Source organism: Adiantum capillus-veneris, chromosome 5 (genome assembly GCF_014529385.1).
Source record: "Adiantum capillus-veneris isolate H3 chromosome 5, ASM1452938v2, whole genome shotgun sequence".
In the NCBI taxonomy this organism is placed as follows: Eukaryota; Viridiplantae; Streptophyta; class Polypodiopsida; order Polypodiales; family Pteridaceae; genus Adiantum; species Adiantum capillus-veneris.
The window spans coordinates 130,463,477-130,535,565 of record NC_140935.1 but is presented as its reverse complement, the minus strand read 5'-3'; the positions used below and the strand labels follow the sequence as shown (position 1 = coordinate 130,535,565).

General features: G+C 43.9%; 1 protein-coding gene and 1 long non-coding RNA gene across 9 annotated transcripts; one reads left to right on the top strand and one right to left on the bottom strand.

Moving 5' to 3' along the window:
* Positions 1-21,323: 21,323 nt before the first annotated feature.
* LOC147458112 (transcription factor TGA2.3-like) lies at positions 21,324-53,559 on the bottom strand. Of its 7 annotated transcripts, none has more exons than XM_086512858.1 (11): positions 52,432-53,559; positions 52,188-52,312; positions 48,365-48,438; positions 48,091-48,285; positions 47,898-47,975; positions 24,480-24,539; positions 24,250-24,327; positions 24,099-24,174; positions 22,813-23,084; positions 22,487-22,729; positions 21,324-22,375 (listed from the first exon to the last, which is right to left on the bottom strand). In XM_086512858.1, the coding sequence occupies exons 1-11, from the start codon at positions 52,554-52,556 to the stop codon at positions 22,352-22,354; spliced, it is 1,350 nt and encodes a 449-aa protein (XP_086368984.1). In that variant the 5' UTR covers positions 52,557-53,559; the 3' UTR covers positions 21,324-22,351. The 7 variants fall into 7 exon arrangements, with proteins under 7 accessions (XP_086368984.1, XP_086368982.1, XP_086368985.1 ...); XM_086512856.1 differs by having other exon boundaries at positions 21,324-22,379; positions 48,091-48,270; positions 52,432-53,486; XM_086512859.1 differs by having other exon boundaries at positions 21,324-22,379; positions 52,188-52,354; positions 52,432-53,456.
* Positions 22,975-62,694, top strand: LOC147458111 (uncharacterized). Of its 2 annotated transcripts, none has more exons than XR_015188197.1 (3): positions 22,975-23,111; positions 62,278-62,379; positions 62,481-62,694. It is a non-coding gene; the product is annotated as an uncharacterized LOC147458111 (long non-coding RNA). The 2 variants fall into 2 exon arrangements; XR_015188196.1 differs by lacking the exon at positions 22,975-23,111 and adding an exon at positions 48,447-48,650.
* The last annotated feature ends 9,395 nt before the right edge of the window (positions 62,695-72,089 follow it).

Genomic DNA, 72,089 nt, shown 5'->3' with positions numbered 1-72,089 from the left:
AGTATCCATTGAATCAGAATAATGATTTAGAGATGAATGGACCTTCTTGGGACTATGTTGAAGACTCGACCAAACGAAAAGGAGGAGGACCAAATTGGTTGCTTCCAGATGATCAGGAAGTAGAGGAGTGGAACCTGGGATCAGAGGAAAATCCCAGAATGATCAAAGTCAACAAGCACCTGAAACCGGCAATGAAGGAAAAGGCAAGGAAAATGTTCCAGAACTATAAAGATGTATTTGCCTGGGAACATACAGATTTGAAGGGAGTAGATCCTGAATTCTATCAGCACCGAATACCACTGAAACCGGAAGCTAGGCCAGTCAGATTGCAAAGATACCGGATGAACCCCAACTATGCAAAGATACCGGATGAACCCCAACTATGCAAAGAAGGTCAAGGAGGAGATTGATAATCTTCTCAAGGCTGGGTTCATTACGGAAGTACCAAGTAGTGATTGGTTATTTCCAATAGTCGTCGTTCCTAAGAAGAATGGGAAATTAAGGGTTTGTGTTGACTATAGGAAACTAAATGCCCAGACCATTAAGGATCCGTTTCCCTTACCTTTTACTGATATGTTGCTTGATGAGATCGCAGGATATGAGATGTATAGCTTCATGGATGGTTATAGCGGCTATAACCAGTAACAGATTGCTCCTGAAGATAGGGCCAAGACCACTTTCATCACTGAGTGGGGAGCATTCATGTATCTGGTGATGCCTTTTGGCTTGTGCAATGCACCAGCTACTTTTCAGCGGTGTATGATGGAGATTTTTAATGAATTTCTTCATCGGTTCCTCGCCATTTTCATGGATGACTTTACTGTCTATTCAACTGAGGAATAGCACCTTCTATTCCTAGAAATGGTTTTTAAACGCTGTCAGGAGAAAAGGATTTGCTTGAATCCATTTAAATCAGTATTTCTGGTTTAGAAGGGACAGCTACTGGGACATGTGGTTTCCCGCAATGGAATAGAAATGGCCAATGACAAAATACAATGTTTCCAGCAAGCTAAAGCACCTAGAACTGCTTCTGAGTTGAGTTCTTTCTTGGGGTATGTGAATTTCTATAGAAGATTTGTACACAAGTTTGCTTCTCAAGCAATACCACTATATGAGCTGACAAAGAAGACCAGTAAGTTCAATTGGACAGCTGAGTGTGAGGAGAGTTTCCAGAATTTGAAAAAAGCCATTACCAGTAAACCAATCCTCAGGCAGCCGAATTGGGATATTATTTTTCATGTACACGTAAATGCTTCAGGATTGGCAATGGGGGCAATATTAGCTCAGCCAGATGGCAGAACAGCCTATCCGATCTATTTTGCTAGTCGGAGATTCAGTCAGGCTGAACAAAGCTATACGACTACTGAAAGAGAAGCCCTCGGAATGGTTTTTAGCGCTACGAAGTTCAGGAATTACCTATTGGGGAAGTTATTCCATTTTTATGTGGATCCTCAAGCTCTTCTGTTTCTGATTAACAAAGTTATTATTCAAGGCAGGCTGATAAGATGGATGATGTTCCTTATGGAATTTGAATTCAAAATTTTCCATAAGCCTGGCCGAAACCACTGTGGAGCTGACTTTCTTTCCAGAAGTACAAAAGGATATTCAGAATCACCTCTCAGAGATGAACCAATGGATGGTGATTTATTTCAGTTAGAAGCAGAAGAATCAGTGGATCCTGAATGGTATGATATTTATCAATTCCTTTCCCAAGGTGCCTTTCCAGAGGATTGGAAAATGAATTAGAAGAAGGCTCTGATCATAAAAAGCCTGAAATTTACCATCATTGGGGGAGTACTTTATCAATTGGGTGTGGATGGTATACTTCGGAGATGTGTCCCTATGGAGGGAAGAATGCAAGTTACCTCAGAAGCGCATAATGGAGAGTCTGGTGGACACTTTTCCAACGAAGTGACCTAAAAGAAGATTTTGCAAGCAGGTCTGTGGTGGCAAACACTGATTGCTGATGTTAGAAGCTTTTGTAAAACTTGTGACATATGCCAAAGAATGGGCCGACCAACAGCTGCAGACATGACTCCCTTAATGCCAATACAACCATTGGGAGTATTCATGAAATGGGGACTGGATTTTATGGGACCTTTTAAGAAGGTGACCCCCAGGAAGAATAAGTACATTGTGATTGCTACTTGTTATGTTACCAAGTGGGTTGAAGCTAAAGCTCTTCCTGACAACACAGCCAAGTCAACTGCAACGTTTTTGTTTGAGAATATTGTCTGCCGATATGGATGTCCAATGGAAATTGTGACCGATCAAGGGACACATTTCATCAATGATACTATGGAAATCCTATTGGATATGCTTTCAATCAAGCATCGAAAATCTACTCCTTACTATCCCAGATGCAATGGACAGGCTGAAAGTAGCAATAAGACAATTAAGACTATTCTCACTAAGGTGGTGCAAAAGAAACCAGACCAGTGGAATTTGAAGCTTCAGAATGCTCTATGGGCTTATAGGACAGCTTATAAGGTAACTACTAGAATGACACCATTCAGAATGGTGTATGGTACTGAAGCTGTGGTTCCTATGGAGTTTGTAATTCCCAGTCTGAGAATGGCTGTAAAGTATGGACTGGACTTCAACCATAATCTTAAGAAACGACTGGATGAACTGATGCAGTTAGATGAACTCAGGAAAAGAGCTATATTGGAATAGGAAATTGTTCAACAAAGAAGGAAGCACTGGCATGATCGCCGAATTAAAGTCCGAGAATTCTAGAAGGGAGACTTAGTGCTTCTATATCAGTCTAAATTGGGTCCAAAGAAGCCGAATTTGAAGATTGCCTGGGCAGGACCTTTTGAGGTTGATTGGGTCTTCTCCAATGGCACAGCCAGATTAAAAGACTTATCTGGACTGATGTTGCCGAGAGTATATAATGGAGCAAAGATCAAACTTTATTATTCAGAGACCAAAGAAACTAGGTTAGAAGAAGTCACTAAGGAACTGGAGGTTGTTGATCAAGAGATACCAGAATCAAATATTTTTGGTCTTTTCCATGTGCAACCAGTTCCAGCTTCAGAACCAGTATCGGAAGAATCAGATCAGGCTGATTTAAGAACCAGTACCAGTATGGTCCAGCTAGAGTGGGAATCAGTATGAACACACTTTCCAAATTTTAAGTGGCCAATGGTCAAGTGGTGTGCCAGTGATAATTATTACAAGGATGGGTTGCAGTCTTGTCCAATGCATGTTTGCCACGATAGTAACGGCACACACAAGTCTAGGAGCGGCGAGTGGTGGAGCTTTTATGGTGCGAACACGTATAACAGTCAGGAGAGTTAGCATTTTTCCTCATAAATCTCCTGGGCTACGCTTTCCTCCTGTCAACCATTCGCCATCGCCGAGCTCCGAGGTTTCTTCACTACAACCGCAAACTTCGACCTCTGACGAGACAGTTCACTATCAGACAACCTTACCAGCGACACCAGGAAATGGCTTTAACACAAGTAAGTCCTCTTCGCTTTAACTTGTTTCTTTGTTGTCGACCTCACAGTGTATGGGTAGAAGGAAACGCTCAGAGAAGATGCAGGAAACTCTTCAAGAAACCCAGGCTATAGTTGCTGAGGCAAAGGCAAGCCTTCCTGTTCTTTCATACAGTAAAATCCAAAGATATGTCTTTACTGATCACGCAATGACTCTGCTACAACTCTGGGATTTGCGAGTTGTGTTGGAAGCCACAAGGATTGCTTTTCAGGCAGATATTATTAAGCAAGTTCTTGATTCCTTTGATGCTAAAACTAGCAGTGCTGTGATAAATAATAGGAAGGTGTCAGTGACACCAGAAGCCATTGCATTTGCATTTCGGATGCCTAATGAGCCCAAACAGACTGTGGCAACTGCACAGCAAATAAGTACTACTCTAAAGGAGGGCGAAACATCTAGAAAGAAGTGCAAGGCAAGTGCTCAAGGAGTTCCAGTAGCAGGACTGGAAGCCTCCGCTGCTTACAGGTTTGTCGCCGAAGCAGTCAGTCTTAAGAATAACCCAACGTATGTGTCCGAGAAATTATTTGCTATGATGTTGGCCAAGATACTGGATCCACAAGTCCATATCAACCTGTATCAAATACTCTCGCATAATGTACTCCAACAGATTGCCAAGCTGAAATCTCAAACTGTTTTCAAGGCATGGTATGTTTGGCAATTTTTGTATTGGGCTACTGCTGCAGATATTAATGAGCAGGTAAAGCAGGCATGGAGTGAGCAGCCCATTTCTAAACCAAAGAAGATTGAACTGTCCTCAAACGACGAGGAAACGGACAGTCAAACGATTTCCAATGACCTGAAAAGGAAAGCCACTGTAGAGGAAGCTGGCAGTTCAAAGAAACCAAGAATCACACTGACAAAAAGCAGTGAATTCTTGAAGCAAATCGAAAGCCAGGTTAAGGCAGAAAGCACTGAGAAAACTGTACCTGATCAGTCAGTTGTCAAACATACAGTTGCTACTGGATCTGGGAAAGATCAGGTAAAGCCAGTCTCACTGAGGCGAAGGTACCAGACCAGTCAGGAGACAAAGGCAAGAATCAACTGAATAAGGGGAAAGGTCCAGCAACCTCAACGTTGTCTGAAACAGTTCCTACCACTTTTGGAAACCCTCTGCAACAACTGTTTAAAAAGGATAAGTTGCAGCAAATGCAAACTTAGCAATTGAGAGGGCATCTTTTGCTCACCAAAACGGATTATGCAACTCTACCTTATGTGGCTCCTGTGGCAATATATGAACCTGTCGATTCTGATCCAACCACGGTCAAAGATAGATGTTCAATACTGATACAGTCTTCTTGGAATACCATTGTCAGCTATATGGGACAATTGGTGGAGGCCGCTGGATCAGAAGACGAGATCAATAAGCTCAAGGCTGACTTGGCAGAAGCACAGCATCAGATTGCAACACTCCAGAAAGCCCAGGAAATGCAGAACATACAACACAGGGTATTGGAAGCTCAATAAGAAAGAGCTCAGGAGTTGTTGAACAAAAAGCTAGCCAAGGCTGAGTCTGAACTTATGATCATGAAGAGTCAAAGGAATGAGGCACTGAGAGCTACCGAGCGAGCTGAAACAGGGCTCAGAATGAAGCGGGTAGAATTCAGGAATTTGCTAATACACCATACAACTTTGAAGCGTTCGCTGACTAACAGATACATCTACAATAGCTTGTCTGAAATTTTAAACCCCGCAGGCAATGCTGTTTTTGACATAGAAAATTTAAAGTCCTTAATGGAAAGTCTGCAAAGTGATTTGCAGGACAAGATGGGTGAGTTCAATAGTGCTCTGATGAACCAAGCCATAATGGATTATATTGAGCAACAGACTTCCCGGGATGAGGAAGGAGAAGATGAAGCTAATCAGGAGGAGGATGATGAAGAGACTGGGCATACAAAGGATGATGATGATGCCCCACCACCATCTCCACCCCCAGGACCTGTAACTGGTGGGACATGGCCAAATGAAGGAGGCCAGTCACAGCCAGACCAACCAGACCAGACGGAGGGACAATAGGAAGGACAGGAAACAGAGCACCAATTGGGTCATCAGCAGACTGAAGAGCAGCAGCCCGATAACACTGAGAAGCAGCCCACGGATCAGTCCATCACAGCAGAGAGGCTAAAGGGAAAATGAAGGTTCAGGATGAAGGACCAATGAATGATCATCAGCATTCACTGCAGCTCATTACCTTGAATAAGCAACTGAGACATCAACAAGCCTCCATCACCTGACAGTATCTGGAGGATGATGCTCTCTGGACTGATTTAGAAAGGTTCCAAAGACTATATGTGGGAGCCAGGGAAATGGTAGAACATTGGAAATCTGCTGCTTTCCATGATAAAGAAGCTTGTAGACTACCTGCGCATCCCAGTACAGTTCAGCTGTTGGAACGAGTTCCGGAATGGATACTCAATGCTGATGAGAAAGTGGTAAACCCGCACTAGCAAAGACAGTCTACTGCAGATTGTCAGTCTTTAGCTCTAGAACTGGAAATCTGCTGGGTAACAAACCAACTTACCGCTGCATGAAGGACGTTAGGATCCAACTTAAGAATGTTTTGGTACAACTGCAAACTACCAAAGGTGTTTTGGACCAGAGAGTGAAATCCATCCTGGAGGACCAAACAGCCACTAGCAGAGGACCTCAAACGTGAATGTCAGTGGAGCACAGGCAACTGCTCTCCAAACTCTATTCCAGCTAGTAAGAATTACTAGGAAGATGATGCAACAAGAAAACCAGGCAGTCCTGAATTTCTTGGAATTTGTGTCTGATTCTCTTGTATATTGTTCCAGCAAGAGAAACTGAGTTGCCAAGATTCTTTCCAGCACTGTATCCTCAACATCAAGAACCAGTTGATCGACTCACATATTTCAAAATAACTGATGAGCTTCGGGATTGGTATGAGCGATCAAATGTGGAATGGAAGACTTGGCAGACATTGCTCAATGATGCTCTTCAAATCAATGACATCCAGGCAATGAAGGAAGAGCTACACCGGATTCAGCTGTGTATGGGCCAGTGGAAGATTCAGGTCAGAGGATTGACTAGGATTACTAATCAATTACTACAGCTCACGATCGAATCTTCCAAACTGCCTGAGAAAGACATTGCAGCAAAGCCGAGTCTGGCACCGCAGTACAGGGAGATGGCTGAGATTCTTTTCAAAGCTCGCGTCAAAACAAATCAGCCTCTTCCAGAAGGATGGATCCATACTGCTTCGCATTGTCATAAACTGGCCAGAACCAGACTAAGCAAGGGCAGGCGTACACTCTATGATCCTGACACCCAAACCTATCATTCTCTCACACCTTATGAGGTAGAGATGACCACAGACCAGCGGGATCAGCTTGAGCAGGAGGCCATTTACCGACTGATTCAGAAGGAGAATGCTGATGCTGGAACTTCTCAGGCACCAACCCGGTCAAAGAGCAAAGTCAAAAGGAAGACGGTCCAATGGAAGGATACTGGGTAGTTCTATCTCAGAATTCAGGGGCGAATTTTCTTCTCAGCAGGCAGGGAGAGGTGACAACTCCACCTTGGCCTTTTCAGCTACCTCTCGCAATCTGTGATCTTTCTAGAGCTCTGCATCCTTCACCATCTTCTCAATGTCAGACTCTGACAATACATCAGAACCAGACAATGGATTTTTCAGTCTCACATCAGAATCAGACAGGAGAATTTTTCAGAAATTTTGGAATCTTGCCAAAATTCAAGAAAGAAGGGAAGGATGTAGACGGCTGGATAGCCACCATGTGGGAACGTGTTCTTAGAAGATGGGCAGCGAATCGCTTAGTAATTACTAGAGTAATTACTACAGTAAACCCGAAGTATATAAATAGGGCCCATTACATTGATATCGGGTTGGCAATTGTAATCACTTGTATTAGCTCTTTGGGCTATAATTGCACTTGAGCATCAGTGGCAATATTATTGGCTATACTTTTTCTCTGTAATCATATTCGCTGTAATCTCAATCATGGTATATATTTCAGTGATACTTACTTCTCAACAGTCTTCCGAATGTGAATCTGAATCTGAACTTTATTCCAGTCTACAAGTCTGACTCTTATTTTAGTATCCACAATTCAGTCTAGTCTCTGATTTCTGTCTAGTCTGCTGTCTGAAATCTTTCCACACTAGTAGCTAAAATCCTTCAACACTGGAATTAGTTGTCTCAAGAGATCAGCTCCAATTCCAATGAAGAAGACGGCTGATGGAAGCAAGCAGGTGAAGACACAACAACACATCTACAAAGCTTCTCAACTACAAATCAAGAATGCCAATTGCAAGTGCTTTCCTGCTAGCTGTAAGTATTCCTAGTGTTATTTCTAGCCAACACTATGATTTTGCATGAAGTCTCTAATAATGAAAGTCTATGGGCATGGTGTTTGGATTGTGTAGATATTTTTTCGTCAAGATTTATGGAATGGGAGCCTCTAGAGGTGCTCTCTAGAAATTTTGAGTTCACCACTTTGATTTTGGCTCATTGTTATATTCCAGATGCACTGTATTGGAGCTTGCAGAACATCTTCTTCTTTGATGTAGAGTATGTAGTCCCAACGACAGGGAATGGCTACGGGACCTTGAGAACACTTAGTCCACCAAATGTCATGGATGGTGATTTGCCAATGCTTGACAATACCTCTATCGTATTAACTAGGCAGCGGATTGAAAAAAAAATCGTCAATGCAATGAAGTGCATGTACGGGTCACATTAAGGAACACTAACATCTTTTATGCCTATACATCTTCTTTTTTTTAAATTCAAGGTAGACAATGTTCATCAATGGATGCCTACCATGTGGATTGATAAGGGTGGAACAACAATGAATGCCTTTCATCTACTTGGGACCCAAAGATTATTCAACACAATGGGGATACCTTAAAGTGCATGGTTGTGATAGAGAAGATGATCATCTGATACCACATTGCAAAGAAAAAAATATCCACTATATTCCCTTAGCAAATGCAAGGTGAATGTGAAGCACTCAATTTAGACATCATCGATATGGAGCGGGTTGAAGTGCATGTATGCAAGTAGGAGGAAGTGTGGGACGTGGTCGGCAATGATGATTGGAATATGGTGAATCGTAGGGAGTACTTGGTGCTTAGATTTGAGCTTAAGACAGACTATTTGTTTGTAATTGGTGGCAACCCTCTACATAAGAGAAAAGAGAGGGATTTTTTTGGTAAGAGTATCCCCTTCCCTAGATGTATCCATATCAAGCAAACAGTTGATGTTGCAATGTAATACTCTCATATTAATACGATACATTTTTGTCTAATTTTGTGATTTGGGAATGTCTAATTTTCAATTTTGGAAGCGTTAAGTGACTTTAGAGTTGTGGTGGGTGGTGGAGTTGCGGTGTTTGGACTGCAATACTATGCAACAGAGCCTTGAGTTATCCGCTAAAGAGAACATCTAAATTTTAGTTACCTCTAAAATTTTAAGTTTTATAAAAGTGTCCTTTTTTTTAATTGTCTCCATTATAAGTGACTTGCAAGGCCCATTTTAAAGTCACTTTCTTGTTTTTGAGATTCTCTTATCTTCTCCACGCTAACTTGCTCTATCCATCCCCAAGTACATGCAATTGCCCCTTGCACTCTGCTAGTAAGAATGGCTGCTACTAATCAAGCCCTCATTGATGCAGCCGAGGTAATGTGCCAACATTCCCTTCACACTTGTTATTCAAAATTTTTGCATTTTCCCCTCATCACATTGATCTTTTTGTAGACCGCAAAAGAAATGGACTTATTTGCACAATGGAAAGGTAGCTCATGCACAAGGTTCATTGTGGAACTACATCCCAAGATTCAATGCTAACATGGTTTGGGTCATCCACAATGACTACTCAAATCATGGACATGCTAAACTGTTCAAGTGCAACCAACCACAATCTGTAAAAATCCTTATAAATATTGAGTCATTCAATGAGCTCATGAAGAGACTACCTTAGACCTTTCTACAAACTCTTCGCATGTAATCACTTATTACATAATGATGCTTTGTTCAATTGCTTGTTGTAAGTTCAACTGCTACTCTGATTTGGTCTTTACCATCGCTAAATTGTTTTAAGCGTGTAGTAATTGAGTTACAAGTGTGTACCAATTGAGTTTTTTTGTGTTAAGTCTCATCATATATTTTCTTAAATTAACATCGCAAAGGGGTATGTAAGTATTCACTTTTGCTTGTGTGCTTGGATGGGATGAGGGAGTGTAAATGTGCATAGGAGTGCATTGCAAGGTGACATACTAGGGTGGGAAAGTGATAGACTTGTGGAAAATTCAGATGTGAGGTGGGTCATTCCCTACAATGAAGCATCAATTTCATCGGGCGAGAGGGCAAAGGAAGCATCAATTGATCGGGGGCCATGATGCCTACCATCGATCAAAATTGGGCCACTAAAAGGTTTCCCTAGGGCAAGATGGGAGCCCGGAGGAGACCATGATTCAGGGGTGCAAGCCATCCAAAAGGTTGCTCCGGGGGGCTTGTGCTCCACGGGGCAACTTTTGGCTGTTCAAAAGTCACCCCATGGAGCACAAGAGCCAAAAGTCTCCCCGTGGAGCAGAAGACCCTTGATCAAACAACCAAAAATCTCCTCCTGCACAAGCCCCCCCAAGCGGACTTTTGGACAGCTTGCACCCTTGGTATCACCCAATGGGATTCCCCAAGCCCCCACCTTGCCCTAGGGGCAAGTTTTAGCAGTCTAATTTTGATCGATGCACATCAAGGCCGCCAAAAAGTGCCTCAAGGGGCAGTGGGGAGCTCGAGGGAGCCCATTGCAAGGTGCAACCGGTTAGAAGCCTACTCCAGAGCACAAGCCCCCCCCCCCCCCCCCCCGGATCTGACCGACTTGCACCCGGGGTCAAACAATCGAAAGTCGCCCTATGGAGCACAAGCCTCCCAGAGCGGACTTTTGATTGGCTCGCACCTCGGGTATGGCCCAATGGGCTCCCACCTGCCCCTAGGGGTGCTTTTTGGTGGCCTATTAATTCTCTCTTGGCATTAACAACGCATTTTGATCCTTAGCCTCTTGACCTTGGATTTGATTCGGACACATTATCTCAATCATCATGATTATTATAAGACTACACTATATGTATACACTAGCCTTGTAAATGGTGCCTTAGGAATTATTGACTGTGTGCTCTTTTGATATTTTTGTATCTTTCATAGATCACAAATTCCAAGCATCCACCCATGCTTCTTTGGATTGGTGGGGGTGGTGGAGGCTGTCTAGTTCAAGCATCTAACTAAAAGACGCCGAGCCCAAGGAGGAGATGTTGTCTGCTCAACAAGAAGCATCACTAGCACTTAAGTTCCAATTGGTGCACATCAAGGCCTCCAAAAAGTGCCCCTAGGGGTAGGTGGGGCTCAAGGGAGCCCATAGGGAGACACCCGGGGTGCAAGCTAGCCAAAAGCCCCGCTCCAGGGGCCTAGTGCTCCATGGGGCAACTTTGGCCTGTTTGACCGGCCCTTGGATGGCCGGCTTGCATCCAAGGTATCGCCCAATGGGCTCCCTCGGGCCCCCACCTGCTCCTAGGGGCACTTTTTGGCAGCCTATTAATTCTTGTTTGGCATTAGCAACGTATATGATGCTCGACCTTTTGACCTTGGATATGATTTGAACACATTATCTCAATCATCATGATTATTGTAAGACTACAGCGCGCATGTATACAATGATAAAAATGTTATCTTCATTGCACCAACACCAGTAAGATTTACTTTAAAAATTAAATCAACACATAATCAAACCACAAGACGCGCTTTTCTCATTGATTTGCAAAAAAGCTACATCTTATGCGAGACTTTGAAGTCAAAAACTGTCACAAAGGATTTCCTAACTTGTGGGGATGGAGGCAATCATCACCACATTGATGCATTGCTAATGCCATATCTTTGGGTTAAATGGTAACCCTATTGGCATGTGCCATGGCCAACACTGAATCTTGAAAAAAGAAACCAAAATGTCTCCCACGCCTTGTTGTAGTGCTCCTAAGGGAGTTGATTGCACTCTGTTCGCGGGTGTTGATACTGCCAGAGTATTGAAACATAATTTCTTTCATTAGCCTTGTAAATGGTGCCTTGTGTATTATTGGCTTTGTGCTCTTTTGATATTTTTGTATCTCACAAAGAGCACAAGTTCTAGGCCTCCGCCTATGCTTCTTTTGTATTGGTGGGGGTGGTGAAGTCTGCTCTCTACATGTCCATGCAAGAGTATCGTGGCGGTACTTTTCCACCGCTCTTCAAATGCTTGCCTTGTTTCAAAAGCTACATATATGTTTCCAAAGTCTTGATGAGGAGCATTGTCAATTGAACCCCAAGAAGTGCAAGTTGGCACAACCTTGTGCTTAATTGTTGGGTCATGTAGTGTTGCAAAATGGGATAGAGGCCGATCCAAAGAAGGTAAAGGATCATCTAGTGTTGATGGAGACCCCATTGAGTGCTCAATGTTTGGCTTCATTTGTGCATAAGTTGAAGTATTTGTCATATTTGTTTTGGATGCTTTCACAATATGTGTATCGTCTTCAAAAAATGGCCCAAAAAGGTGCATGCTTTTTGGTGGGATGAAGAGGCTTTTGACAAGGTGAAGGAGATTCTTTGTCAGCTACTGATGGTGTGTCCTCCGAAATGAGAGGATGAATTTGCATTGCCATGATGGTAGGTACTGCTGCATTTGTAGTCGTGTTTCTATAGAAGGTAGGTAGGAGCTACAAGCCCATCTACTTTGAGATCAAAGTGATAAGTCCCGAGGAGATGACCTATACTGAAGCGAAGCAATGGGTGATGGCTTTGGTTTTTGCAAGCAAGAAGTTTAATTTGCATTTGATTGCTTGCAAGTTTTATGTGATCATATCTAATAATCTACTGCTTGAAGTTTAAGTTTGAGTTCACGTTTGACCATAGTAGCATCGTCTTTCACCCATGGTTTGACATTTCTGGCATGTCTTGCACCAATAATGCACATCCTACAAAATCAAAGGCCACCAAAAACCACCTCTAAGAATTTGAAAAAGTACCTAATCCTTGTGCTGATTTTTGCTCGCTTTGTGACATTGCTCCAAAACCATGCCGATCTCCTCCTTGTAAACCTTAGAACTCCATCCGACCATACATCATCAGCCCGAGGAGTTTACTAAAGTATATGTAACATAGCACGTGAGTTCAAAAAAAGGGATTTTATATTCTTGTAAACTTATAGAAACATGTGTACATAAGGCCTATAAGGGGTACTTTAAATCCATTTTGGTGAGCGCACGTGACATAAGACTATTTTACATAGTGAACACCCCGAGATCATCATGCCTTTGTCAACCAATAAAAACATGTGAGCCTTTTGAAACTTCTCTATAGCTTGGACAAACCCTATGAACATTGGCACGTGCTCAAAAATTCCTCTATCTCCTTTAAGGTCTCTCTACCTGCATAAATGTGGCGAGTGCCACATACAAACTTGCATCATGCACCTCTACTCTACTACTAGTGAGAGGCGGAAGTGAAAAATAGACCCGGTGGCCTCTACACCAAGACTATGCACAATGGCCTCATCATGGGGGATACAAAATAGGGGCACCACCTAGCAAGATATGTAGCTAGGACGCATACATATACACAATGAAGCATGCCATGGAAAACAATTTCAAGATCCACGCCCAAATATGGAATGGAGTGGTCGGAGAATAAGGTGAGAGGAGTGGTGAATGAGTGAGAATGGGCTTGCTACTCGTGCATGTTAGTAAGAAAGATAATGAGGTAGGGGAAACTTGCGAGTATGCTCACTTATCATACAAGAGGTGGCGAATCCGCACACCTCAAGATGGAAGTAGCAAGATGATAGGAATATGAGAGGGAGAGAAAGAGTGTGTGTGTGTATGGTGGCGAATCCGCACACCTTTACATAAGCAGAAAAAAAAGGCAAGGAACAAGCATATACCATACTCATAATGAGATGTATCCAAAGCGACACAAAGTATGGCACCAAGATGGAGTGTGTTGATTGCTTGCAAAAGATGAATACAATAGGTAGCGTATGGCAGGAAAATGAGAAGGGGACAAGATCGTAGGAGGCATAATGGAGAGATGGGAGTTGATGGCAAGGAATATCATGAGTGTGTCCACCCTTCTTCTTCTTGAAATTGTGCCTTCAACCCTTAATTACAAGTGGTGTGGCGGTGTGGTGCTCATCTTTTGTGATGGTGATGGTGATGATGATGGTGTTGTGATTATGTGATTAGGGTTCATGCTACAAGCATGTAGCACAAGAGTGTGTATGGATAGGTGTGTGTGTGTGTGTGTGTGTGTGTGTGTGTGTGTGTTTTAAGTGAGCTCTCATGGCCTCCTTATATAGGGAAGGAGAGGAGGATTTAGCAATATTTCTATTTGAGGTGAGTGTCCCACTTTGGTGACTAGGAAAATGGGGTGCATGTGACTGTGGCTCCCATCTTGTCTCCTCATTATTTAAAATACCAGAGTCAATAGAGAGAGAAGAAGAGAGAATGTGGGTAGGATGTAGAGGATAGGAGATATTTACAATAGTCTAGCTTTGGCTAGACTTAAGCTTATTAGGGAGATAAGAGAGAGGTAAGAAATTTACAAGAGAGATTGTCAAAGGTGGATAGTTGTTGATGAGGATGGATCCTCCAAAAATGGTGATAGAATCACTCTAGAATTTTCCAAGACCTCATTAAAAGAGCCTTGTCTCTTGTAATCATGCTTGAAGACTTGTAGAACCATAGCCATTCTAGAGGGAAGAAAATTGGGGATGGCCTGTGTCACCATTATACGAGAAAACTGGGGTCCACTACAAAAATCATATCTCCGTGTTCATAACTCCAAAAATTCAAAAAAAATTGAGCTAAAAGTTGAGATCACGAGCTACATTTTTCATGTTGGACGCTCCTTCAGATTCGGGGTTCTTCTTTACTTAAAAAAATTCAGCCAAATAATGTATTATTTGTGGCTACAAAAGTCTTTTGGTGGTCCCCTTTGAGTGGACTTTTCTCTTGCCTTCAAGTGTAAGCTCCTTCATGTGTATGAAAACATGACCTAGAGTTTTGAAAATATTGGCAATCATCTAGATGGAGGTATTATTGAAATTTGAAAGTGGGGTTGAGGTTTGAAAATGAAAACTAGTGAATAAAATATTTGGTAGGGTGGAATAATATACATACATGAAAAATATATTAGAAAATACTAAAATATATAATGTAATTTAGAATATATATATTTAATATTTAAGGTCAAAAGAGAGATCAACAAAGAAATCTTACTTATTTATGCTACATCGTGATTGATTAGCATAAGTCTTATTTATTTTATAAAGGCTAAAACGTTTGTGAAAAAGGAAGAAAGAATCAAAAGTAACTTATATAATAGGAAATATTTTGGTAAAAGGGAAAAAATATATGGGGGGTTCCCATGCATGGAAAAGCTTGCCTCACTAGCTAGCCGATCCATTTCCTAGTTCTAGTCCTTCTTGAAATCTTTGAATTGGACTTATTCAAAGAACTTTTACTTCTCAATAGAAAAAAACCAATGCTTCAAGGAAACCCTCTTTACCTGCCCACTGGCCCAAAAGTTGCTTGATAACTAACAATGCATCACCTTTCACTACCAACTTTGAAATTCCAAACTCCACGCACTGCTTTAGACCCAAAGGAAGAGTGAGGCACTTCGCCTCATTGTTGGTGTGAATATCTTCTAGATCATAAGCTTTGGAAAAGAGGAATTTTCCTATGGGTCCTTTATCACCACACTGCCTGTTGCTTTTTGTACCACTCTTCTGTATGAATCATCAAACAACATAAAAAAAAGCCCCTTCCAAGTTTGGTTATGGAGCTCAAGGGGGTGCCTTCATTGGGCGCTGCTACCACATGGCTACAAATGAGCCCATATACACCTGGCGAGTGTGGGAAATGAGAGTTTATATATCAATAGTACCCCATTAGCATCAAAGAGGGTCTATGCGGCCTTGGCCCCGGTCCCACCTCATTATGCCTGCCAGCCACCTCCTTCCCTTTCGTCACTTCTTGCATGCTCATTGCAGGTCTGCAAGAACTCTCCCTTGCCACACAGGAAAGAGAGAGTAAGGAGGAGAGAGAGAGAGAGAGAGAGAGAGAGAGAGAGAGAGAGAGAGAGAAGTGGAATCTTGAAAATCAAAGGGGCATGCCCTCCAAGAGATGCCAAACCAAGCTAGCAAGTGGATTAATAAGAAAGAAGCTTCTAAAAATGTAATGGCACCTCTATAAAGAGGTTTTTTAAATAATAAACAGGGGGCTTTTGGGAGCCGTTGGAGTCTACAGAGGGTCTTTTTGATAGAGAAGTATGTCTGTCAAACCCATGAGGTGTACTTTTGTGGGGATAGCCATAGTTTTGGCATGGTAATGCTGTAAATGGTTTTCTGAAGCAAGATCAAGCCCAATTTCCCCCTAGTTTGGTGTCGTTTTCCCTTTTCCCCCTTCTCTTTCTCTTGCTCTTGTGTTCCGCAGTGTCAGCAATGTGGATGTGTGTGCCCCCTGAACCAGCAGTGTTTGTGTGGAGAGAGTGAGATAGAGTGGTTGTATGTGTTGAAAGGGTTGAGACAAACTGGGATGGCACATCTATGTTGTGTGGTGATCTTGCCGGGCGTGTGCATTGGAGTGCGTGTAAACAGTGGTCTACTAGTGTATTTTTTCTTTTTGAAGGTGTTTTTGAGAGGATAGGGTGTTGTGAATACCTTGAGCTATAGAGAGGTAGTGTGTGTGCATTTTGGGTGTGTTCCCCGGCCAGCCCCCCTCTGCAATGTCATAAGCATGGTAGAGTCAATTCAAGCTATGCATAAACACAATCTTTCACTCCATGCACAATACTAACTGAACCACACACTGTCGTTTACAAGAACTCCAACTAGGAGAGAGGGAGGCGTTCTAAATGCAGACCCAACTACGTGAAAATTGTTATTAAAAGAGCAATGTTTGAAGCATCAATAAATTTATATGTTAATTGTGATCTTTCTAATGTTAGTTGTGATCTTTCTATCAATTTTGCTTAAGCTATCCTTCTAAAAATAGAGATTGGGGAACATGCAATAAAATAACTCCTAGGTGTGTGTATATAGGGTATATATCATTGAAAACGTCAAAAACATTGCAAAATTTTCCTATTTTGTATGTTTTTGGACCAAAAAGCAACCAAAATGGAGAAATCCACTAAAATATAGCCAAGTATGGTATTTAGGAGTGTTTTTCTGTTATTGCCTTAAAATTATATTTTTTAGTTTCTATTTAATTTTCTTAATAAAAAGATAAAAAAATAATAAATAAATAGAAATCAAGCTTAGAGGAACAAATGGTATGATGGTGATCAGGAAGATATGATAGATCAACATGTCAAATCTTCTTCAATTCTGCCAATGGCGATAGAAGGTCCAAATTAGGCCCATAATGGTTGACATTGCAAAATTTTCAAAAATTGGGCAAATGGAGTTCAAATGAAGAAATTTTCAAAAGGAAAGTGTGATTCTCAACTTACCAAGACTAATCAAGAGGTATGAGAGAAATTGATTTACGGGGTCCAGGTAGACTACGAGCGCGAGTACGTAGGCAAAAAGGGTTTAAACGCCCTTATGGACATTCTTAGTTCTCGTAGCGGCATGGTTAGCATTTCAATTTACTCTTTTACATTTGTTGTATTTTAATGATAAGCTAAGAAAATAGATTGTTTTGTAATTATATGTTTATACTTACAAAAAGTCTTATTGTTTTTGTCTGCAGAATCCGACAGATACACCGCTTGGACGCGATGAGACGTCTGATTAAACGACGTCAGTTTAGCCGTAGCCAGATAGCATTAGTTTTCTTTTTTCATAGCATGTATAATGAGATGACGTATATACGTCTTTTTGTAACTATTGGAAAACCATGTATTTTCTCAATAATGACAATTGCGTTGTAACTATTACATTTGCAAAGCTTAACAATCAAGTGATTTTGCCTATGATGTGTATAATTTTCATTGATTTACTTTCATCAATTTACATCCAATCACTTTTGCCAGTTTTGTATCTTTATTCTGCAAACAATACTATGCATGATGGAGTTAATGGTTATATTGTCTTGTGGGTGACTACTTTCGTCTATACCTTGCACTTTCTTTCAAAGGTGAATCTGTGCTTATCTTGGATTCATTTAGGTATACTTTATTTCGAAAACATTCAATATGGTTGAATGCCCTGCCACCCAAAAATTTTTACTCTCGGACGTCACTATAAGCGTCTCTATATAAGGTTCTCAACGTCGCTATAAGCGTCGCCCTACAGAAGGACTGCAATCGTTGCTATAACCGTCGCTATATGCATCGCTATATAGTGACGCGTATAGCGACAGTTATAGCGACGCTGAGAGTATAAAAACCCAATGTATTTCCGTCGCTAAAAGCGTCACAAGTGCACATAATCTCTTGTAGTGCAAAAGGAGAGATGGTTACATATCAATAGGGGTCCAAAAGGAGGTATTCTATCAAAAAGCAACGTGCATCTATTGGAGCTTAAAAGACCTTAGCGTTAGCTTCATTAAAGACCTCCAAAGGTTAGTATTAAAAGTCCTTACACCTTAGGCAAGCTAGGGTTGTGCTTGAGGTCGGAAACCGGCCCAAGCTTGAGGTGCTTGTCATGCTTGGTGACTAAGGTGCTTGTCATGCTTGCTGACTAAGGTGCTTGAGGTGCTTTTAATGCTTGATAAGGAAGGTGCTTGAGAAGCTTCCCATGCATGGGGAGTAAGGTGCTTGAGTCAAAAAGAGACCCTATAAAGGAGAGGGAAAGCCCCAAAGTTAGGGAAATCTTTGACTTAACCTCCCACTCACCCAAAGGGCACCCCCTTTCTCAAGGGGCACATGGACACATGTCAATCTCTCCCTATGCTTAGCCACATGGTGTGCTTGGATCCTGTTGTCTTGGCTAAAGAGGGGTCCAATGAGCTTTTAGTTCAATTCAACAGATATTTAGATATTTTCAAAGTTCTCTCTCAAAGAGGTAAGGAGGACACTTGTCCTAATGCTACCCATGTTGCTTGAAATGAATTATGCATGTGATTGGCTAGGCTTAGAGAGGTCCAATAAGCTTCAAGCTTGAGCTACAAGGAGGGGTCGACCAAACCAAGCAACGGGTGTGCTTGGAGGTATACACTCTCTCACATACTGATTTTTCACACATTCTCACTTGGTAAAAGTGCAAGAACTCAATCTCCTTCTCCAAGCTTGTTGAGAAGTTGAGAGCATACACCAACACTCTTGGCTATGGAATGCAAATCCAACCAAAAGCCATCATTCAATGCTTAAGCTTGCCATCTTCTCCATCTTCATTACTATGTTATTATGCTTTGCTAAGCAAGAAGAGTAATGATAAGTGAGGAACTATTTCTTTCTCCTATGAATGATTCTTCTTCATCTTCCCTTACCTCATTCCCCACTAGCTCTCTCCACCTTTGAAGGTGTTTCGAGGCCTTCGGACTGAGGCCGGGGATGGTTAATGCTTTTACAAACTTTATGTTATGCTTGTGATGCATGAAGCTTTCCATCTTCATAGCATCACCAAGGTCACAAGGAACACAAAGAGTGTATTATACCAAGTCTCTCTTTATGGGTGAATTTATAATACAAAAGCCTATTGGAGGGGGACCAGCTCCACATAAATTCGGTCCTCAACTGTTGTCATGTTCTCTAATTCTCTTTCTCTTGCAAAAGTATTATTCATGCCCAGTTAATTCAATATAATGATTATGTTGCTACCTCTAATTAAGTTCACCCTCTATGTTCTCAAAGTAGTTTCACAAAAATGCTCTTTAATTCTCCTAATTCCGCTATTCTCAAAGTTCATAGGCCATTTCCATTACATATACTCAGCTTCACAATCTTTTGACAAAAATAAATCACTTTGTGCCATTGCAAAAATTACAACACCAAAATTTGATTTTTCAAAGCTCAAATTGTTAAAAATTTGATTGTATCTTCTGGTCAATCCGTCGAGAAACACTCCCATCATGCCATACTGATCATTTGATAAAATAAAAAAACTTTGATCAACCATCCGATTTTGATCTATTGGATCAAGAAACATTGCATCCAAAGAACTTTGAATTCGTAATTACTAATCTTTCATATTAAAATTGTGCAAAACTTAGCTTTTGCTCCATTTGTACATCCTCGACATTCTCCTCATTAAGGGAAAACAAGAAATCTTCAATCACATTATTCTCCTCAATCAGAATATCAAAAAAACTGTATAAAAGGATCTCTTTGATATGTAGACTTCTCCCTTGATGTAGAATCCTTATGTCATTGAGCATAAAGACATAAAACCAGTGGGATAAAGTAAGATCAACATCATCTTCTCCATGGCGGAATCTAATTGAGTTCTTGAAGTGGAGAACATAGGATACAATATGTAGATTCACATCAAACCTAACATCTAGTTGCTTACACATACTGTAAGATTGCTAAAGTCAAGATTTGAATTGCAACATTTGAAACATGGCTTACTTGTGAACTCCATAAATCTCCAGTAACCTACTTCACATGAATTACTGAACATCTTTCAAGTTCAGGTTTTATTCATGGCTGAAATTTCAAAAATTTGCACCTTCATTGGTTTTCACTTTGTTTCCAAAACTACTTCTTTGTCAAAATTATTGTACTCTCTTCTTCTTCTGCAAATATATCTTCAAAATATGAATCTAAACTTGCAAGTCCTTCAACCTTATAATGTTGAAATGGGTCGACAGATTGTACATTCCCCTCTTTTGGAGAATTGGGCCCTCCCCTCAAACTTGCTTCTCTACAAGGCGGCTCTTTTCTCTGAGGAAATCCTTCACATTAATCTTTGTTGGACATGCATACACCAATTCATCACATATAACAAAGATAACTTCATGATTTGTATATGACACCTGTTGTTTTTGGTTTTTTCTCCGTTTCAATTGATATTTTTCCTTAGCAATATTCCAAATCAGCATTCTTCCTTCCCTTCACTATATTTGAAATCCAAGGTGCCTTATGACTTTTGCTACGAATTGTCAAGAACCAAAACCACTCAAAATGTGAAGACTCCATTGAAGGCTCAAACCGACTGTAGGGTTGCCAAAGTGTATCATAGCACAAACGCTAGACACATACAAACATATAACATAGTCACTACCCTTTAGGCAATCGAAATACACACACAACTGAATACGGATTTGCCGAGTATAGGAAATGCAATGCACCACATTTCTCCCTCATTTTGAATAGCAAACATGCTCACATACTTTCAGAATACACAGAAACACACAACAAAGATGACACAAGACATTCTTGCCGCATTTAGAATTTCAAACACAATTATAGCCACAATTCAATAAAATGACTCCTCCATCTAATTCTAAACCTCGCACTACCTTTCACATGAACCACAAAAGATAAAGTGCCCTAAATGACGTGTTTACTACCTAGTTCAAAGAGTTACACCTGAGATCGGGGATGATCCCTAGCCCTCTTTGTTCTTTTTGAAATTCCTAGCTGGCTTTTGCCATTTCTTTTTCAAGTACTATTCTTTTGATTCTAGCAAACTTTTAGAGACTCTCTTTGACACGAGTTCTGTCGTTTGTGCGTGCAAGAGCATGCTCAGAGAGAGAGAGAGAGAGAGAGAGAGAGAGAGAGAGAGAGAGAGAGCTAGCTAGCTTCTGTTTTGAATATAATTTTAATTAACTAGTTCAAAATTTTAATTAAAATCTAATATAACGTGTTATTAACCCTCTCAATCACACATCACACGCCCTTTCAAGTTGGGAACTTGGCACCAATGGCATCGGCTTGAACAGTGAAGTTAATTAAAGGCCAATAATCAGCTTTGTTCTCAGGATTTGTATTAACTCCAGCTCTTGTTAACGTTGGATGACATGCGAGTCATATTGCATGCACCTTCTCAGACAATCACCAGACGGCACTCGTGTTTGCGAACATGGATTGATTTGCTTTCAGCACAACTGCCATCTTACACTACCTTCAATGTGCTTAAACAGGTAGCGCCTTTTGGCATTTTCCTCTGGGAGCAAACATATTCTTTTCCACTTGCAGGAAGTGGGCACATCCAGATACATTTTTTGCGCAGAAATCCGTAGTTACAAAGGTAACATCAGCATATGGAGTTAGCCCAGATTTTTTTTGGATCTAACATGCCCAATAGGCCACACACAGACTCTGGGCAGTTCTCCATGAGTTGAAGTTGAAATGGCACTTGGCTCTAAGAAGAAAACACTACCGGTATGCCGAATCAGATAGCCTGAGGCTCTCACAAGTGCAAACATCTGTTGCAGTGCAAAATCAAATGACTAATGTGAACATTTTCTAGGGCATAGGTCCTCGAATCACAGTAATGGTACAATGTTGGGGGTTGTGTACAGATGGAATACATGACATATTCTACGCACCTAAAGTTCCCGACCCAATTTGAGAGTATACTTTCTATGTGCAAATATGGGGAAAAAAATCTTATCACCTGGTCAAGTACAAAATTTGTAGGCACATTATTGGATATACAGCTGTGCAATCTGACACTGAATATATCTGCCTCAGCTTTCTATTATCTTGTGAAGAGCTTTCCTGGCATGTCATTGCTTTCAGATGGTTCGATTTTGGGGTATCCAAGAACTTTGTGGCGTGTAGTCTGTAATGCATAACAGATTGCCATTTTTACCACAAAATGCTTCCAAAAGCTTCAGTCTTTTGGTCGAGCAGACCAAAGAGAGCTTAGTGCCCGCAGACGATTGAAGTATTCTCCCATAGCTAGAAGCCCTCTTGCCATCTGCTGGACTGTGAGAAGGCGCTGCATCTGTTTCATAGTTTGCTGCCGAAGGTGATCTGCCTAGAAACAAGTAACCACAGAATAAGAGTTTCTTAGCAGAAAGATCAAAATGAACCCTGAAGTAGCAGCTTGGAAGCGCTCATGCTTATGCTTAGCTTAAAGCAAACCTGTCGAATGAAGGATTCCAGCGTTCCGAGCTTTCCCAAAGCCATAGCCATTTGATTCAAGTATGTCGACATAGTGCTATCGGGTGACTCTAACGGGCCCCAGGCCAACGTTTCAGCAAGACTTTGCTGCAGAGTATCCAATCCTTGCGAAAGAGCATCTTCTGCCTGTTGCGAGGACTGCTGCAGATTGTAGATGCCCATGATCTGCTGCTCTGTTAATGGTTCAATTTGTGGTAGGAGAACCTGCACAACAGAAAATCACAAGAGGTTAGATGAACTCAATTGTTTGCTTTCTTTTAGAGATAAATCTTGAAGTTGTTGTTTACCTTCAAAATATCGGAGGGTCGAAATCCTCCCATCCACAAAAAGCATCTCTCTGCTGGAGTTTTCCACATGCCTGACAGGAGGTGAAATACATCTGCTTTTACTGCGACACTTTTTATTTGGAAAATTTCATCATAGTGGGACATTATGTTCTCCACAAGCATGTGCAGGTCATTGTCATTCAAATTTGCTCGTAGTGCCGTTCGCAAATCACCCATTCGCGAGTTTTTCTCATCCATCCAGTGGGCATATTCCAAGTTAAATGCTGCAGCACCTGAGAAGGAAACATTCATTTGTTCAGGTAGGCCTTCAGATATGGTTAAATTAGCTGCAACTTTGATAACCATACATTACTAGAGATTGTGTATGCACTTTTGTTTCCATTTCCAGAGATAAAATGGTGTTTGGGTGCCGAAAAGACCACATATTAAGAAAACAATGTTTGTTTGGGTGTTTCTTGAATTCTAAGTTGGCATTGGGTTTGCAAGAATGTGCAATGCATGCACATCTTGGAGAAGAAGCTCAAGAGCACACAACAAAGTAGTTTACTACTTAGTTGGCAAATAAAGATATGAGTAATCACTATTTATACAAGGAAAGTAATCTTTGGAATAAGGGGCATCGGCGTCCTACTTGGGTTCACATATGCCACAAACATATATTCGCAATAATTTCTCCCAAAGAGTTATGCGGTGAACATGAGTTGGAACTCAAACGCTAGAGAACTCCAAAACCCTAGGGATTGCAAAATCGATACATTTAAAGGGAGGTAAGCGTGACTCTGTGAGCTTCTCATGAGGAAAAGTTCAACATGGATATCGTTGTCCTATGCTGACACACAAGCCAAGGGATCTCCCCTACAGAAATTTTTTGAGATACCAATAATGCCTCTGAATGTGCTTAGTGGTGCATCTCAAGGTGCTTCATATAAGCATGAAACATCGGGTTCGTTGCGAGCTTCGACTGTCACTTTAAGATAGTGTTGGTGGACATCTCAATCAGCGGCCCTACAAGCAATGTTCCATTACACTGCACCTTGGCCCGAATATCTATTTTTCTGTGAACAGATCTAATTTGCATTTGCATCTTCAGCATTTGCTTTCATTGCATTTGCATTTTCAGCATTTTTTTCATTCCCATGTTGCTGTTAGTTGGTGACACAGGAAAGCCCACAAGTTGTACACGTTATTGAGATGATTAGTAAACTTTCATGAATAAAGTTATCACATTGGAAAGATTGTGACCTGAAGAAAAAGTACAAAATCTGAAGCTAACAACAGAAAGTCACCTGTTGTATGAGGTCCACTGAATCCACTTGCTGCTGATGACATGTCTCCATATAATGTCCCACAAGAAAGCATTCCCTAATTCAATCACCTTCAAAGTTAGCCAAGAGCAATATGCAAATGTAAGGGACAAGCTCAACAAGCTGAGTGTACCTGTTGGCGTGCTCGTATTAGCTCCTGCTCCATCTGACTTAATTTTATGCGGCTAGCTTCGAGTTGTTGCACATAAGCCTGCAATGTTATTGTGTAACATAAGTACCCATGCACTCAGTTCCAAAGATCAGGATATTCTCTTAAATATCATAAGTATGAAATGCTAATCATGAATTTTCTGTGTGCTTTGTTCTAAAGAATCATAAAACAATAGTTTTTTACCACTTTACCTTCTTCCGCAACCGACTTTTTCGAGCAGCTTCACGATTTTGAGCTAATCGTCTGAGAGTCTATCAGAAATCAAGTTCAGAGGTTTATTGGTGAGCTATTGTGTATGAGTTGTGTATGAATAAGAGGAGCTGAACCTGAGCAACATTACTTCAAAATAATGGAGAGCTATTCATTTGTATTTTCTTGAACAAAGACAAAACGCCAATCTATAGGTCCATTTTCCTGAGAGAGTGAACTTCATTATCGTATTGAGATTTTATATGGCTGCTAAAGCCGGCTTTGGAAGCTCCTCGACATTGGCTTGAAAGATATTACTCAAGTCTATGCACTATCTTATTATTGTTGCGTATGGCTTCAAGATCAAGTTCTTGTTCGAAGTTAATAATTATTAAGTAGCTCCTCTCAATTGTTTTGCCCTCTCTTTTGCTTGTTCCTTATCTCCTCCTTTACGTCCCTCGATTTTGTGTTTAGTGCAAGCATTTTTGGTTGGTAAAGATCTTTGTCTTTTTTCATGGTCATAACTCACTCTCTCTCTCTCTCTCTCTCTCTCTCTCTCTCTCTCTCTCTCAGCATTGGGGAGACTTGAGAGGATATGTTCGCAGGTTCAATTCCAGGAACCTGGGACAAAGCTTTGGCTCTTTGACACTTTGGTCACTTCGGTCATGCTATACGGAGTGGAGATATGGGGCCCCTCGGTTGATCATCATAGCAAAGCTGGCAGTACTGATGGACGGAGATGTATGATGAAGCCCTTGGTGTCTATAATTTCTCGGATGATTAGGGCCAAGGCCTCAGTACCACATGACATTAATAGGGCGGAGCTCGTTGCTCCTCCATTGGTAGTGGAGGCACTCACTCGATCGGTTTCATTTATGCATAGCACTTGGGCTCTCCCTAGAGACAGATATGCTCGATTAGCACTAGAGTCTTCGCGACAGCTGGCATTGCAAGGAGATAGATCATGTTGGTATGCATAGATGGCATCTTGGTTTCAGTTACATGGCTTTAGTATGGATCGGCTATCCCCATTTTAGTACTCTCAGGATGCACCCTCCATTTCCCTCACTAGGGTAGAGATTACCAGGCTCATCAGACAAGACTTGATTCAGTTGGATGGGCCAAAGCATGTATTGGTGGTACCAAAAAGGGGTGTCTTGGACACTCCTTTGGTAGCACTTTACAAGCCCCATCTTCACGTGTTATATGTAAAATAAACTAGCATGCTATATATCAATGGATAGATTTTTTCATGTAGAATCTAAAAGTATAAAGTCCGACAAGTTCTGAGTTTTTTTTGTAAAAAATTTACCGATCCCCACTTTTTTTTAAAGGGTACCACCAAAAGGTAAAAAAAGTGGTACCACCAATACATGCTTTTACCCGGATACGAAGAGGACATGGATACAACCTACACATGAGCTAGGTACGAAGATGACTTTCTATAGAGAGCATCTTCTCCAACTCACGGAGGATGGTTTTGTGATCAGACCACGATATATGGATACTCATCTATCCCACGGGATACGATGTGCTATTGGTCAGATACGCACATCCTCACATCAGCTAGAGATCGAGACAGGCAGATTTAGAGGAGTACCCGCTAAAAGCTACATTACATATGTCACTGCCCAGTATTCTATGAGAGGTCACTTTCGCTGTCTATTCGGAGAGGGTGGGCCACTTTCTAGAGTCATGAGATACCAGGATTAAGAGATGCCTCGGATTATATTTACTGGAGATTCGCAAACACAAAGAGGACCTTGAAGAGGGGCACAATGAGAGAGATCCAGCGACAGCGGAAGATTACAAATTTCTTTCAGTCACAGATAGAAGAGTTCGAATAGCCCCCACAACATAACAACACCAAAGGCATACTGCTTGATCGGGGGATAGAGTTGGGGCGGTCCCATCGCCCACGGATGAGGGGGCACTCTCGACATCGACGCAGATTGCGACAGAGGATCCATACCATACTGGAACGACTTAGGAGCCGTCTCGATAGAGTGCCTACCTTGGAGAACATTGACTCTCTATAGCCTTTTGGATACTGATGTATATGTATATGTTGCCTCAACGGTCAAAGAGCTCCATTGTATCAGCTCACCCTTTGTATTCCCTTTGTATCAGCTTTCACTCCACTCCTACCCACTATTTTCTTTTCAGTTCTTTGTACTTTTTGTACCCAGACCTGGTATTAGAATTCACCACATGTAACCTTTTGGTCTCATAGGTTATTTTGGCCTTTTGAAGACGTTAATATTACATTTCATTTCATTTCATCTCTCTCTCTCTCTCTCTCTCTCTCTCTCTCTCTCTCTCTCTCTCTCTCTCTCTCTCTCTCTCTCAAAAGCGCCTTTCGACGCCTGGTGCGACAGAAGAAGCGAGCGTTCCTAGCTCAAATGGAGCGAGACTTATACCAAAGACTCAGGAGAGGCATGGCGTCTCTTTCATGAGTACTCCCCTCCTCGAGTGATTACTTCTCCTGATGTGTGGGGTCAGTATGCAACTTCCTTATATACGGTCCTTGCACGTCATCATTTTGTGACCCCCCCCCCCCCCCCCCCCCCCTGACAGATTATCATACAGAGCACTTGAGGCATCTCGACAGCTTTCGGAGATTGGAGAGAGTGGACCATTGTATGCACAGATGACACAGTTCTTTAGCACACATGGCTTGGATATAGAGCAGCTACTACCCTTTCAGTACGACCCAGACTCGCCAATCATTCGCCTCTTCCATGAGGAGAGGAATCGAATCCTCAAACAAGATCTTTGGCAAAGATATATCAAGGAGACATGGATCATAGGGAGAGAGCCTCTTTCATCAAAGAGGTTGTGCTACAGGGATCATTTCATGACCATCTTGGAGGATGGTTTCATTTAGAGGCCTAGACACATGGATGTCTACATGTCTTACAATGCAAGAGTAGCCATCGGGCAACTTGGAGTTTCATCACATAGATTACAGATTGTGACAGTGCGAGCATCTTAGAGCAATGGATCTGTAGAGTTTTAACAGCAGGGGTAGAGAGCGAGGAGCACTATGTTTGCAATTGCCGAGCTTACTGTCACAAGACGGGCACCACGTGCCAATAGAAAAGAACAGACTGACTAGGCTTTTAACACTACAATAACAATTGAACTGAAAAAGAGAGGCGACACGCGACACGACGTGGCGGAATTCCACCCCAGAGAGTATTGGCCCCAAACCTTGGTGCCCCTTTCGATATTTCTTTATATTGCATCAACACAGTACAAGCCGGTACTCCATACTCTGCACCTTCTCCAAGAAGCATGCCAGAGAATGAGCCCTAACCTCATATTAAAAGGCCCTTGGCCTAAAAAGCAATTACAGTGAAAATCCTTCTCAAAAGCATCTGGTCCAAAAGCAAAGCCAAAAAGCTCTCAACGCAATTTACGAAAATTCGTACAACCTGCCACGTCATCATGTCAATGCAATTTTCGAAAATCTGCCACGTCATCAGTTTGTGTGTGTGTGTGTGTGTATGTGCGCGCGCGCATGTCCTGCTTTATTTTAATCTTGTCACTTGGGGTCCCATAGGACGGGTCCCCATAAGTTGGTAGGACTTCTTCTTCTGTTACTTGTTCTTAGGGTTTAGGCCCCTCGGCCCACATCTGTAAGTTGGCTCCATTCTTTAGGATTTGACACGTCAGCAGTTTGTTACACTTACCATGAAATACGGAGACGCTACACAGTCTCATTGACAAGACAACCCACACTTACAGAGCTTATGGACTCTAGAGATCAGAGATAGTTGGGATGCTTTCTGCTTGAGATTCAAAGACAGAGATCTGCTACTATAGTCACGTGGTGGAGGTAGACAATCTACAGATTTCTTTTGTCGAGCGACTAGTACCACCTGTCATTACCGCACCGAGGGAAGTCACTCTACAGTAGGTAGATGAGGTGCGATCCAAGAGACGGCCTAGTGTGGTGGGATATCATGCTCGACGGGCACACCAGAGAGAGATATACCAGATTCGGACACAGCATGAGCAAGCTAGACAGAGAGAGATACAACAAGCATTCTCCGACCCTGCCTTAGCCACCTATGCATGATATCCTACCTCCAGTTTGGTACCAGATGGAGCTATTTTTGCATATCATGGCTGTACTCCCTGAGCATATAGTTTCACAACCCACTAGAGATGGAGCTTCATCCCCTCCTTATACATGCACGTGTACACACCCCACCTCTGATCAGATTATTGTAGCCACCTCTAGCAAATTATATCATTTTTTATTTTCAGCACTTTTATCCTGTTTTGAATATCTAGCAACGGAAGCGACCTGATAACCGGTGATAGGGGATCCCTCCAAAGAAGCGGCTTACTAGAGTCTTGAACCTGGTAGAATCATGTGTCAATGAAGAGCACTCGTGAGTCTTATTCGTAGAGAAGAGTAGACACTCAATGCTTTGTCTTAACTGAAGCGTTGTAGCTCATGTAAGCTTGCCATACTCATGACTCATCCCCAACCACAGTATGGAAAATACCTTTTTTGTTACGTGTTGCGACCTCTAGATGACGAAAAGACTTATGTGGCAGAAAGATGAAGACATCATCAATTTCTTAAACAAAGAGGAAGACGACAACAATAAAAATACTATCGATAGGACACTGAACAAAAATCCTTGCGTGACTTTTTCCCAAGCATTGCATAGACTTCTACGTAGCCAAAAAGCAGCCCAAAATTCTACCGCTGCAATCCGTACACTAGTTTTCCGTACGCTGCTGCCGTGAATCGCGCCCTGTTTTGTGGGGGCAGTACAGATAGTGCCACGTTATCATTTCTCTTGCTGTTTTGGGACTACTGCCAACGGGTGTGTGTGAGTACTGGGCAGCCACGTCACCAGTTTGTGACACACTACTACTTGAAGTATAAAAGTTGAAGCATTCAAGAGATGATGTGACATGCAATAGATGGTTTCACTATTCTAAAAGACGACTACTCCCTTTGCCGATTCAAGATCGACCATGAAAGAGTATTGTTATAGACTTTATTTTTTATCTTCCGAAGACAGAGTGGACATGATGGCAATACATGGACTGTTGTAGACAGGTTCTATAAGGAGGCTTGTAGCGGAGATAATGTGTCGTGCCCTCTATAGTGGGTGCTCCTTAGTGCAATGTGCGTGATATCTCACTCCACAGAATCCATAGAATGCAAACACAAAAGACAATGAACAAGAACAATAGTAGCAGAACCTGAACATGAATATCGACAAACTCAAAGAAATCGATACAGACTCTGGCATGGCAGCACACTCAGCTCCAGCCCAGATCTCATAGGTACAGCGGGGGTGTCAAGGCTCAACTATGCAGGGATGGTGCAGACGTGTTGTGTACAACTTAAGAAGATAGAATCTAGACGTGTCACAAAGTGATGACGTGGCGGACAGCAGAAACCCTAATTTCTGCCAGAAACCCTAAAATTCCTGCAAACCCTAATTTTCGAAAATCGTGGAGGCTTTTAAAAAAAATGTTTTTTTTTTTTTTTTGGGAAAATGCTGAGCGACGCGAATTTTGCTTTTTTTTATTATAAAAAAAACAGAAAAAGACTCTAAGAGAGAGAGAGAACTGATGCTTTTTATTTTAAAAGCTTTTGGGGCTCTGCTTTTGGGCATCCCTTGTAACCTTTAAATTAGTGGTGAGGGCCTCACTTCTCAGAGCATCTGGACGCAGAGTCTGAGAGTGAAACCCTAACCGCTCTCTTGTACTTTGATTTGATTAATATAAAAAGAAATACCGAAAGGGGCGCCAGTCTTTGGGGCCAATATCTCTAGGCACGGAACTCCGCCGGGCCAGTGTACATCGATTGTGATCTGTGATTTGTTTTGAAGTGGTTATTTGGTGCTGTCACGGTTGATTCTTGACTTGGAGTGTCCAAGTCTGTTACAAGACGACTCACCACACAAAAGTAGATGATCCCTAACTAGAACCAACCACACATATGTATCTCCTAAAGGGCCACCAACGGCTGGCAGATTTCCCAATCCAGCTAAGCCTATCTCCAAACTGAGGTGGTGGTGATCTGGCCACGGTGTCCACTCGACCACCATCTGTATCACTTGCCACGTGTCACTGCCCAGGCGAGAGTCCATCCAGTTGAACTCCAGCCCAATTGCAACTAACTGCTTGTCATGTGCTCGTGACATTGTAGCTCTGCTATAGGTTGCCCGCCACAAGACCACTCATCGTCCCAGTGAGAGAGAACACTGAGAAACTGTAAGGAATATTGAACTAGAGAGAACACTGAGACTAGCTCGAAGGAAAAATGCAGATCGATCCAACTGAAGAAGCTATGCGTAGAGAAGAGAGTTAAGTTTCGGGGGAAAGGTACACTCAGAGATGTAGGCAACTATAGGAGATGATGAAGAAGGAGACACGCCTTTCCAGAAGAGATAATTTGTCACAGAAACCAAAGAATTCCCTAGCATGAACAAAAGCCTAGGTTTAGTTCAAAATATGAAGCTTTTGCAGGTAATTACAGTAAAACTTGTGAAACTTTTTGCCGATTCTTCGAAGGAAGCGATGAAACACAAGAGTGTGGAGTTGAGGGTTGTAACACTCGAGGGTGGAGGGAAGGGTGGTAGGTGCTAGGGGTTGAATAGGGCTAGGGGAGGGGATGGGGTGGTGCGTGGCGAGAGGAGGGGTTGGAGGGTAGGGGCAAGAGGGAGTGAGGGGGTGGGTAGGGGCGAGAGCCTAGAGGGAGTAAGGGGGAGGGTAGGGTCGAGAGGTGGACAGGGGCAAGTGAGGGTGGGAGCGAGAGGGGGTGGGTAGAGGCGAGTGAGGGTGGAAGGGGGTGTGTAGGGGCGAGAGAGGGAGTGAGGGGGTGGGTAGGGGCAAGAGCCTAGAGGGAGTAAGGGGGAGGGTAGGGTCGAGGGGGTGGACAGGGGCAAGTGAGGGTGGGAGGGGGAGGGTAGGAGCGAGAGAGGGTGGGTAGAGGCGAGTGAGGGTGGAAAGGGGTGTGTAGGGGCAAGAGGGGGTATGAGGGGGTGGGTAGGGGCGAGTGCGGAGAGGGTATGGTATAGGGGGTGGACTTGGGCGAGTGAGGATGGGAGGGGGAGGGTAGGGGAGAGGGGGTGGATAGGGGCGAGTGAGGTTGTGAGGGGAAGGGTAGGGTGTAGGGGGTGGGTAGGGACGAGTGAGGGTGAGGGGAGGGGTAAGAGAGGGTGTGAGGGGGTGGGTAGGGGCGAGGGTAGGGTGTAGGGGGTGGATAGGGGCGAGAGAGTGTGAGGGGGTGGGTAGGGGCGAGTGGGGAGAGGGTAGGGTGTAGGTGGTGGACATGGGCGAGTGAGGGTGGGAGGGGGAGGGTAGGGGTGAGAGGGTGTGAGGGATGGGTAGGGGCGAGGGTAGGGTGTAGGAGGTGGGCAGGGACGAGAGAGAGGGGTGGGTAGGGAGTGAAGAGGAGCGAGGAAATGCCACAGAGAAATAAATTGTCAGGAGGCAGAAACAACAGCAATAACTGAAGAATGTCCATATATACCTATCTGCTTAAAACCTGTCCTGCGGAAGCATGTTGAAGGGTAGTTCATCACACACTCTGTGACCTCCACACGTGCTGCATCCTATGGCAAAGACTGAATAGAGACCCCATAACAAGGCATAGACTTGGTAGCTTCCAACCAATCTAGCAAATCTTCTTTTGACCAGTCATGTGGAGTAGGCTGTTCTTATTCAAGGTTGGTTTCCATTGATAAAGATCTTTGTTGCACTACGAAATCCATGCCTCCTTCTAGGAGGATGGGTTGCATTGGGGAGCCAGGAGTATGTATCCACATTGCGTCTTTTCCCCAATCACGAAGCGCTTTAGTGTGTCGCAACCATGGTCTACCGATGAGCAAGGGAAATCCTCCCTCATCTTGGGAAAGATGAACCACAACAAAATCCAAGTTAAAGGTGAAGTCTTGTACCTGCAGAGGCACCTTGTCCACTATACCCACTGGGTAGATTGTCCTCTAGTCGGCTAATGTAACTGTGAGGGAGTAGGGCGGGTAGGCTGTAGGCCTAGAGCCAACATAGTGAATTCAAGCATCAGGTTGATGCCAGATCCACCATCCACTATCACTCATGAGAATTGCCGCCCCAGGACGGACACGGTGAGACGAGGGCTTCTATAATCAGTGAGGGGGGCAACAGGATGGGATATCATATAGGACTCTGATGGTTGCACTGGGAGGTGCCCGCCACTAGGACCTGCTCTAGGGTAAAGTGATTGAATAACTGCAAGGGTGTCACTTCTAAAACTCGCATTTAGCCGTAGCATGTCATAGAGGGACACTTGTTGGAAGGTGTTCTTCAAGATTGTCTCTGCTGTAAGCTTCTCTTGTTCTACTAGTGGTTTCTCTAGTATCTTGATCTTTTGTAGATCGGAAACTGCTTCCAAGAAGGCTTCATCAGTATCGGAGAGCAAAGATTTGGATACTTGCTTGTCACTGGTTGATGGCTTGTCTACAGCTCAAGGCAAGGTACCCACTGTTGTGAGAGGAGTTGAATGTGCTGGAATGCTAAGACCGAGAACGGCTCTCTAGGCCCGAGTGAGGACGCCCGTTGGCTCCTCTACCAACTGCAGCTTATCTTGAGGGGTAACCACATGGGCAGAAGGGGGCGGCTGAGGAATGGAGCTAACTGCTATCAAATCGAGCTTACGAAAGGTAAACTCATTCTGGCTTTTACTTGGGTTCGAAGCCGTGGATGCACGAAGTTTAGGGTAATCCTTACTGTAGTGATCCTTCGTTTTAGGGCAATGACGGCAAGGAGGGGACACTTCTGGCAGGGGGCATTTGCTTTGGTAATGTCCATATTCCCTGCATTTGTAGCACAGAATGAGTCGATTCAATGGGCGAGTCGAAGGGCGAGGTGGTTCTTGCTCCTGGTGCAAGGAGTTGGAGGTGGAGGCATAGAAACTATGATGGGGTGAGGGAGCATGTGCATGATAAAAGCTTTGAGAGGGAAAAGTACTCTGCATACCTTGCATTGGAGGGGCTGTCAGCAAAGGTGGCACGTGGTTTGGATGCCCATATGGGGAAACCATGTTGGATGCAGGTGGTGGCCCTTGTATTAGGACTAAGACTTTGCTGTATTTGTCGCAATCCCTTTAGGTAGTAGCAATCCTTGTCCTCGTGTCCAGACTTTTCACAAAAGTGGCAGTAAACCCGAAAGGGGCATTCATGTGGAGGGTGCCTTGGAGAGCGGCATGAGCTACACCAAACCAGAGCCTTAAGTCTCCTGATGAGACCTGAGCTCTTCTAGCTGGTGCTTGATCTGGTCCAAAACCTCGTGATGTTGAGGCTTCTTCTGTCTAAGAGAGGACCTCTCCTCTTGAAGAGCTCGCTGTAATTTCAGGGCTCCCAATTCTTTGTGTAAAGAGGTTATTGGATCAAAGGGACTTTCTAAAAAGAGGGAGGTGGTCTCTACTTGAAGAGAGTCAATGAACAGCTTCCGAGCTCCTTCTATCCGAGTAGCCGTTGCTACGAATTTCTCTAGAGTGACGTCAGGTCGGAGACTCTCTCGGAGTTTTTGCTGAGAGCTTTTGGGAAGAGCCTTCTCCACCCACTTCTTAACCATAAATTCGCCTGGTTGCTTAGGAAGCTTGGTGACCGAAGACTTGGTTATGGTCATGAGTTCTGCAAAAGTCTCATTTAGTTGGAGCATCAGGTTGGCCAATTCATCCAGAACCTTCTCTTGGAAGTCCCCTGTCTTGAAAGCTTCACAGAATTGTCGTCGTAGTGTGGCCAAAGTTGTAAAGTGGTGTAGCAGGGCTACAATGTCACTTCACAGGACAGACAGTTGGACAATTGGTTACACTTGGTCTGGTTCACATTGGACGGACCCTCTGGCCTCAGGAGTGACGTGGCAGTGTACCTACCGACGGTGGTCTAGTGGACCTCGTGGCCAGGTCACCACATGGTTGACATTTATGAGCCGTTGGTGGCTCTTTATGGTGATATATATGAGTAGTAGCATTTGGTCAGATTATCTTGTACGTAGTCGTCTAGAGTGGGTCTTTACACAGAGCACGTCTTCACCATCCCGGCACATTTGAGCCTCGACACCCCCATTGTACCTGTGAGTCTTGGGCTGGAGCTGAGTGTGCTACCAAGCCAGAGTCTGTATCAGTCTTTGAGATAGTCGAGTTGCATGTTTTGGTCTGCTGTTGTGTCTTTGTGAGCTCTGTCGGCATCTATTGTTTCCTTTTTGTTCAGTCTGTGTAAGGGAGATTCAGTCTGTTTGAGTGAGATTGTCACGCACATTGCACTGAGGACCACCCACTGTAGAGAGCACGACACATTATCCGCGCTACAAGTGCTCTCATTTTGGCGATCACGGTGGGACCTCAAAGGAAGTCTCACTCTTGTGGAGATAAAATCGTGAAGCTAATCAATTGTTGCCTGGCTCCTCACACTTGCTTACACTCTGTAGATAGGCTGCAAGTCTGGTCCTCTCTCGCCTTGGTGCAAGTCCTAGTCCTCGTCCCTGGTCCTTGGTCTTTGGTCCTGGTCTGGTCCTCGCCCTGGTTCAGTCCTCCTCGTCCTACCAGCTAGGTGGTCTAGTCACTGGTCCTGAACCAGGTGGTCTAGTCACTATCCTGACTTGTTCTGTGTTAGACCTGTTTTGTTCACCGCATGACACATACAAGGCGGTCAGTTGAGCGTCAAAGCGCACTACTGAGCCCTCTGAAGCACTATAACAGAAGATGCCCTGTGGTATCTAGTAGAAGTCCATTAACCTCATCAACCATACCTCCACATACGACATCCCCCATTCCTTCATTCCCCATTCCTTCATCCGGTTCCATATCTTCCAAATCACCTTCTCCAGTAAAGCTCTCTCCTATTCTGCTACAGCAGGCTATTGAGCAACAGGCTCAACAAGGGGCCATGGAGGCGTTGGCTAGTGTGTTGGCCAAGGTAAACATCAAGTTCCCCACCTTCAAAGGACTCTCCTCGGAAGATGCGGATGACCATGCATGCAAGTTCGTATCTCTCTGTAGAGGACGTGGTCTTAACAGGGAAGATGCTTATCTGGTACTCTTTCCATCCACCTTGGACGGCTTAGCAGACAAATGGTATAGCCAGTTTGCAGAGAATCATTTTGCAACTTGGGCAGACTTAAGACAACAGTTCGGTGCAGCTTTCAAGCCGGGCGACTACCAAGAGAAAGTGCTAGATGAGTTGGCCAACATGGTGCTCCAGCCAAAGGATACTTTTGCAGAGCTAACCAAGTCTCTGGTTGCCAAGCTTCCCCAATAACTCGGTGAATTCATGGTTAAGAAGTGGGTGGAGAAGGCGCTTCCAAAAACCTCTCAGAAAAACTCCGGGAGAGCCTCCGACCTGACGCCACTCTGGAGGAATTCATCGCAGCTGCTACTAGAATAGGGGGGGCTAGGAAGCTGTTCAACAACTCTCCTCACATAGATACTCCCTCTGCGTTCTCAGAAGGTAGTCCTGCTGATCCTTTGACTTCCTTGCACAGGGAACTCGAAGCCCTCAAACTACAACACGCCCTCCAAGAACAGAAATCAATCTCTCTGAGACAAGAGAAACCATCGCACCTTGAGGCTTTGGATCAAATCAAGAGAGAACTAGAAGAGCTTCGGTCTCAACAGGAGACTAAAGCTATGGTATGGTGCAGCTCTTGTCGCTCTCCTGGACATCCTCCACAGGACTGTCCCCTTCGGACTTATTGCCACTTCTGTGAAAAATTTGGACATGAGGACAAGGATTGTTACTACCTCAAGGGATTGCGACAAATACAACAGAGTCTTGGTCCTTCTCTTCAGCAAGGCCCATCACGTGCATCCAACATGGTTTCTCCCTGACACCTGTGGCCATCCACACCATATGCCACCTTTGCTGACAACCCCTCCTATGCAAGGTATGCAGAGCACTTTTCCCTCTCAGAGCTTTTATCATACCCATGCTCCCTCATCACCTCAAAGCTTCTATGCCTCCACCTCAAACTCAATGCACCAGGAGCAAGGACCACCTCGCCCTTTGGCTCGCCCTTTGAATCGGCCCATTTTGTGCTACAGATGCGGGGAATATGGGCATTACCAAAGCAAGTGCCCCCTGCCAGAAGGGTCCCCTCCTTGCCGTCATTGCCCTGAAACGAAGGATCACTACAATAAGGATTGCCCTAAACTTCGTGCATCCACGGCTTCGAACTCAAGTCAAAGCCAACATGAGTTTGCCTTTCCCAAGCTCAACTTGATAGCAGTGAGCACTGTTTCTCAGCCGCCCCCTTCTACCCACGTGGTTACCTCTCAAAATAAGCCGCCGCAGTTGGCAGAGGAGCCATCAGGCGTCCTCACCCGGGCCCAGAGAGCCGCTCTCGGTCTTAGCATTCCATCAAGTTCAACTCCCCCACACATTGTCACACCAATGGATACCCTGCCTGCAGCTGTTAACAAGCCATCCCCTAGTGCCATGAAAGAATCCAAATCTTTGCTCTCAGATATTGATGAAGCCTTCTTGGAAGCAGTTTCCCATCTACAGAAGATCAAAGTACCAGAGGAACAACAACAGGTAGAAAAAGCGAAGCGTATAGCAGAGACAATCTTGAAGAACACTTTCCAACAAGTGTCCCTCTATGACATGTTGCAGCTAGATGCGAGTTTCAGAAGTGACACCCTTGCAATTATTCAATCACTTTACCCTGGAGCAGGTCCTAGTGGCGAGCACCTCTCAGTGCGACCGTCAGAGTCCTATATGATATCCAATCCTGCTGCTCCACTCACGGATTATAGAAGCCCTCGCCTGACAATGTTCGTTTTGGGTCAACATTTCTCAGGAGTGATAGTGGATGGTGGATCTGGCATCAACTTGATGCCCGAGTTCACTATGTTAGCTCTAGGTCTACAACCTACTCGACCTGCTCCCTTCACAGTTACATTGGCCGATCAACGAACAGTATACCCAGTGGGCATCGTGGACAATGTGCCTCTGCAGGTACAAAAATTTACTTTTAACTTGGATTTTGTGGTGGTTCGTCTTCCCCAGGTTGAGGCCGGATTTCCCTTGCTTATTGGAAGACCATGGCTGCGACACACTAAAGCACTCCACGATTGGGGAAACGATGCAATGTGGATACATACTTCTGGCTCCCCGATGCAACCGATTCTCTTAGAAGGAGGTATGGATCCTGCGGTGCAACAAGTTTCTTTGTCAATGGAAACCAATCGTGAACATGAACAGCCTACTCCACCTGACGGGTCGGATGAGGATCTGTTGGAATGGTTGGATGCTACCAAGTCTATGCCTTGTTATGGAGTCTCTATTCACTGTTTTCCTGAAGGTACACCCTTTTCAAATGTTTTCATAGTTACGAAACTTAATGAGCCACCTCAGCCTTTGAAGAAGCAGAGAAGCAGGAAGAAATCTCCTCTACAGGAGTTCACTCCCCCTCAAACATCAACCCCTTTGGTGTCTCTTTCTTCTTCGACCAAAAGAAAGCTCTCCTCTGTGTCTAGCAAACTCCATTCTCAGAGCCCGTCCTGCAAGATGAATTCCAAGATCTTGATAGCTGTCTTGCTCATGATAACGGTCTGCTCCTTACTTGTACCTATCTACCCTTACCCCCTCGAACTTACCCACAATCAGAATGCCCACATCCTTCGGGTTCACAGTTGTGGCAAAGAGATCATCAAGAGCGCCGAACATTGTTGTTCCCATCATCTACATGAGAGTCACCAAAACAATAGAGAGCAGGCACTAATGTTCTCCCCTGCTACTGCTAATGTAGGCTCCTGGCGGCAGGCCCTCCATTGGTGCTGGCTCTTACAGAATCCTCCCTTGGTGCAGGTTCCTGCATTCTGTTGTTCAGCAGATGGAATTGTCGACCGCTTGTCTACCCCTAGCCCTCTCCCTACCAACCTCTCGCCCTCCCCCTCCCACCTACCTACACCCTCGCCCTAGCCCCTCACCCTAGCCCCTCTACCTACCCCCTCGCCCCTTCCCACTCGCCCTTGCCCTACCCTCACCCCTCGCCCTCGCCCTAGCCCCTCTACCTACCCCTCACCCCTCGCCCCTAGCTCCTCACCCCATGCCCCTAGTCCCTAGCTCCTCCCCCCTAGCCCCTGGCCCCTCCTCCCTAGCCCCTCGCCCATAGCCCCTAGTCCTTGCCCCTAGTCCCTCGCCCCTAGCCCCTCACCCCTAGCCCCTAGCCCATAGTCCCTCGTCCCTAGCCCCTAGTCTCTCGCCCCTAGCACATAGTCCCTAGTCCCTAGTCCCTCGTCCCTAGTCCCTAGTCCCTAGCCCCTAGCCCCTAGTCCCTCGCCCCTAGCCCCTAGTCCCTCGCCCCTAGCCCTAACCCTACCCTTCCCCCTCGCCCTCGCCCTTGCCTCCCCTTGTCCCCTATTCTATCGCCTCTCGCCCCTACCCTCTCTTGCCCTCGCCCCTACCCACCCCCTCTCTTACCCTCTCGCCCCTACCCTCCTACCCACACCCCCTCGCCCCTACCATCTCTTGCCCTTGCCCCTACCCACCCCCTCTCTTACCGTCTCGCCCCTACCCTCCTACCCACACCCCCTCGCCCCTACCCTCCTTTTCCCTCGCCCCTACCTAGCCCCCCCTCGCACCTACCCACCCCCTCCCTTCCACTTACCCCTATCTAGCCCTCCCCACCCCTCTCAACCTCAGCTAGTTTTTACCCCCCACCCCTCAAGTTTTTACCCCCCCCCCCCGCATGATCAACTGGCTCTCAAGATTTCACTTGGCTGCCATCCTATTGCTGTGAGGGCTTTTTCGTTCTGCCATCATGATAGAGCTTAACCCTATTTGCAATGTTACTCGGGCTTATGGTCATAGCTCTTTTCGAGAAGAGTGTTGTTGCAAAAAGTGTGGCAAGGTTAATCTGCAACCAGGTCATTTCCTATCACTATGGTTAGGGAAGATAAAGATGCGCTAGAATCAAACTGAGCTCATGTCTTTGCTGTAGAGCCTCATCTTTTGCCAATTGGAATTCTTAGGCTATGCAATCATACATACTGGGTTCCTGCCTAGTTAGAGGCTTTAGGCGATTGCAAGCAGTGTAGCGTTTTTAACTCCACTTTTGAGGTATGTATGGTCATGGGCCTAACACCTACTTCAAGAAAGATCTACGGATGCAGTACCAGTGGTTTTTCCTCAGTTTTTTCAGTATTCCTCTCACCGAGACGGTGAGCGGTCTTGTGGCAGGCAACTTGTAGCAAGGCTATAGTGTCACTTCACAGGACAGACAGTTGGACAGTTGGTTACACTTGGTCTGGTTTACACTGGACGGCGGACCCTTTGGTCTCAGGAGTGACACGTGGCAGTGTACCTACCGGCGGTGGTCTAGTGGACCTCGTGGCCAGGTCACGACATGGCTGACATTTATGAGCCGTTGGTGGCTCTTTATGGTGATATATATGAGTAGTAGGGTTTGGTCAGATTATCTTGTACGTAGTCGTCTAGAGTGGGTCTTTACACAAAGCACGTCTTCACCATCCCAGCACATCTGAGCCTCGACACCCCCATTGTACCTGTGAGTCCTGGGCTGGAGCTGAGTGTGCTGCCAAGCCAGAGTCTGTATCAGTCTTTGAGATAGTCGAGTCACATGTTCTGGTCTGCTGTTGTGTCTTTGTGAGCTCTGTTGGCGTCTGTTGTTTCCTTTTTGTTCAGTCTGTGTGAGGGAGAATCAGTCTGTTTGAGTGAGATTGTCACGCACATTGCACTGAGGACCACCCACTGTAGAGAGCACGACACATTATCCGTGCTACAAGTGGTTCTCTGCAAACTGGCTGTACCATTTGTCGGCTAAGCCATCCAAGGTGGATGGAAAGAGTACTAAGTAGGCGTCTTCTCTGTTGAGACCTCGACCTCTGTAGAGGGATACAAACCTTCGAGCATGGTCGTTAGCATCCTCTGTGGAGAGACCCTTGAGAGTCGAAATCTTAATATTCACCTTAGCTAGAACGTTGGTGAGCTCCTCCAGGGTTGTCTGTGCAGGAGCGTGTTGCACTAGAGCTTGCTGTAACACAAGGGATGAGACATTTATTGATGGGGGTGACTGGGGAGGTGTAGAACTGGTTGAAGGACTGGAGGTAGCTTGTCACAAGACGGGTACCACGTGCCGATAGAAAAGAACAGACTGAACAGACTTTTAGCACTTCAATAATAACTGAACTGAGAGAGAGAGAGAGACAATCCGCGACACGGAGTGACGGAATTCCACCCCAAAGAGATTGGCCGCAAACCTTGGCGCCCCTTTTGGTATTTCTTTATATTGCATCAACACACTACAAGCCGGTACTCCACACTACAAGCCGGTACTCCAGACTTTGCACCTTCTCTAGGAAGCATGCCAGAGAATGAGCTCGTGGCCTCATATTTAAAGATCCTAGGCCCAAAAGCAGTTTACATGAAAATCCTTCAAACTCAAAAGCGTCTGGTCCAAAAGCAATGCCAAAAAGTTGCCAACGTAATTTACGAAAATCCATACTGCTTGCCACGTCATCATGTCAGCGCAAAATCCAGGTTGTTCGTACTGCTGCCACATCATCAACTGCGCGTGTATGTGTAGGTAGGTTCTGCTTTATTTTAATTCCTTTGTCACTAGGGTCCCATCGGACCGGGTCCCCATAAGTTGATAGGACTTCTTCTTCTATTACTTGTTCTTCTTAGGGTTTAGGCCCCTCGGCTATGATATGAAGGTTGGCTCTGCTCTTCAGTGTCTGGACACATCAACAGTTTGTGACAAAGTTGCAAGGGAAGGTAGGGGTAATGGGGCTGGTGGACTTCTACTTGGCACAAAGGGTTGACGCTTCCTATGGTAATACTTCAGAGGACTTAATAGTGGGTTGTCGCTCTTTTGACTGCCTTGTATGTGTCATGCAATAACCGAAAGCGCACCCAAGCTAAGGACACGAAGACCTTTAACTTGCTGAAAACTTGTCCAATCACCACTAGATCAAGGCGAGAGAGAGACTGGACCACTTGGTTGGACCTGGGCGAGACAGACTAGACCAAGGCGAGTGACTAGGCCACTTGGGTGTACCTGGACCAGAGAGAGACAAGACGAGAGACTAGATCAACAGGTCTAATATTAAGACTAAGCCGACCCAGTCTAACCCAATAGAGCAAGACAGGTAGAGAGCTGAAACTTAGCAGCTTCTCGATTAGACTATGCTCCCTACACGGAGTGAGATTTCAGTTGAGTTCCCGCCAAAGTGCCAAAAATGAGAGCACTTGTAGCGGAGATAATGTGTCGTGCCTTCTATAGTGGGTGCTCCTCAGTGCAATGTGCGTGATATCTCACTCCACAGAATCCACAGAATGCAAACACAGAAGAAAATCAACAAGAACAACAATAGTACGACTCAGCGGAACCTGAACATGAACATCGACAAACTCAAAGAAACCGATACAGACTCTGGCATGGCAACACACTCCGCTCCAACCCAGATCTCATAGGTATAGTGGGGGTGTTGAGGCTCAACTATGCAGGGATGGTGTTGTGTACAACTGAAGATGATAGACTCTAGACGACTCACCACACAAAAGTAGATGATCCCCGACTGAACGAACCACACATATGTATCACCTAAAGGGCCACCAACGGCTGGCAAATATCCCAATCCAGCTAAGCCTATCTCCAAATTGAGGTGGTGGTGATCTGGCCCCGGTGTCCACTGGACCACCATCCGTATCACTTGCCACGTGTCACTGCCCAGGCGAGAGTCCGTCCAACGTGAACTCCAGCCCAACTGCAACTAACTGCTTGTCATGCGCCCGTGACACTGTAGCCCTGTTACAAGGCTCTTTGTAAAGGAGACAATCAAAGCAGCTCAGATGGTAACGTTTGTTCATTACTTATATCTTAAGATACCATGAGATACCTTCTTCTATTTTTTTAGATAGAGATCCCAAGATGACTAGTTTGTTTTGTTGAGCTTTATGTGAAAATTTGAGGAGTACATTGAAGTTCTCTTCTTCTTTTCATCCATAAATAAATAGGCAGTCAGAGATCACAAATTCGGTTGTGTTGGATTTGTTAAAATGTTATGTTTCAAAACACAAATCGTTGTGGGACAGATATCTGCCATTAGTGGAGTTGGCCTATAACAACATGGTCCATACATTGAGAGGGAAGGCCCCATTTGAGATTGTTGAAGGTGGCAAGAAAGTTCCACCTATCTTGTGCACCAAAGATTAGATTTTTGAGAGAGATTTCTTTGTGGAGAATCTTGATACCTCATTTTCCAAGGTAAAGAAGATAAAGGAGGCTTTGCAGAAGTCTCAAGAAAATAAGCATAAAAGAGACATGCAACTTAAAGAGGATGATTGGGCCTCAGAAAGAAAAGGGGCCAGTGAGAAAATCAATGATGTTGCTTTGATATTGAAGCTGCCAGATCCTTGGAAGATTCACAATGCTTTTCAATGTGAGTCTTTTGTGTCCTATTAAAGGACAAGTGCCAAAGGATATGATTACTGACGAGCAACGTGAAGTTGAGGAAACAGAGGAAATCCTTCAACCCAAACAGATATTGGCACACAAGGAAAGAAAGATTAAAGGAAAGCTAATTGCGAATTATTTGTGAAGTTTCAAAATAATCTAGCCTTGGATGCCAAGTGGATGGAGGACGACTAGGCAGATACTCCTCACTTATTAGAGCTTTACCTTGAGGCTTTTGAATTGGCTCCTACATTGCCACCAAGAGTTCAGGATGATTCAACGCTTGAGTATGGTGCAAGATCTCCTTCATAGAGGAAAGCTACTCCACTGATCTCTTGTCACAGATCAACAAATGATTGATAGTGGTTTTTTTGACTAGTTGTTATTCTTTTAGGGGTGCTGAGCTAACGGCACTCTGCCAACACTGTGTATTTTGATGAAAGTTGCAACAAAAATCATTTACTCTCATTTTGACTGATGTCTTACTATTTGATTGAATATGATCGAATGGAATGACTGCAACATTCTATCTTGATGATGTACTAATTCATCAGAGACATTTGTAGAGTTCGAGTTAGAACTGGTTGTCATGCTTAGTATGGATATATCTAGTGCATTAAAAGTTTTGATTTGGATGAGATAAACTGGGCATATGGTTTTAGTGCATCTAGACATCCTTCACATGTAAAGTGAACCGGAAGTGAATGTTGAACTTTGCTCAAGATGAGTGCTCCGAACTGTGCTCAAGGGTTCCTTTTACTTATGGAAGGAAGAGCCTTCCGTTCCTTTAGTGAGAGAGTGCAATGGACACAAACAAAGTGGTGAACACTGTGAATGAAGGTACTGATTCTGAGAGATAGAGAGAGAAGAGAATACGACACTAGAATGTTGTCAAACCCTCCTTCGAAGGGCCCACTCTCTATGGCGAGAGCGGTCTACTATTGATTGCACAAATCTCTAAAATGCTTAGGACTTCCCGATGATGTCGACGACGATGAGGATGACAACGAGACGGGCTGAAATCTGAAAATGCTACTAGCTGAAATCTGCAAATCTTTATCTGCTGAATTTTGACTCTATGTCTAACGATGTTGATGGCGACGATGCGACGACGACACGCTGAAAACGCAGATGCTGAAATCTGCGTTTTCGGGGTTGAATCTGCAAACTTCGCGGAATCTGACCGTGCGACGAGGATCTGCTACGGGAAGGTGAGATTTGCGAGGTTTTGGACTTCTTCTGTGGCTTCTAACTGCTGAAAACTGAAAGCGCTGGTCTATGGGCTGATTCTGTCGCGAAGATCTGCAAAAACGCTGAGGTGTCTTGCAGATGCAAAAACGCTAGGGCTGAAAATCTTCTGCTTCGATGGAAATCTACTAATTGTTGTAGAATCTGCTAATGCTAGTGGATCTGCTACCTGCTGTGGTCGCCGGGGCTGATCTGCTGGGCAAAAATGCCAGGGCTGGTCTATGGTGCAAAAACGCTAGGCCTTGCTTGGGGGGTCTTGCTAAAAAGGTGCCTGTTGAGCAAGTGCTCCTGCTGCCTCTTTTGCCAGAAAGTGCTAGCACTAGGTTTCTATATATACAAACTTAGTAAATTTGCCCTACCTAGTTCCCAACAAAAGTCACTTAAAAATAATAAGTGAAAAACGTCAAAAATAGAGGAAAAATAGGTCTATGCACTGTAAAAATGCTCCTAATGGGTTCTGATGGAAATCTGATGATCATGCTGTGTGCAACCAGAGGATATGCATCTATTCTAAGTGTCTGGACATGCACGGTCTACGAACAGACTCACAAAAGTGCCATATCACTTTCTATTCTAGACTAACTTGACTGATTGAACCTTGGTCATGCTGTAGTTTGTCCACGGGCACATAGGGTTGGATGTGTCACGTGACATCACATATCGTTCAGATTTGGTTATGATGGCTAATATTGGTACTCCAGAATATCAAAAGTTTTGATGAGGATGAGATGGGTGGATAGAAATCTAATTGATTATTGTGCATATGGGACATCTGAGAGTTTGAGATTTAAAACTGGATAATTATGCCTAGACTTGTTCAAGAGAGATACATGTGATGCATGCCATGTGCCTTGTACCATTGATGCATGTACATGATTGATTGATTGATTAATCAATCAATAAATATTGTTGTGTTACCCTTGTTCTTTTGCAGATGTAATCGAGGACGATTACTATTTCACAAAGGGGTGGGGGGTTTATGTCACAAATCAGGCCCTAAACGTGAGGCGCAGAACACAAATCAGCCCTAAGAGTGGGGCCCCCTTCTTTTATAAGCCAAGGGATCGGATGATTGAAAAGCCAAAGGTCGAGCAATTGAAAAGCCAAGGGTCGAGAGCACCAAAAGGCTTGGCTAGTAGTACCTATTATATAAAGACATCTTGAGGGCATTTGTAACTATCATCATTTTATTTGGGCAATATCTCTCTTTGAGAATTTGTGAAGACGACCACGGCTTTGAGTTTTCTTGAAGACGACGAAGGCTTGAGCACTTGTGAAGATCAAGAAGGCCTTGAGCACTTTCGACAACTACTTGCATTGGCCATCTTTTGCAATATAAAAGAAATACCCTTCAAGGGTGGTCGTCTTGAGGGCAAATGCTTCTAGGGAAGGAACTACGCCTTCCTATGTTTCTTATGTTTGGACTACTGACCATGGAGGAGATTAATGAGATCCGCCAGCGACCAATGCTGGATCTCTTGTGATCTAGCTATCCCAGCTAGCTGCTTAGTTCACACCTAGCAGTTTAGGATTCCATATATTTTATTTTTTTATTTTGTCATCTTGTTACTCTGACTTTGTATCAGATTCACCACATTGTAACTTTTTGGTCTCATAGGTCAGTTTGGCCTTTTGTAGACGTTAATATAACATTTCATTTCATTTCATTTTCTCTCTCTCTTTTCAGGTTGAAGTGTCTATTATTGTGATTCATTATCCTTTCTTAACGTACAGCAAGGTTTCAGGTTCAGCGGAGCTTTCTTAGTATAAGCTAAGATCAGATGTCCAATTGTTTAGTCTGGCGTAGTGCCTGCTGCATAGGAACGAGCCACTCCACAAATAGATCAAAAGAATTCTGAAAGAAGTCTTATGATTATGTCTTTTAAGGTCATAGAGAATTGAGAAACTTGGTTGCAGCATTCTGTCTCGAGAACTCATGGGCACGGTAATGATGATTCTAGTGCATTAGAGACATTGTTAGAGGTCAGCGTAGCTTTGATATCAACGACATTTTAGGCTCTAGTTAGGTAAACACAACTTTTTTTGAGTGCTTTTGGACACTATTGTAATTAGCAGATATTTTTACTTTTCTTATGGGGCTTTCAGGGCCAAGTGTCTATAAATAAGAGGCCAGGGAGTCATTAGCACTCAAATATCAGGAGAGTGGGCTCACACAGAATAGTTACAACCGCGACAATTTAAAGAAATACTACCAAGGATGCCTAGTTGAGGGGCACTGCAGTATCTGTGAAAGTGAAACTCTGCCACTTATGTGTCTACAATGTTTTCTCAGGTTTAGTTCGCCGTTTTCAGTTCAGTTCAGTGTTTTGTAGTGATTTCACCCCCTTCTCAAGTGACTCTCCCGTTTTAGTGTAAGAAGTAGAAATCATACCAATCACTATTTATGGCAACTTGCTGATGGTTTTGAACTAGATTCTTTATGCATGGAAGAAGACCAAATCTCCCCTCTTTTGCACTTTGGAGCAGCTTTCTGACTATTTCACCTCTTTCTGTTCAAAGACTATCTTTACACAAATTACTTCTGGCTGCTATGGCCATGTCTTCTCCCCCATTGTCATTTTGTGTTCTAATGGGGGGAAAAGCCCTCTTACGAGAGGTCCGCTGCCCCTCTCATGATGTCTCCAGACAGTAAGAATCTGTATTACGGGTGAAGAGTGGCCAGAAGCAAGGGGTCCTCTATGGTTTTTGGGATGTCAGATAAAGGCAGACTTTACAGGTCGGTCTCAGATCCTTAGGAGGTAGCTTATTGTCAATACCAACAGTGTGTCCAGATTGTTGGCACAACAATAGAACTTATAAGAGTATACCCAGTGCTCACATGGACATTTGAGCTGTGGACATGAAAGTGACCCCCTTCACAGTCGATTTCAGGGGTGGTTCAAGGAAAGTCCTTTTGTGATTACTGGCCCTGGCATTCCACTCTTCCACCTCATGGTGATTTCTGAGTCAGAGGATTGATTACAAATTGTGAGAATCATCACAACCTGCAGGCAGAGCCTATGGCCAGTATAAGAGATGCAGTGACCCTCACTAAAAAGTTTGTAATAAATGTTTACAAGACTCTAGGACAGGACTCAGAGTCGAGAGCTAATTCACCTGTGATTATGCCTGATTGCCCCTCTGTGCAGCAATTATGAGAGTGGCCAGTCAGGCACATGTCCATGTGTTGAGGCTATATGAGAGAGATGAAAGTTGTTGGGACTGTCTGGCCACCAAACAGATATGCATGACATATTCAAATGGAACGAGACCAGCAAGGCCATCAAAGATAAAAATGGCTTGCTCTTTTCACTGGAACGTTTTAGAACGGCTTTCTATTAGGTGTATTTTGTATGCAATTTTTGGCATGTCCTGAAGAAATGGCAAAACGGAAACAAGAAACGTAGGGCTTTGGATACGGAGTTTCGGATCCAATAGGCCCTGAGACAGAGTTTCCTTGCAACTATGATGCGTGGGATGCTAGTATGGCTGATGAATTTGAGGGCTACTTTTTGCCATGGGTGCAACAGCATGTGCTCTTATTAAAGAGCCGACTACGCGTAATGAGATATTCGAGTGTAGCATTGTAATTACAATCACAGGCAGACTTTATTCTTGGACTCAAAGGTAACTGGGGGAAGAACTTAATGACGTTGCAGTGCAAATATATATAAAAAAACACCTGTATATATTTGTTTCAACAAGATGATGAGAAGTTAAGCAGGACGTACTTTTGGATCAGGATTCTTTCCAAGAATTTGTTCAGACTTGCTCAAAGGTGTGCCATGTAGTCTCTTGCTTTCAAATCCCTACATGTTGTAATCAGCATATAAGCATGCAATCAATCAATGGCTTAATCATATTTAAAACATGCTGGAAGTCGGAAGTCAGTTTCAGGCCAACTTAAAGAGAAACTCCAACAACCTTCAGTTCGTCTTCCATGTTGTAAGAAGTAGCTGTTTGATGGTTTGCAGTCATTGTAGTACCCCAGCTTTGGTTTGCTGTCGATGGTGACTGAAATTGTGATTGAAAACCAGTTGGGCCGCTCTTACTCGAAGGTGTATGATTTGAGACAGCAGAGGTGGAAGTTGTCTGAGGAGAATGCTGTGACACAAAATCCTTTGCAAATATGGGTCGTTTTGTTGATAATTTTCTGCTTGAAAATGCAAGGCACAATTTTCAGCATATATGACCTCACCTTTGTGGAGATATCTAATATTGCTGAAGCAGCTGTGAGTATATTCAAAGTTGTCTTCTTGTTTTGTGGAGGATCTGTAGAATAAAAGCCACCACTAGGTAAGTTCATTCAGCTTTTTGGAAAGCACTAGCTTGATTTATTTAACATTTTAAAATTTGAGTTTATTGACATGAACCAGAGTGCAGAGGCTTTAAAATTTGCTTTTAAGTGAATTCGAGAGATAACCTAGGACATGAACCATTCTTCAAGAACTACCAGCCAGGAATTGTCTCCTATTCTTTTTATGGTAAAAGTGTTCTCTCTTTGGCTTTGTTTTTTTCTATTGCAATGTGTATTTTATGGAATGATTTTCTTTTATCCTAAATTAAGGGCCCATTATAAGCTTTAGTCTGTGTTTTACCCTTCAAACCATTGTGGACTTCCTCTTTTCCCGTCAACAGATCAAAAGATATACTTAAGAGGCTCCATTAGTCCCTTATGCTTCATGTACGTTTATCAAAAGTAGACGTCTTAAGTGTGTTTAAAAGTTCAATGAGTTATTTGCCAATTTTGGCAAGAAACATGGACTCAAGCCCCAGACAAAAAAGAGCTAGTATGCATCAGACAACTCACTCTCTGAGGGAAGCCTTTCCAAATCACTTAGCATGCCCTCTGTGACACCCCATCTAACATGAGCCCACACCTTAGTTGGGAAGGCCTCACATATCTTCAAGGGCTTCTTTGCTGATGGGGTCATTGTAAAATTGTTTTGCAATGACCCAGTTTGCCGCTGCAATTGTCTAGTCCCCGAGCAGAAATGCTGAGGTCCTGCAATCTTAAGAAATTCCCACATAACCCAATCCCCAACCTGAGTCCACCTTCAAGCCTATCTAAGATATCTGTAATCATGTGGCTGCTCCCCATTCTCAAAGATCTCTAGTGTGCCATATCTAAGATGAGGCTCTATCCACGGGCTCTCTGGCTGTCTCTCCTACATCCTTCAATGCGCTGGCTCAGGTGTTGCTCCCGCTCTCAAATCTCGAATAGCTGAATATGTGTCATCCTATGGAAGAAACTACTCAAGTCTGCATTCCCAGCCGTTACTACCTGCCTTGCCTCCCCCTTTGAACTCATCGTGGCTTGCCAAATCTCCTCCATAGTCCAACCAGACTCTCATTTAAGGCACTTTCAAAGTTTCAGGTATCCCAAGTGCCCGTTTGTCTCCTGCGCTCACTCATAAATGACAAGAATAATCGGCGCATGATCTGAGAGAGAGGAGCCTGCTAACATGGCTATGAAGCCATCACCCAAATAGAATCTGTCAATACGTGACTCGCAAGAGCTTGGTACCCCCGAGGTGGCGATCCGATCGAGAGTACTCCAGGCTCCCCTATTACCACAAAAAAATCCTAATGGTGCCATGTATCCAAAAAACGCAAAGCAATGCATAAACTCTCCTCCCGAGTTGCTAGCTGTGAGTGAGATGGATCCTCAAGTATGTAGAAATTTCCCCCTACACTCTAAGCAAAGCATCGACAATCACTGTCCAACACATAGCTCTCGCACTTGCATGATTGGGGACATAGTATACATTTAACAAACCAATAGTCTCCATGAAAACACATCGTGAGCCGTTGAGCTTGTCCATACACAATAGTTCCTTTATTGTTGATGGGATTCAGTCACGAATGCACAATCGAGATACATAGGCAACCCTAGGCTCCTGTAGTACTAAAAGGAGAAGACCAAGAAGTCTCATACTGACTGTGTAGCAATTGGCCATACCTCTGAATCAATAGCGTCAATGCAACCACCGACCCTGCCTCAAATGGTGTTGATAGCACACAAATTGGGGTTCACTGAGCCCCTGTATACTTCAAGAGACGATCCTCATGGGGAACCCAAGGAAACTAAGACTATTGTCTCCTGGGAAACCTAAAGACTAGTAGGTCAGTAGCTGGGGTGGTCAGTAGCTCCTGTCAGTGTACTAGTGAAAAACACTGTAGATCACATCAAGATCTGCATCATGAACATGGGTGGGCAGCTATGGATGGTCGGGGAGAGGTACAACAGGGTATCAGATGCACATGTGTACATTGGCAGGCACTTTTCTTATGCTACTCTCTTCCAAAAGATGGGCAACAAACATTAATTGGGCGAGGGAAACAAGGGAAACTGGGGTAATAAAGTGGAAGGGTGGTAGTTGAGCGGGAACCACAGCCGAGTTGGGCATCTTGTCCATAGGAGCCATGGAGTTTCAAACCTGATTTCAGGGCTTTCATGAGGTTTCGGTCCATGTCTGAAATATCAACCAAGAGGTTTTGTAAAAGACTTCTGGATAGAATGTTGACAGACAAACATGGACCCTAAAAGATCATGCACATTACACAACATGTGTAAGACATGAACCAGGTGTATTATATGCTCTACAACCTCATGGCTTACTTGAAACTTATAACTCAAAATAGAACACTACATGGGCCTTTAGAGCCCGTTTCTTGCAATGGATCGAGCTTGGAGAGGGGAGACTTGTGAAGCACTTTTGTGTCAACATCCGAAGGGACGATCCTTAGACATCCTGCATTGTATTTGAAGGGGCAATTGCTTCCAAGCCGAAAGCCAACTGAAAAGGAGTGTTCGACTGAAAAGGAGTACGCTGAGTGGTGGCAAATTGGTAGGTAATCTTATAGGCTCAAGTGGCTCCTAGGATACCTTGAGTCCCATGTGAGGGTACATATGGCACACTTCCATTGTAGAGTGATCAGGATTTCCTTAGTGCTCCCTATATGCATGGATATAGGAATGTGACTTTCTGTGAAAGATTTATACATGTTAAATTGAGTGGATAGGAGCTAATTGACAAAGGGTGACAACCACACCTGCACACAAGATATTATAGATATAAAATCTTCGCCATTGTGGAGGCTATATAGTCCCTAGTAGTTGCAATCTCTGCCCATTAATCCATAGCTACAAAAGAATATGGGACCACTAGACTTAGGGAGACTTGCATGAGTCAGTTGGTCTATCCAATAGAATTTGGAGCTAACTACAAAAAAGGTGGTAGCATCTCTAAAGACGAAGTCACGATAGCCTCTTTGCAAAATCTACTGAGCAATGTGGGTCGGTAATAATTCTGAGTAAACTTGGAAAGGCAGCCCTAGATAATGTTAGTAGAATCACAGAGAATTGCCATTTGAATCTTTCAACCAGATCACGATAGGCATCCTCATACTCAAAGGCTTAGAAAGAACAGTAATACATCATGAGAAGTAAAAATTAAACCCCTGGTTAGGGTTCGACTAATGCTAGCTGAAAGCTGAAAATAGGCAAGGCACTTTGCTGCATGTTTGAGTCCAACTTTTGTAATTCCATTTTAGTTTTTAAAACCACAATCCTCATGAAAAATTGTGATCGAGCATAAACCTCTTAAAGAGAAATTCTCAAACTGCAAATTGTCATTAGGCAAAGGTAAAATTAGTTTCTTAAGCCCTCTGCAATACCAACCAAAAGCAAAGAGTTGCAAAGTGTCAATAACGATGGCTACGATGCACGTGTCCTCAGAAGCCAAGAACAGTTTAAATTCCTAAGAAATAATTGAGTGAAGTATACAGCAACCTCTTATCACGTTCAACTTAACTCCTCTATGTTGCCTTGACTTAGAGAATCGCCATAGCTTGGTCTAACTCTAATTCTATTGAATACCAAGTATCAATTTTGATTGAATCCATCTTGCAGCTGAGAACAATGCCTAATTTAAATTTTGAAATGGAAAACAGTTTGTATAATTAGCAGTGAAAACATAGTAAAGTGGACGCCACTGAGGAATAGGAAAGGGTCTCACTCTTATCTTTAACAAGAATTGTGGTGGCTGCATGCCGAGCGAAGGTATCAAGCTCCCCAAAATCGTAAGCTTCTTCTGGATGCCTCTTTGACATGGGCTGTTGTGCCAGGAATCCTCCACCACTTCTGTTTGCATGAACACATTATTCACAATTTCTTGTTTTTGGCCTGCTCAAGATCTAGAAATTGTTAAAAAGGCAGAGAAGCTCACTAAAAAAACTTGAGAGGGTTTCAGTGAGAGTTACATGCAATGAGGAGAGAAACCCAGGTTGCAGTAGTCAGGTTGGCCAATCCCGGCATGGGATGGAGAGGCATCGACGGCCCTGCAGTACTCGCCTATGAGGAAGAGCTCTCTGCTTTTGTCGGCCATAATGTATGCGATTATAGGAAATGCTTGGTGGCACGGCCTCGAATTACGACGTCAATTTACATGCAGGGCATGGTGCTCTACTCATGATATTTATTGTGGGTAATGTGAAGTTGCTGACATTGTTAATGGTGGGGGTGGTGCTCTCATTGTTGTAACTGTAGTGTACATGTGAAAGTGAGTGTGGTGCACTGGTGATGGGTGAATGAAGGTGATATCGGGATGAGGAATTGGGATGGATTAGCAAGCAAATGGTACAGAAAAGAAGGCTAGAGGTGAAGTTTGAGCAAACATGCAGGTGCCATATCCTGCAGCAGGCCTGCAATTGCAGCCATGATCTTTGCCCGTGTGGAGATGTCTAGTCCAAAGTCCAGTGAAAGAGAGGGAGAGACAGAGAGAGAGAGAGAGAGAGACTTTCTTGGGTAGTGCTAGTAAGGGTCTGCGTCAGCTGACAAGAGTAACCTAGAATTAAGCTGCGTCATGCGAGAAGAGAGAGGTCTGAGGGGGGCAGGCTGCAGCTTATTAATGCAAGTACTGAAGCTGCATGTACGAAGAATGAAGGTCTCGTCATAGGAGCTGAAAGTGACGGACGCAAGGGACAGGGACTGCCAGGTCGCTTTCTAGGCCCTGCAGAGCTGCAGCAGCTAATTGGGATGACATGGCTGTGTCATAGCGTGTGTGTGTGTGGAAAGAGAGGAGAGAGAGAGAGAGTCTCTGAGAGACAATCGCCCACATGTGTGCCATTGATGCATCACACGCTTGCATCCGTCATCGTTGCCAACCCCTTGCAACCTACCCTGATCATAGAGAGAGAGAGAGAGAGAGTGAGAGAGTTGCCCGATCAGTGGCGATCACCGTGCTGCCCACGTCTCATTGCTATATATTACTCTTATCCGACTATGATCGTTTTTACGTCTCTCTCTCTCTCTCTCTCTCTCTCTCTCTCTCCGCGCCTCGACTCCGACTCCCCTCGAGTGAAATTGCCATTGTTAAGACAAGCACAGCCTTGCTGTCAAAGAAAGATCGCGTCATGATGCTGCGCAACAGGCCCCAAATATATCACAGTTTTTGTTTGCGGAGGAAAGAGCCGATGATGCATTAGCATCACACGAGAGAGAGAGAGAGAGAGAGAGAGAGAGAGAGAGTGTGAGTTTGTCACCGTCGTCTGTGCGGTTGGATGGTGGCGCTCGTGTGAGAGAGAGAGAGAGAGAGAGAGAGAGAGAGTGTTAGGCGGGCCCTTGAGAGAGAAGCTGGTCTACGGTGCAGCTGCCCTAACCCTCGCCCTCCCCTCATTCACAAGCGGACGACACGGCGAGTGGGGGCTACCAGGAATCCTCCATTGCCTCCATTTGCTCCGAATCCATCCAATCAAAGAGAGATGAAGAGAAGAACGCACACAAATAAAGGAAAGAAGAGAGTCGTAAAGGGCAAGCAAGGCAATGGTACCACCACGCGAAACCTCGTACTGTGCATTTTATATACATACGCATCCCCCTTTTAAGGCGCCAATAATAGACTACGACACTGTAGCTGATGGTCGACGAGGAGGGGGTGGCCTCATGTGACTTTTTGGCAGCAAAAGGCGGAGACTCGGGAAGATCTCTCTCTCTCTCTCTCTCTCTCCCCCCTAAATTTACCGGCACAGGCAACAGCTGCACAGATTGCACCGCGGCACTAGTACTGATCATGCTAGTCTGAGAGACTACAGCTGCTGCGCGGTGAGCATGCAACCCCTCTCTCTCTCTCTCTCTCTCTCTCTCTGTGGATGAAATTTCAACGTTTTGACTAATTGCATCACAGGCTATAGCATTATTAGCATGCATACAATATTACAGCCGATTGGCTTCCTACCCTAGGTGACGCTTGGATGACGTGAGAGATAGAAAGAGGGACTAATTTGAAATCACTACCCTCAGGAGTGTTGACTGATGAGCTTCCGACACACAGATCAGAGAGAGAGAGAGAGAGAGAGAGAGAGAGACTCCATATCAGTGCTACACTAGAGCGGTATAAATACTAGTGCGTAGTATGTGTACTGCACTTGGCTGAGGTTGTATTAACTTGGCACTCTGGAGTCTGTACACTGTAGTGACTGACTGTACACTTGCACCTAGAGGTGCTATGACGTCGATGCTGCATCAGCACCTGCATGCATAAGCTGGCAGGTCCATGACGACCCGTTTACGCACCACCGGATGTCCGGTCAGTGGGCAGTGATAGTGCGGTTCCCCCTTCTTCCAGCCAGACCATCAAATGGAATTCATTGCGAGAGGCAACCTTAGTGGCATGTTTTGCATTGCAATTGCTGGAGCCTGGAGCCAGCTGGGCCCTGGACTCTCAAATCTCGAGGCCAACAATATTGCAGATTCTTTGACTGGTGAGGGAGAGAGCGCCTAGAGGTAATTGTCCGTCAACACAGAATGGCCCGCCTGAGGCTATTGTCCCCGCATATGACGCTGTTGCCCCACCAACGGACCGCTGACCAACGGACGGACCTGGCCTCGTCTATCTATTTATGGGCAGTGAAAACGATTCACTCTTTGTCAACGATCACAGCGTCAGCATGTAACTGACGTAAGAATTTCAAGGATTCAAGGAATGTTGATGGTACATAGAGCGAATTCACGTTGCTGAAAGTTGCGCACAAGTATCCAAAGAGCAATTAGAGCTAGTTCACATGAGAGGCTGGTTGGCCAACCAACAACTTGATTTTGTGAGTTCTCATGGAAGGTATTTAAAAACGTGAGAGAGTGGGAGAGATTTCTTTTTTAAGGAAAATGAATGGGAAAAGTAAGTGAGAGAATCGAGAGAGAAGTAGAAAAAAAGTTTGTCTTTTCCCCCATTTAATGAAAAACACTTTTTTCTCTTTGTCTTCACTTGTGGTTGCCATCTTGCTCCACCCCTTGGGCATGGAGCCGTTTGGGAACTTGTTGGCAACATGTTGTCAATTATTTAGTGGAAACACTCCATGTGAAACCAAAAAATTGGCAACATATTGCCAACATTTTGAAAATCAAACCCTCATGTGAAATGGCTCTTAGAGCGCCTTCTCATAGACCCTCTAAAAGGGCCTTTGAGAGCGCCTCTTAGTAAAAAAGCCATGCCTATAGGGCTGCTGCAACCACAACCGAAACGAAAAGTGCCCCTCGTTTGGCGGGTGATTGAACCACCCTCCAGAAGGGCCTTCCGCCTCCGAAACAGGCAACTACCAGTGCACAAAGCCAACTCACCAAGCAACAAGCCCTGGAAATGGCAGCGCCTATACATATCGCCATTTCTCCCTCTCAACCCTCTCGCAAAAATGGCATTGCCATGCTGCTTGGGATGTTGAAATGCAAGCGATTGCTTCCCTCCCCTGCCATCATCTGCACATCCTTACTCATTAAAAACCTGCGAGGACTATTGGGAGAGTGGGAGAGAACGAGGACAAAATTGATGAGCATGCAGGAGGTGCGAAAGGGGGGCTTGATGGAGCTAACGTTGGATGCAGCCGATTAAAATGGGTGGTATGGGACCACTACGCTGACTCGAGAGGGCCTTCCAGCTCGGTAGGCCAACCACCCAAAAGGCATCTTTAGAGGGATTATGGGAAGGCGCTCTTAGCCAGTAAAACATGCCTTTTTGCTCTCAGCGACGCTAAATTTCTTTTGTTTTTTTCTGCAGTTTCCTACCCGCTTCAAATGTTGTAATTGGTTGCTAGCCTATTCCAAAGTTTTTCTTGGCAGTTCTTCACAGGAACTAAAGTTCACAACTAGGGGCAACCAATTGTGAACCACAGCCACACGTGACATGGCTTATAGTACAAGGCAATGGGAAAGGAAAATATGTAGACGCTTCTACATAGGTCCTTAGAGGTTTCCCTCATAGGCCCGCTAGAGGTGCCTTCGGGGGACACTCTAGAATGAAGACCGTATGTTGTAGCCCTATATGATACCTACACCGTGCAATTTTTTTTTTTTTGAAAAGTATTGAATTTTTCAAAAGGAATGATAGCGGTTATTTTGGCCAAGAGAAGGCATGTCAAAAGAAGAGGAGCGGGATGACATGAGAAAAAATATAAAAAAAGGGAGAAGTATTTGAGGATCGAATAAAGGGAGAAAATTACAGGTCTCTATCTTTGCCATCTAAGGGCTTTTTGCCGATCTTTGACTTCCATCATAGAAGCATCAGTTAGCAAGTCAAAACCGTTCCTTGAAAACCCCAGTGAACAAGGGGACTACAAATGGGGAATGGGGATACATGTGGTAGTGATGTGTTTGAACACACTTAGGACCGTCAAGACATTTTTTTCCTCACTAGGAGGTTTTTTCTCTGTGCATTGTATAATGTCCATCACTCTAGGACTATCTTATCTTTTCATTGCACACTAAGTACTACACTCTGTTATGTGTCTTGAGCTTCCTTTGCCTTTTCCAAGCTATGTGTGTTTTCCTGCAATCCTAATTTCAACAATTGGTATCACAACAGGTTGCGTCCTCTCGGGCTTAGTCGTTAGCAACTCCAGTACATGCCTACTTTCTTCGATTTATGTGAGCCATATTGCAAAGCAAAGCTTGTCAATAGTCTTTCCCTACAAAAGATGGAAGCTGACGATGGGAGAATGAGAGGCACTAAACTCTCTTGTTGCTGCTAGAGAATTAGTTGACCTGCAAATATGCCTCCATGACGATGTAGTGCACGACATTACAATGAAATAAAGACTAGCACCTCAGTCACCTTCGCGAGTATCACTACAAGAGGTTCTTCATATTAGCGGCGCTAGCAATGCGACGCTCAAATGTGTAAATCCACGGTGTCGTTATGGTCGTCGATATGACCATCGCTATAATATTTGTTAAATAGCGACGACCATAGCAACGTCGACAGGGGTAAAAAAATAAACCGCGATCGTCAAAAACTCTGATCTCAGATCTGAGTTTTGACGCTCTAGCGAAACAGGTATACGTCCCTCTTTCTCTCTCTTACTATAAGAGGAGTTGTCTATAATTGCTAACATTGTCGCGGAAAAACAAAGGAAAAAGGAGAGAAAATTTGTGGAGGCTGTAATAACCGTTGCTATGCACGCGGTAGTGGTTTCTTAGCAATAAGCACGATAATAGTCGCGGCAATATACCCGCTTCTATTGCCGTGACCTTTGCCGTTGTTATTACCGCGCTTATTGTTGAGGGCCCACGTTATTACCGCGCTTATTATTGCTGAGACAAACCCTAAACCGCGTGGGAGTTTGTCTTGCATGAGCCTCGCGTTGTTGTCTGTATGATGAGCCCGTTGTTGAAGCTTGATCGCTCTTGTCTTGAATTGTCCACTCCCACTCCGCGTCTGCTATATTACTATCGCAGTAACTCATGTTACTACCACGTCTGCCATGTTACTACCGCGGTAACTCATGTCTGGATCTCTGACCTGGTTGACTGCTCCGCGTCGCACACTGGATCGCTTGTTTTTTAGAAATGTCTTTATGTAGCCCTTGAACCATTGTTATGAAAAACGTTAATCGGGGGCGTTTGGAAATTTAGCTAACAGAGTGTCCTCAATGTACCGTGCATGATCGGGCAGTTGGTCTCTAAACTTTATAAAACAATTCTTGTATGTTAAATGTATAAGAATTTGTAGATGACGTCGAAATGCACTGTCTTGTGCTGTGTCGAAATCCACCTCCCCGCCATATTTAACCCTGTAGTAGCGCCCATGCGTGTGTGGCACGGGTGCGTCAGTATCCTCGTCCTCTGCGTCAGGGGCAGCACGCTTTGAAAGTGGGGACTCTGTTCCCCCCCCACTACCAAAACATGCGAAACCACAAGATCCGTCGTCGCTTCATCTTTCATGGCGCTCGCTGTCCTGAGACGAGCGTGGACACGTGCTGCCAGGGAAAGTTCGTCGACGATGTTCTGGCGAAGCAGGAGTGAAATGGAGTGGCATAAGACTGTGTGATGCCATGGGAGTAGGACCCTGCGATGCAAAGGGAGTAGGACCTTGCAATGGAATAGGAGTAGAACGATAGAAAGGGAGAGTAGAGGGAGGTGCCGTCGGTGCGAGGCTTTGTAGGTAAGGAGTCCCACCCTGACTCTCCCATGGTGTAATCTGCGGAGAAATGCCGTAGGACACAAGCTGCTGTGGAGTGTCGCGGCCAAACAAATCCTCCGTCAAACGGAGGTACTGCTCTCGTAAAGAGATAGCCCGCTGTAAGTCAGGATCTACGACCGGTGGAAGAACCTGAGAAGGGTAGGTGTAGGATGGCTATGCCTGCAAAAAAAAATCTATGACACTCATGGTTTAGGGTTAACTACGTAGAAACATTAGTTATTTCTTTGCTTGTTCTCACCGACTCAAGACTCGAGTCCACTGAAGGCGATGTCCACCCCGGGTGGGATCCCACGTGAGATGTGAACCAACCAAAAGAAGAGACAATTGGATGCTCCTTAGCAGTTGGTCTCTCGTCTGACATTTACATTACAAAGAGCAATATAAGATTAAGCTTTCCACCCTACTCACTCATCTATAAGTACGTACACAAGTATATTAGCACACAAACACGTAGATATATATATATACTAGTAGACATAAGTAGAGGCGAGTAGTGCCAAAGGTCAATTGCACCTCTTTAGATATCATCGTAGTCTTAACCGTGGTAAAACCAAAGGTACATTGCAGTAATCCATGCATGACTGGATCAATGACTGTAACGCCATGATTAGAAAAGGACTATACCCAAGAGAAAACGTTTAACCTTCGGGTGCTATGCTCCTGTACTTAGTGCCTTCAACGTCTAAGTGATCAATTGATCGTAACATTACAATTCTCTTCCAGAGGATATATATATTAGCACACAAACACGTAGTTACATATACATACTAGTAGACCTAAGTAGAGGCTAGTAGTGCCAAAGGTCAATTGCCACTACAAGAGGCTATTCATATTAGCGACGCTCACACAGCGACGCTAAAAAAAAAAATTCCCGGCGTCGCTATGAGCATCGCAAATTTACTTGTAAATTTTTTGCGACGCTCATAGCGACGTCGGCTGGGCTAAAAAAATAACAGAGAGCGCCAAAAAACTCAGATCTCAGATCTGAGTTTTTCGGCGCCCTCAAGCAAGAGCAGGTAACGCTCTCCCTCTCTCTCTCTCTCTCTCTCTCTCTTTCTTCTCCACACACACACACACACACACACACACACACGAGGAGAGGAAGGAGAGCCAGGTATGCTCCTTCCCTCTCCTCACTCTCATGTTCCCTTCCCCTCTTTCTCTCTCCCTCTCTCTCTCTCTCTCTCTCTCTCACACACACACACACACACACACACACACATAGTGTTTTTGAGAGAGAGAGAGAGAGAGAGAGAGAGAGAGAGAGAGAGAGAAAGAGTACAACTATAAACAAAAACGCACACACATACATAAACAAAGAATGCACACACACATTGAGAGAGGAAAAGAGAGAGAGAGCATGCATAAACAAAAAACGCACACATTGAGAGAGGAAAAGAGAGAGAGAACATGCATAAACAAAAAACGCACACATTGAGAGAGGAAAAGAGAGAGAAAACATGCATAAACAAAAAAACGCACACACATTGAGAGAGAAAGAGAGAGAAACTAATTTAACGTCGTAGGAAACTAATTAAAATTAAAAGACCTAAAGATCTAGTCGACGAGGAGTTGAACTCAAGACCTATTATTCAAGAGGGAAATGGCATAACCAATCTATCATACTTGGCATGGGTGATAGAAAGGTTATACCATTTATCTCTTTTTATTGGCACACACATCCACACACGCGCACACACACAAGAAGAAGAGAGTTATAACGTCGTAGGAAACTATCCTAAAAGATGTAGACTTACGTTAAATTAGATTAGATTTAGGTTTATTTTTAATTAGATTTACGTTTATTTACGCTAGATTTAGATTTACGTTATATTAGATTAGATTTAGGTCTCCATAGACTGCGATGCCTGCATGAAGCGGGTGAAGAAAGGCCTCAATGGAATATAGGGTATTGCTGCCTTCACTCATGGTGGGCTCCGTCGATCCAAAAGTACTGGTGAAATGTCTTCAGAAGATAGGGAAGAAGGTGGATCTTCAGGGCGGCAAGAGTCTATCCCAAAAAACGTTAAAGATTAGGTTAGATGTAGACATAGAGGTAGCCCCTCGTAGTGCAAGGACGTATGAAGGCTACCATGTGCCAATCACAACGACATCAATGGAGGAGATCAGAGAAGATGCTCAATCAGAAGCCGCTGCGGTGGTGCCAGACGAGCATCAAGATGCTACTACTCTATATGGGGTGCATGCAGAGGAGCTACAAAATGAAACAGAGGATATGTGTTTAAATGGAGAGCTCTATATAGATATAGGAAGTTATGCTGAGTTATGCAAGGATGAGAGAGAGATCTCTTAAAGCCACAAATATTGTATTTGAACAATTTTGCTCCGTGTTGTAAAAGATCTGGCTCTCTAAGTACCTTCCATGGTGTATAACGCTCTTTTCTACTCGCGCTCACATCTTTTGATTGAAAATTCTGAGTTTTCGACTTGCCTCTTCTATCACTCAATTCATTGCGTCATTGTATTTATATGCGTCATTACGTCATTGTATTTAATGGTCTTTGCGTCATTGTCTACTCTATTCATTCAATATTAAGTTTAAATATTCGTGTGTTTAATGCAGGTATGGATGATGAGGAGTTTCTTTCTTCTTTGTCACCGCAGCAGAGACAGTGGTACGTGGAGCGTCATCGCTCTGGCGCATCATCGCGCGTTCCTACTCCATCCGCATCTCTCTCTCTTTCGGAGCATTCGCCGCGCTCCGAAGCTTCGACGTCGACGAGACGAGCTTCACACTCGTCTAAACACCGGCGCTCTAGTGGTGGCGGTGGCGGTTGTTGTGGGGATTCCGCCACCGATGCCTCCACACCGCCTCGTGTTCGACGAGGCTCTTTACCCTCCTCTTCTTTGCCCGCCCCCACACCAGCCACAGCATCGCCATCTACGTCAGGTTTTGCACGACTGACTGTTCCAAGAAGCTACACCTACTCCGCCAGGAGCCACCCCACTCGACACTCCTCGCTTCGGGGCCTAGATGTCGGTGGAGACACCAGACGTCCGTATCCCCATCGACACGCAGCTAGAGACCGCTGCCGGGACACCCAGGTTCACGCGTCACCGGCCAGAGGGCTTGTCTTACTCCGTCGACTTCAGCGGCGGCATCATCATGGATGATGACGGCAAGAAGGTGATCTCGCACATGCGTGGTCTTTGCTCTCAGCTGTTTAGACACTACATACTAAACAAATGGAGTGAAGTACCCAGTGATTTAAAAAACAGAGTCATCAGCATACTTCATGATGAGTTTCCCGCTCCAACACGGGATCAGCGCTTCAATGAAGACCTGATGAAGATTCGAATGCGCAAATACTGCAAACACAAGCGTTCCGAAGTGCAAAAAGCAATCAAGAATGGGTGGAACAGGCCAGATTGGCTGACCAAAGAAGATTGGAAGAATGCGAAGAAAGCAGCGCGCGAGAATCCCGACAAGTGGAAGCAACAAAAGGATGCAGCCAGAGCGCGAGTAGAGGCAGGGAGCTCGCACCACTTGGGGAGCGGTGGATGGGCATCATTTGAGGCCAATTTTTTAAGTGTTTTCGCATTGCTCTTTATGTTCGATAGTTTAGGGTTTATGAGTTTTTTAATTCTAACATAATGAAATCTTTGTATGTTTTGATAGTGGTCGATGACAGGACGTGATCCCACACCGTACGAGCGCGAGTACGTAGGCAGGTTGGGCTTAAACGCCCTGATGGACATTCTCAGTTCTCGCGACGGCATGGTTAGTATTAGGGTTTACTCTTTTCTATTTTTTGTATTGTTTTATAAATGTCGTTATATGTTTATACTTACTGAAAGCTGTCTTCTTGTCTTTTTTTGCAGAATCCGACAGATACGCCGCTTGGACGCGATGAGACGTCTGACTAGACGACGTCAGTTTAGCTGTAGCTAGATAGCATTAGTTTAGGGTTTCTCATAGCTTATGTATCATGAGACGGATTTTATACGTCTTTTTGAACCATGTATATTATTACATTTGTCACCGCAGTTCCTTTTGCCAATCAATTCTTTATGCTTATGATGTTGTACAATTGTCATTATTACATTTGCCAATCAATTCATTTTGCCTATGATGTGTACAATTGTCAATTTTGTAAACAATGCGTCTTGTGGGTGACTATTTTGGGTCTATTATCTACCCTTGCACTTTTTTTAAAAAGTGAATCAAGTACAATATGGTTGATGGGTGGCAGGGCATTCAATGCCCTGCCACCAAAAAAAATATCTCTCGAGCGTCGCTATTTATGGCTCTGTAGCGTCGCTATAGTCTTCTGTGTAAACGTCGCTATGAGCGTCGCTATATAGCGACACTCTCGTAGCGACGCTGGTAGCGACGGTTTTAGCGACGTCGGGGGTTATAAAAACCCAGTGTATTTCCGTCGCTAACAGCGTCACAAGAGCACACAGCCTCTTGTAGTGTAACTTTTGTATTTTCAATGCAAAGATTATGACCAAGTGGGTGGATTTGTGCACAATAGCAACAAAGGCAAGGTGTTTGGAAGAAAGAGAAGCATGGAAACAAGCACATGGGGAAGGAGGACACCCCCAGTGCCTAGACACCTTGCATGTTTCCCAGAGCTCATTAGTGTGGAGTGGATTCATGAGAGAATGACCAAAGCAAAAGTGCGCGGAGAAGATATTATCAACAAAGAATGGGAGTATGCAGAAGGCTATGTACCAAAGGTAGAGTACTCATATACCTAAACCATATTGTAATTTTTTTTCTTGATTTTATCTTTGTATTTGATAAAAGATATTTTTCTATTTTGTAGTGTCTTTCCTTTAACTCTATGTGATCAAAGGTTTGTCACTTTTGTACGCGCCACATTGACAAGCGTAGAACCACCATGGATTATGGCATCATGGGTAGCTTTGACACAGATGGTGATGAATCCAGGTACTGTGGAACTATTGGAAGGATACTAAAGGTTAATTTTAGAACCTTTCATACCTTCGTCTTCGAGTGCAAGTGGTTTGCAAATGTGTCTAAACGACATGAGATCGAATGGTCTCTACATGGTGGACTCTAGAGTGCATCACACAAGGAGGTATAACAATTTAGTTTTATTGTGCAATTGCGATCAGATGAGTGACTGCCTTTTTTATTCTTATATGCTTGTAGCATTAATTATACCAATATTATTCACTTTGAGATTGTCTTCTATAGGTCATCTATATCTTAACAATCCACCAACCGAAACTTTGGTTCGTAATTTTAGTAACACTTGGGGAGAGAACCATTTTTTTCACTAATAAAGTGGAGACCATCTTCGATCCTCTTCCACCTCCTACTTTGGATGAGGTGGAGATAGAGAAGAGGGAGGTCAATGAACCAAATCCAATGACTTCAAGTCTTAGCGAGGATGATTGTCATGATCAGGGATTTTAATTACGCGATGAAGCATTTTGTTAAATGTTAATTATTGTTGTTACTATCACTATTTTTTTCATGTTAATAACATATCTAATGTCATGACCTACGAAAACCGGTAGAAAACGTAGAACCGGCGGGACAACCAACAATCCCGGCAGGCCCGGTGGGCTTAGTATGAAACCCGACGGGACAAGCAAGAATCTCGTCGGGCTCGTCATGTACCCCCTCTATATTTGGCGGCTCTATATAACCCTTTTATAGACATCACATCACATCACATCACATCACCTCTTCCTCTAAATTTGGTCATCCTTTAAAATTTAGAAGAAAAACTAAAGGTAAAAAATGAATAGTCTTTAAAAAAAATTAAAACTTAATGTAACTCTGATCATGGATAATTAGTTATTTTTTGGACTGAACTAATTCTTAAAAGGAGGTAGAAAGGTGAATCTTTGGATCGGTATCTCTACATTTGGGATGGACTGATCTCATGTTTGGTTCACCGTTATATTTGCTAAATTGATTGCTATATTGATTAGAACTTCTATCATGGGTCATTAGTTCTTTTTTGGACTGAAGTGATTCTTGAAAAGAGATAGAAAGGTGAATCTTTGGGTCGATATCTCTACTTTTGGGATGGACTAATCACATGTTTGATTCACCGCTGTATTTGCTTGCTATTTCGATTAGAGCTCCAATCATGGGTCATTAGTTCTTTTTTGGACTGGATTGATTCATGAAAGGAGATAGAAAGGTGAATCTTTGGCTCGATATCTCTACTTTTGGGATGGACTGATCACATATTTGATTCACCGCTGTATTTGCTTGCTATTCAGATTAGAGCTCCAATCATGGGTCATTAGTTCTTTTTTGGACTGGACTGATTCATGAAAGGAGGTAGGAAGGTGAATCTTTGGGTCGATATCTCTACTTTTGGGATGGACTGATCATATGTTTGATTCACTGCTCTATTTGCTTGCTATTTCGATTAGAGCTCCAATCATGGGTCATTAGTTCTTTTTTTGACTGGACTGATTCATGAAAGGAGGTAGGAAGGTGAATCTTTGGGTCGATATCTCTACTTTTGGGATGGACTGATCACATATTTGATTCACCGTTGTATTTGCTTGCTCATGTTTGAGTAGATTGAGGCTTATTCCCTTCAGGCTTCACTACTAAGCTTGTGTGTGATATTGATTATAACACTAATGTTTGGTTTGAATAATACTTGAAAGAAGAGATAGCATACTGAGCTATGTTTATTGGTATTGCAGGCATCCAATAAGTATGTCTTCCACCGGGAATGTGAGCGGTGATGTTGGTGTCTCAAGCCTGGCTTCCTTGAGGAGACCTCCTACCTCGATGTCAGGTCCTGCTTCATTGGGCACCACTTCGCAGGGCAAGCGAAAGGCAGGTGGAAAAAGTCCAGGATCCGAGTGGAATTTTGCCACAAATTTAAATAAGTATCAAGATTGGAAATGTAACTTTTGTGGCGAAGAGAAATCTGGAGGAGCACCAAGAATAAGGGATCATTTGCTAGGTGGCAATACCAGAATTCAAAGAGGAAAGTGCAAGGGCTTAGGTGCAGAAGAAGCAGCTATGCGCTTAAAAGATTTAATTGGTAAGCTAATTTCCACGAGAAAAAGATCAAAACTCTCTACTTTCGACCATCACACCCCGGTATCAATAAGATCAAACCAAGACGAGGGATCATTGGGTGTAACGCCCACCAATGGAAGCACTCAAAGCAGGGAACCAACTTCTCACATCGATGGAACTACACCTCCAAACCATGGATCTCCTGACTTTCAGGTAGGATCGTCAAAAAGTAGACAGGTTAGGTTACAGACGAGCTTCAAAACGCTTGCCTTAGAAGAAGCACAACTTGCACTAGCTAAAGCCGTCTATTTCACTGGGGGATCATTGGCCATTGTCACTCGTGATGCATGGAAGTCAGCTTGGAAACGCATTGGGGAGTATGGTGCTGGATTTACCCCTCCAACATATCACCATATGAGAAACCAACTGTTGGATAAATGTTACACAAGCACACAACAGGATATTCAAAGGGTAATATTAAATGCAACAAAACAATCTGGATACACCATAGTTAGTGATGGTTGGTCCAACGTTCAAAGGAGGCCATTGATCAACATCATGCTTGTATGTCCTCGTGGTGAATGTTTTATCAAAGCTGTGGATAGCTCTCGTCAAATAAAGTCTGGTAGTTTTATAGCTGACATCATTGGCGACGCAGTTGAGAAACTTGGAAAAGAAAATGTTGTCCAAGTAATCATGGACAATGCCAAAAATTGCAAGGCTGCAGGTAGGATACTTGAAAGTCGCTTCTCTCACCTATATAGTGCTGGTTGCAGTACACACAGCTTGATCTTGGTATTGCAAGATTGGTACAAGAGTAATGACACAGAGTGGTTCAAATGGATAGTAGACAATGCTCGCTTAATAGTACTCAAGTTTGTTTTGAAGCGTCAGAGGGTTCTTGACATGTACCGTCAGAGGATGTCTACTATGTTAAAACTACCGTGTGCTGCGAGAAGAAGAGAACGACGATATGGTGAACTCGCTCTACTGTAATGTGTAGAGCATAGTGAGTTCTTATTAGGTTTTACAAAAGAATATGTGTACATACCTGGTGGCCCGCCCACTTACCTGGGCGACCACATTGGGATTTATACCCCAACAACCTCCCACTTAAAGTCCAATGTGGTACTTTAAGTGTGAGAGAAGCTACTATACAAGCTAATATACAAGAGATGTAGAGAAGTGATGTACTACCCTACACCTAACTGCTTGCGAAAATGCGCAAAGCTCTCTGAGGGAAGTCCTTTTGTAAGTAGATCAGCAGGATTTTCTGTGGTGTGAACTTTGACAAGCTGAAGTTGCTTATCCTCGAGCATTTCCCTGATGAAATGATACTTCACATCCACATGCTTTGTCTTTGAGTGATAAACTGGATTGCGAACCCTACACCTAACTGCTTGCGAAAATGCGCAAAGCTCTCTGGGGGAAGTCCTTTTGTAAGTAGATCAGCAAGATTTTCTGTGGTGTGAACTTTGACAAGCTGAAGTTGCTTATCCTCGAGCATTTCCCTGATGAAATGATACTTCACATCCACATGCTTTGTCTTTGAGTGATAAACTGGATTGCGAGCCAATTGTATAGCACTTTGACTATCACAATATAACACATGCATCTCTTCTTTGATTCCCAAATCTGTTACTAGTCGATTAAGCCAAATTGATTCTTTGCATGCCTCTGATGCTGCAACATATTCAGCCTCTGTAGTAGACTGAGTAACACAATCTTGTAATCTAGAACGCCATGATACTGCTCCACCAGCCAATGTAAAGACAAACCCTGACGTAGACCTTCGGTTGTCTAAGTCACCTGCATAATCTGAGTCTGTAAAACCCTTTACACTTAGCTCCTGACTCCCATAGAATATACACATACTCTTTGTAGCTTTCAGGTATCTCAATATTCCTTTCACTGCCTCCCAATGTTTCTTGCCTGGGTTTGACATGTATCGACTTACTACTCCCACTGCAAATGCAATGTCTGGGCGAGTAGCAATCATTGCATACATCAAACTACCCACTGCAGACGCATATGGAATCTTATCCATTTCAGCCTGTTCTTCCTCACACACAGGACAATCTTGTTTGCTAAGTTTCACATATGGTGGCAATGGAACACTCCGTGCCTTTCCCTTCTCCATATTGAAACGTTGCAAAACCTTGTCAATATACTCTGTTTGAGATAACCAAATCAACTTCTTTGATCTGTCTCTCTCAATGCGCATACCAAGTATATGAATTGCCTCACCCATGTCTTTCATGTCAAACGAATTTGCCATCTTTGACTTCAAAGCTGAAATTTCTTCCAAGTGCTTGCCAACAATCAACATGTCATCCACATACAAAATAAGGATCAGCCAACTGCCATCCTTAGCCTTCTTTGTATATAGACAGTGATCGAACTCACTACGTTTGTAGCCTTGAGAAAGCATAAACTTGTGGAATTTATGGTACCATGCCCTTGGTGATTGTTTTAAGCCATAAAGACTCTTTAACAACTGGCATACCCAATCTTCCTTGCCTTTCTCAACAAACCCTTCTGGCTGCTGCATGTAAATTTTCACATCTAAATCACCATGCAAGAACGCTGTCTTGATATCCATTTGGTGCAACACCAAATCCAATATGGCAACCAATGCAAGAAAGCATCTCAATGTAGTCATTTTGACCACCGGAGAGAAGACTTCATCAAAGTCAATGCCTTGTTCTTGCTTAAAGCCCTTGGCAACAAGCCTTGCTTTGTACTTTGGCTGACTATCATGAGCGGTGATCTTATACCTGTAAACCCATTTACAAGGTAGAGCCTTTTTGCCCCGTGGTAATTTAACTAGCTTCCATGTCTGGTTTTTATGCAGAGCTGTCATCTCTGACTGCATGGCCAATTGCCAATTCCCGGAGTCCTTCATTTGCACTGATTTGCACTGCTTCCTTGTAACATGAAGGCTCATTGCAATCAGTCAACATGACATAGTTCATAGATGGAACAAACCTATCAGGAGGTCGCGTGACACGTCGAGATCTATGCACAATAGGTGGCTCAGGCTCAGCCACAACCTGTGGTTCCACTCTATCCTGTCCTTGCTCCTCTTGAGCCCTGACATTTTGTCTTGCACGTGCAGGTCCATCTTCTTGGAAGACAACTCTTCTAATCTCCTCAACCCTCTCTGGTTTAGAATGATATTTGGATTCATTAAAGTGAACATCATTGCTGTGGAAAACCTTTCTGGATTCGGGATCCCAAAGTCTGTACCCCATCTCACCAGAATTACCATAGCCTAGAAAGATGCACTTTCTACTCTTTGGATCAAGTTTGTTCCTAAATTCTTTTGGAACGTGAGTATATGCCTCACAGCCAAAGACTCTGAGATGCTTGTATGAGGGAATTTTGCCTGACCATACCATCTCTGGCACTGAATCCTTCTGCAAAACCTTGCTAGGAGATCTATTTACAAGATGAACAACTGTTGATACAGCTTCAGCCCAAAACCCATTTGGCAGCTGTGCATTAGACAACATACTTCTGACCTTCTCTTGTATGGTCCTATTCATCCTCTCAGCAACACCATTTTGAGGAGGATTGTAAGGAGCAGTAAGTTCACGTTTTATACCTTTTGACTCACAAAAGTCCTGAAAGGCCTTTGAAACATACTCTCCACCATTGTCAGTGCGTAAGCATTTAAGCTTCTTGCCACTCTGATTCTCCACAAGTGTCACAAACGTTTTGAAAACACTAAACACTTCATCCTTGTGCTTGAGAAAGTAAACCCATACTTTCCTCGAGTAATCATCTATAAATGTCATAAAGTAAGAAGCTCCCCCTAGAGATAGGTTAGGCATAGGTCCACACAAATCACTATGAACAAGTGCCAACTGTGTATCTCTTCTACTGCTTCTATGCTTATGTGGCTGCTGTGTTTGCTTACCATACAGACAATGTTCACAGAATTCAAAATCATTAAATGAAAAGCCAGGCAAATAACCAAAACGAGACAAGATTTCCATTCCCTTCTTGGACATATTTCCTAACCGGCTATGCCACAAACAAACGTTCGGCTGCTCGGTTGCATTGATTACATTTTTAGAGACATTTGATACATAAATCATGTAAAGTCCTCCAGACTTTACTCCATGTGCTACTGTCATAGAACCCCTGGATATCTTCCACATGTTCTGTCCAAAAGTGGTGACGTAGCCAGCATCATCAAGTAAACCTGTGCTGATCAAGCTCTTTGTAATTTTGGGAACATGTCTCACATTCTTCAGCGTGAAAGAAGAGCCATTCTGAAACTTCAATTGAACATCTCCAACACCTAAGATCTCACATGTCTGACCATTGCCTAGCCGAACATGATCTTTAGTGGTCACATAAGAGGTAAACCACTCCTTGTTTGGAGACACATGAAGTGATGCCCCTGAGTCTATAATCCAGTCACTCAGTGCATTTCCATCAGATGCTGTAAGAAGAGCTGAGTCCATTGTATTCTTCAAGAAGTAGATGTCTCCTGACAGTAGACTGTCATCCTCTGCAACAGTGTTTGTCACATTTATTTCTTGAATCTTCACTGAGGACTTGTTCTTCTCACCATGGTCTTCAGCTTTCTCTTTGCCTTTTTCTGCTTTCCATTCTCTGCAGTCTCTTTTCATGTGACCCTTCTTGCCACAATGGTAGCATTCTATGTCACTCTTGCCTTTAGCACTACGAGACTTGCTACGAGACTGATTCCTCTTTCCACCTTTGTACTTTTCTTTGGTCCTTCCCCTGACAACTAAGGCTGTTCCTTTGCCTTTTTCCATTGTCTTTCTATTGGTTTCTTCAGTAAGTAGACTTCCTTCTACACCTGCTATGTTCAAACCATCTCGATGTGCAGAATTACTCAAAGCTGTGCGAAAAGTGTCCCAGCTTTCCGGCAATGTGATCAACAGGAACATAGCTCTAACAGGTTCATCAAACTTGACACCTTGAGCTGACAACTGACTGTAGATTGTGTTGAATTCACTCAGTTGATTGGACATAGGTGTCCCTTCTTTCATCTTCAAGTCAACAAGCTTCTTAAGCCAGTATACCTGTGAAGCTGCACTCTGCTTCTCATAAAGATCACTCAGCTTTAACCATGCTTGATAAGCCGACATCTCGTCTGCTACATTGAAGTAAACGCTTTCTGCCAAAGTCAGCATAATGGTAGAAAGTGCCAATTCATCCATTTCGCTCCATTCATCTTCGTCCATATCTTTTGGTTTTATCCCTTTGAGCTTTATAGGTTTTAATTGCTTCTTTTGTACCAACACGTGCCAAATCTGCTTCTTCCACAATGGGAAATTGGTTCCATCTAGCTTCTTGATATTGTAAAGAGCAGTGTCCTGTGATCCAGCCATAGCTACGCTTCACAGTAGTTTACTTTCCTGGGAAAAATTCGGCAGAGTTTCCCCTGTAAACTGACCTCTGAACCAATATCAACCTGTCAAATGAACCAAGAAAGCTTCAGATTCTGCATAAATTCGGCAGAGTCTCCTTTGTAAAATGGCTCTGGTGTACTCAAAAACAGACCAAAAAACAGCTCAAAAACACTGTCTCTCTGACACTGTAAGCTGCGGGTAAACCTATACTACACCTGTACTGTCTCTCACTGTCCTGTAAGCATAGACTGCGACAATGCCTCAACGGCAGTAAAGCAAAGATGCAATCCTAACTGGCTAACTCACAATCAATACATCCTAGCTGCCTATCTAAGGGTGCTCGAGGGATCGCTCCAAGACCTGTATCACTGAAAGGATCTCAACATTCGAGAATCCCCCAGCTCAATAAAACCTCACTCGACCCTCAACAAAGGCTGCAGTAAATCTGACAGTACATAGACTTCCCACAAAGTCATACATCCACAAATTTCCCACTGTATGTTGTAACCGCTGCGGCGGTTGTTTGCTACGTGACTCACAGCCAGCAAACCCTCAACAGACATACATCATCTCTGACAATACATCCCATGTGGAAGTACCTGCAATGTCAGGATGAAATCTGGAATATCAAGCAGCAAACACAAGCTACCTGATGAACTAGTGGATGTCGCCTACAGTTTGTGTGTAGATGCGCCCGTGTCGTATGTGACGCGCCTCCAAGAACTGTGAGCTGTCCTTCGATGTGTAGACAGCCACAAATCAACACTCTGGGAGTGTCGATATCCTTAGCACCTGCAGTCATAGGCCGAAAACCCCAAATTTGCAGAGTCGGATCTGCACCCGCTAAGACCACGTAGTCGAAAATGGCCTGTGCAGACCTTTGTCGAAGCCGAACGGTGGCCTAGATGACCTCATAATGAAATTCTGAGCACGCCAAGCCCTTCGGGCGGTCCCACAGGATTTGGGGCCGTGTCTTCGCTTGTCGAATTTCACTCCAATCTGAGCTTGTGACTCTAGCCTCCTGCAGTGCTGCCCCGAGACTCGATCTGAGCTCTGATACCAGTT

Excerpts from the sequence above, each read along its gene's own strand:
- LOC147458112 (XM_086512854.1), bottom strand. The coding sequence starts at position 52,556 with ATGGCCGACAAAAGCAGAGAGCTCTTCCTCATAGGCGAGTACTGCAGG. Across the intron at positions 48,286-48,364 it reads TATTAGATATCTCCACAAAG|GATTTTGTGTCACAGCATTC; the intron begins GTGAGGTCATAT and ends ATATTTGCAAAG. Across the intron at positions 22,380-22,486 it reads TGGAATCCTTCATTCGACAG|GCAGATCACCTTCGGCAGCA; the intron begins GTTTGCTTTAAG and ends ACTTGTTTCTAG.